Consider the following 72,089-nt stretch of genomic DNA (forward strand, 5'->3'; position numbering starts at 1 on the left):
TAGTGGGTGGGTAGAGGCCAGGGCTGCTGCTAAACATCTTCCAATGCATAAGACAGCCCCACAGTGAAGAATTATTTGGCCAAAATGTCAATAACATCAAGAAACTTCACAAACCACTTTTGACACATTTGATCAGTCATAGCACTTCCTCCATACACTGCACAAATCTTTTATTTTGCATTTCAAATTGCGTTTTTACCCTTCTTGAAATAATAAAGCATAATACGTGGAAAATGTTGTATATTTTCTTCCATCTTCAATATTAGAGTGGTGCCACACAAATTCATTAATTTTGATAAATTTTTTTAAATGCATGCTGATATGACATCTGTCACAGTACAATCTAACAAAACTTTCAAATGAAGTTAAAAACAACTAAGCACTACGAGAGCCATTGTATGGAAAAAACATAATGGACTTTTTGGCCAACCCAATAAATTCCCCATGAAGATAATGACATCAAACCACAGGATTGGATTGAATTGGATTGGATTGGAAGAATTTGGAAGTCTTGTTCAACTAAAGTGAATCGGTCCCAACATATCTGGTCACAAAAACAGAAACTCACGTGGGCCCAAGGGAATAGTTGTAGAAACAAGATTTTTACAAAATGAGCGCTTTAAACCTGAAATTGCTGTGTTTGTTCATGGCCATCTATATTGGATCGTAACTTCTTGAGTCAGGCCTTGTTCTTTCTATCACTGTTTGATTCAGAGCCAGGCTCCTAGTAACAGTGATGACCAGCATGTGTTCAGGGCCTAGCCAGCTGCCAGGCACTGGGGTGCTTTATGTGTACTGCACCCTATAATCCTCCCACCAGTTCAGTGAAGTGGCTATTGCTGTTTTTCCCCTTTTACAGATGGCACACAAAGGTCACACAGCTCGTGAGTAGAGCCAGGATTCAAATGCAGGCAAAGGCTTAAATACTACACAATACTTCTCAGAAGTAGGCTCCGATTCCTTATGTGATGAACGAACGAAATGAATGAATGAACAAGGAACATTTTGTAGGAGAGACGAGGTAGAGGAGGGTGGGAAGAAATTAGTAAGGAGTCTAAAAAGATCCTCCACACCTCTGAACATTAGGCCTCAGCTCTCAGGGAAGGTAAACAGGGAATGTAGCACCTGTAATCTCAGAGTCTTTCTGCTGAGAAACAGACCTGCTGATTATTTTATCAGATTAAGTTTGGCTGATAGGAAGTAGAGAAGAGGCTCGAATTCTCCAGTGTTGTCAGCAGAGATGTTCAGAATACTTTTCTCTTTATTGTGGAAAGCAGGCTGGGAGGCTGAGAATATTCTCTAGGAGATTTATGTTGCAGTAACTAGATCATACAAAGGACCTGTTATGGGTTGAATTGTGTCCCCCCCCCAAAAATATGTTGAAACCGTAACCCTCATTTGTGCCTGTGACCATGACCTTATTAGGGAATAGTTTTTGCAGACCCAGTCAGGTTGGGATCATTAGGGTGGGTCCTAATCCAACATGACTGGTATCCTTGTAAACTGAGAATGGGAGAGGGACACAGAGGAAAGACCGCCCTGTGAAGACACCTGGAATTGTGCTACGATGAGCCAAGGATGCTTGGTGCCCCTTGAGAAGCTGGGAGAGTCAAGGAAAGACCCACGTCGAGAAACTTTAGGGAGAACATGTCCCTGCTGAGACCTTGACGTCAGACTTCTGGCTTCCAGAACTGTGAGAGAATATACATTTCTGTGGTTGTAAATCACCAGCTTGTAGTTCTTCATCACCGCAGCCCGAGGAACTGATACAGGACCGAACATTATCTTTCATTTCAGTGTCATCATAATTCTTAATGGTAATCTTGCCTCTCACTCCCCATTGTCCTCCCCTCAGTCACTCCGAGGGATGCACAGGAGGGTCAGAAGTGCCACAACCTGTCTACACCATCCTCAACTGGACAGTTTGCTAATTCAGTGAAATCTTCAAAGGGACTTCTATGTGTGTGAATGCTGGCTGTAATCCTGCCTAGCTGTGTGAGTTTGCTTGTTAAAAACTTGAAATGGGAAAATATGAATGGCGGCTTTTATAGAGTACTTGCTGGGTGCAGGCTTTACAAGGATTTTCTGTAATCCTCACCACCACCCTGTAAGTTAGTTGACATGACCTCAGACATCAAAGACATCCCCTGGGGAGGGGCCTGACCTAGGAGGCAGGCCAGGTTCTGACTGGCTCCAAAGCGGCATCCACACCGTGTTGCTGCTTTGGGGAACAGCGAGGAGGGAGAGGATGGGCATGGCACAGAGGAGCTAATGTTTTGTTATTGCCTCAGTGGTGTGCTGGATCCAACTTACACTGGATCACAAGACCTGATAGTTAAATTCGCAGGATTTTTGTGGGCAGGTTGAGGTCATTGGTAACTTCAAATTGGCCACAGTGGGAGCATTTACACCACAGAAATTGGCAAGTGCTACAAATTAGACGTCTCACCTCCCCTACCACCTGGCCTACTGGAACACGATTTGACTAGAGAAAGGAAAGGAAGACTAAGAAAAGCACCCAGAGGCCTTCCGCCTGAGGGTGGCCAAAAAAGGGCTGATGTGAACTAGGCACGGGTCTGAGGTACTGGGGGAGCAGAGGGCGAAGTCATATTTAACAAAAACTACCCAATTCTGTGGGTTTAGGAAGGACAGACCCCTCCTAACCCTGGGAGGTTGGGAGCACTCACTCGGGACCTCCCCAGCGAGTGAAAAAATAGTCATTAAAGCTGCCACCTCTCACCCCTAAACTATAGCTACATGGCAGGAAAAAAGTGGGGAGCCCAATATCTGAACTAGTTAAATGAACACACTGGGTCGCGGTTCTTTCTTTTTTCATGCTTAAAAACATTATTTATTGGAAAAAATTTAAAGGAAGACTTCTTAATTCCTGCAAGGTGAAATATGATTCCCCTACTCCCCAATATGTATCTCCCATTTGCTCACAAATTCTTTATCCTGACTCTTGGAATCTCCTGGATTCCTTGATCTGAAGCCAGAGCCTGCATTTACAATGGATATAGTTCTTTGAGGGCCCTGGAAACAACATGAAATGATGCTGCCCCCCAGTTTCTTATCAAGGGAGAGTATCTAGAAAGTCAGCAAACTTAGATGCTGCGCCTGACTTCTTGCGCCTGAATGCCTTAACATTCAGTTCTTCAACAAAGCCCCCTACAGGCCAGAAGGTAAGGTGTTCTTGGTGAAACCTCCATGATATGTTGGTTCACCAAAACCAATGGGTGATTCCAGGAAGTCTTTACGTGAGTAATTATGCCAAGAGAAGAATCCACACGGTCAAGACATAGCTTTCTTAGGAAGGTGGAGCTATTTTTATTTCAAAGACAGTATTTATTTTTAGAGATAGAGGAAAAGAGGGAGAAAGAGAGGGAGAGAGAAGCATTGATGTGTGAGAGAAATATAGATGGGTTGCCTCTCACATGCGCCAACTGGGAACCTGGCCTGCAACCGAGGCATGTGCCCTGACCAGGAATCAAACCAGCAACCCTTTGGTTTGCAGTCCGGTGCTCAACCCACTGCACTACACCAGTCAGGGCAGGACGATGGAGTTGTTTAATCACAGCATGGGCAGCTGCTCTTCTTTATGTGTTCTGGAACAAGGTAGGAAGTAAAGCTTTCACTTCACTGGAAGAGACTGCAGCTGCCTTTTCCATCTACCCACCGATCTCCAGCTTCTTGCAGGCTGGCTGTAACATCATCATCCGTTCGCCAAACAGCATCCATTTTGGCACATAGACTGAAACCTCTTCTTGACATTTTTTGTTCTTGCTTTCTTCAGATAGAAGTTCAAATACTTGGGGTCCTTCACCTATCACTGTTTTGCATAAGTAATACAGTCTATCAGCATCTTCAGTAGAGATGTCTTCTATGGCATGATTCTGCCAATGAACTCAGAAATTGCTGCATTGAGCAAAGTCTTCATTGCCTTACATGTATATTAACCGGCAGGACATCCTGCCACCCAACTCCACGTCTCCTTAGGCGGTGCTGTAGCTCAGGGATTGCTTTACTTGCTGCATGGGTCTCAGTTCTTAACCTGCAGTAGAGGGATAATAGATCAGTGATTCCCAGGCCTGTCCCACCATAAGTCTCCCCTGGATCTGAAAATAAACCCTGCGTGCACCCCGCATATGCTCTGGCCGCCACTTCTTGAGGTGGCTGCCTGGCTTGTGACTCCCCTTCTCTGAGCCTGGACGCTCAGCAGCCATGTCTGTACTAAGGGGCCCTGCCCTGCCCTGACTAGTCAATCCAGCCATGACCAGGGTACTGGCTGGCCCAGTCACATCTCTGTCTCTCAGAAATTTGGAATTTTGACCTATTATCCACTGACACCAGGCGTTATTGGTAATAGGTTGGATTAATGGCAGTGCTTTCGAGCTGTGTTGCCCAGCACAGTGACCGTGTGTGGCTAGAGCTCTTGCAACATGGCTAGTACAAATTGAGATACACTCTGAGTGTAAAGCACACCCTGGATTTCAGAGACTTAATATGAAAAAAACTTTCAGATATCTCAATAATTCTTTGATTATACATTGAAATGATGATATCTTAGATATGTTAAAATATATTATTAAAATTAGCCTCTCCTATCTCTTTTTACTTTTTCAAATGCAACCTCTAGAAAATTTCAAGTTGCGTTGTGGTTGGAATTTTATTCCTTTGGAGAAAAACGCTCTGGAGAGAAGTTCCGTGAGGCTGTGGGGCTGGGCGGTCCCCAGCCTCTGCAGACTTGGGTTGTTCAGCTGTCTTTTCTCCCTTGAGACAGCCCAGCTTCCTTCGTTTTTGTTTTCTTTCTGGTTTATACTAGCTGGAGTAGTTTGAATTATTTGTTGCCAAAGAGACTATAACTAATAGAGTAACTGAACCGAAATCTCCTCAGGGAGGAGTCTAGATGATTCTGTGGCTCTGCCAGAGAACCCTTCCCAATGCTCCCAATGGGTCAAGTTCAAGCACAGTCTGAAATGATGAGATCACCTGGACTGCATCGTTCCTGCTTCCCCAGGGACTTCTCTGGCCCTTTGTCTTGTGGGAACATTAGCTTTGGCCACAGGAACTGGATTTGGACTGGGAGGTTCCGCTGGCCAGGGAGGACAACTGAGCTCCCCAAGGTGTCTGGTTCGAGCTGAGGTTGTGCTTAGGCGCTGGATTATGTCACCAGAGCCTGGAGTTCAGAATAATAACAGCGTTGTTGGACTCTCCCTGAACCTATAGGAAATCAAGGGTTGAAACAAGAGCAATTTCACAAAGCATGCACAGTTGTTGCTCCCTTCCCCCACTCCCTTTCCATTCCCCATCTGGCATGTCTGGTCTGTTCACCCTCATGCAGAGTGATCAGGCGTTTCGTGTCTCTGCACCCAGCCTGCGAACTCGCACTTTGGAAATGTGGTTTCCCTAAGACATTTCAGTTGTTCCAAGGTGTGAGGTGAAACTCCCACAAAAACCTGTCAAGGGCTGGCTTTGGAGTGAAATGCTCAAGGTTAACTCACTGGGGTGAACAAGAATCATATGCCAGATTCCAAGTAATTATTCCTTTAGGAACTGCCCGCTCCAAGCACTTTAATGAAAAATGATAGAAAGAGTTATTGACCTTTGAGACATTCAATTCCACCATGGAAAGAAGCATCTGCAGTGAATGCGGCTGGGGAAGGTTACCTCTGCCCCACCAGGAGACGTTGCAATAGTTTATCTTCAAAATAAGCAAAGAAAATGTGTCTAATGAATCCCTAAAGCGTGGTATGTACAGATGGGGTTGAAAACTGCCTTCAGCCATTTTTCATCCTCATGGCAATGGGAGTCCCTTGGAAGCAAGTTTGAGATCACATGTAAGTTTGACTTGCTACACTTACCACATTCTTGGGAAGACTAGGAACGAGATGATAAATGAAGACATTGCAAAGTTAATAATTTGAGAGAGAAACCCTCATTAAAATTAAAAAATGAGCTGCATATGCCATATTCACAGGAACTGTGTGGTTTAATAAAATGAAATAAGCCTCCAATGTGTTCCATATGGCTCTGCGTTGAGTGGAAGACAAATGTGGGTAAGACATGGCCCCTTACCCTCTGGGAGCTTGTGATCAAATTGATGGCTGAGACGAGACTTAAGCGTAGAGAAGCGGTGTTGCTGTGCCTGATAGCCTCAGCCAGAGGAAACGAAGCCATCTGATTGTTAAGTGGGAAGCGGGAGCAGTATGCAGGGGAAAAAGAGCCAGTTCCCAGGACCTTTTCGTTGTTGTTACTAATTTTTCTAAGGCAGTTAATAGCTAAATTGCCAACCTTGGCACCCCCCTCTCATTGCCCCCCCCACTTCTTCCCTTCTCAGAGGTGACTACCATACCGTAATTGGAGTGTATCCTTCCACTGGCATTTTTTAGACATGTTGAAATAAAGAGCCGAAAAAAATGTGGCGAAGTGTGAATATTTGGTAAATCTGGATCGTGGATATTTTGCTTTGTTTGATCATTTTCTGCATTTTCTTATATTCTTGAAATGTTTCACGATTTAAAAGATTGTGAGTAAATAGTACGTTCAGTGTGTAACTAATAAAATGGAGTCACAAAGAAACAAAGGAAGAAGAAGGACAGAGAGAGGAAGGAGGGGAAAGAAAAAAGAAACGAAGAAAGAATGGAAAGAAAAGAAGAAAAGGGGGTGGGAGACAAGTAAGAAAGAGAAAGAATTCCTAGGACCACAAGGTCACTTTGCATGGAGACAGTCGGGAAAGCCTTAGCCAAGAAGATGAGGTACGACCTGGGTCTTGAACAATGAAGAAGAGGAGGGATGATCCGAGTGCGAGGAAGACTGTTAAGGAACAGCTCTTATCTGTAACAGGAGGAGGTTGGACTTCACAGGTTCTTAGTTCTCGTTCAAATCTGACAGCCTCCGTTGGGTTCATTGGTTCAATCCACAAGCAACGTGTGGACCCCTGCCAGCTGCAGTCAATAATGCTAGACACTGTCGGGAGTTCTGGGATGGGAAAATGGCAGGGTGCCTGCCCTCTTGGAATTACCATTTTCATTTCCATCTTTCGTCATCCTTAAACATGAAGAATTTACTATAACTTTTCATCTGTCTATTGTTTGTCTATTGAGTCTTACCTATTCTGTTCATTTCTAAAGTCTAAGATGAAAATTATTTCTCACATTTCTTTGTATCCTCCACTATCAAGATAGGACTATATAAATAAGCCAATATTCATTTAATACTCATTGAATGTTTGATTAACTTATTCATTTAAACAGTAATCATATGCCATTGTGTCCTAAAGCACAAAAGGAAATAAATACTCTGGAGATGCAGAGATAAAATGATCTCTATATTTTTCAGTTTGGTCCTGGAGATAATTTAGTATAACTCAACTACTGCCATGGATGAAGTGCTAAGAAAGAAAAGAATTGTACAGAGAAAGGATTTTGTGGGTTGATTGATTGTATAAAGTGACACATATATGTCCAAGCTTCTTGTCTCTGTTAGAGGTACATTCAGTATTCTATTTTATGTAATAGACTTGCTACTGCTGGGAGACCAAATGCTTAAAATAAAATAGTAACCCCTGTCTTTCCCAGCTCTCCCTTCTTCCTGTGCCTCCATCACATATTATTTGAATTTACTTTTTAGCACTAGAGGAAACAGAAATAGGAACAGACACCATCAATTTAATTTTTAAAATCTTACTCCTTGTGGTACACTTTTTGAAATTAAAGATTAAAACACAACCAAAAACCTTAAAGTTTAATGTTGTAGTAACTTGTTCTTAACAAACCAGATGTTGAATTCAGATCTAATACTTAGGCAGTTAAGTGTGTCATCTAATAGGTGCAACTACATTCTACAAACGGAACACACGCCTGCTCTCCTGGATGTCCTGGACAGGTTCCCTTGGTTGGAGTGGCAGGCTTTGCGCCCTCACACGGACTGCCCATATAGGTCAGTGGGTGTGAGGATAATGATGATCGTAACAATAATAGACACCGTTATTTTGTAGGTCTTACCGTGTACTTACATTGTTCTAAGCATTTGACACAAATTAACTCATTTATCTTAACAAGCTTCTGGAATGATACTAATTTGAAAAACAAAAAGGAAAACAAGTCAAAAAGACTTTTTGTGTGTGCCAATGTAAAAGTCACCGTGGAACATTACATATTTCTTTTCTCTAGGTCCTGAGTCAGTCCACATGCATGAGGACGTACATGTTCTTGCTGTGTGTACCTGGGTGGTTAAATTTACTTGACTATACATATGTCAGCTTCTGCTGGAGGAAAAAAACAAGGGCTGATGGGTTGTACTGGCAAATGCCAAGCAAGACACTACATTTAGTAGGAGTGGGATTCTCCCTCCCTCTGTCTCTTCCTCCCTCTCTCCCTTCCTCCCTTCCTTTATTCTCCCCTCCTTTCCTTCTTTCTCTTGCCTCCTCCTTCTTCTTTTGGTAATACTCTTCTAGAACTTGCTGTTATACAAAGGAATTCTTTATAATAATTCTCTGCAAATATTTTAAATTATGACTTAGATATTCATATTTAACAGAGTGGTGGTTTGTTTTTGTCTTTTAACCTAAGCACTGTATTTGGGAACAGATCATTTAATGTATTTGGGACAAGAAAAAGCCCGATTTTGCTTTTTTGATTAAGATGATATAAAAAAGTTTTGGCTTCTCGGGAGAATCAAGGATCACAGCTGTCTCTAACCTGACTGACTTGCTTCTTTGAATATCCTGGGTGGGTTTGTTTACATCTGTGAGTGTGTGTGTGTGTGTGTGTGTGTGTGTGTGTGAGAGAGAGAGGGGGGAGGGAGAGAGAGAGAGAGAGAGAGACAAGATCTTTAAATGTTATTGATTCTTGATTCTTTACTTACTATTTATAAATTGTCACAGGATATTGCTCTTGTTTGTTGATTTGTGTATTTGCACAATAATCACTTTACAAAGTTTGCATTATAAATTCCTTTGGTCTGGAAGTTTGTCAGGAGAATGAGCTCAGGTTGGAGAGTTGAACCCCTACCCCCAACCCCTGTCACTGTGGGTGGTGCTAGTTCTTCACCACCCCGGCCTCAGGTTTGTTTTTTTCCTTATAAACCAGTAAAATGCTCACCTCGCTGGCAGATGTGAGGAGAAAATGAGGTCAAGCTTGTAGTGCACTACCAGGTTTTAATGTATACTTATTTTCTTTTGTTTTTCTACGTTATGCTGTCTGAAAATGCAGTTCTTGGTGACTTTTAATCTCCTTAAATTCCACTGCACTACTTATAAAAGAAGCCAAATTATATAAAGACCCTATCTCTTCACCTTTTCACATTATCATTCCAGTTGTTTCCTCCATTTCCAAATAAAGAAAATAGTGATTACAAAGTCACGATTGTATTTTATAGCAAGATAAGTTTTTTCCCCCAGATAATAGGATTGCCAGTGAAAACTCTCTTTAGTTCCTGGAATTGAAGCATATTATTTTACAAATCTGGTTTTGTAAAGTCTGCACAGCAGTGAAGCATGCATTTGCTTTTAGGGTCTAGACAATCGGCTAACCAGGCCTTCCCTGGCTGAAGGACTCTGGCTAAGTGACTTGACTTCTCTGAGCCCCAGTTGCCTTATCTGTAAAAAGGAGGAAAGCCTCTACCTTGATAGGCTGTCAAGAGGACTTAATGAGGTAATTGGCACGTGCTGTTGGCTGTTATTATTTTATCTGAAGATCAGTGAACAGTAGTAGTCTTAATTTTTCTCCAAGGAGTCACTCCTGTTATCTTAGAGAATGTATGAGAAGAAAAATCACCTAAATTGACGTAGTGGCCAGATCAGATCACTAGACTTACCAGAAAGCGGGGCTCGCCCCATGCCACCACTCACTAGCAGCCTGACTTGGGACTGGACCTGCTCAGCTTCCGTTCTCCCTCTCGGAATAGGGTGTGCCGCTTGTTCTTCCCGCTTTACAGTGTTGTGGCTGCCAGAAGAGATCTTTGATTTGAAAGTACTTTGCAAATTGTTACATACCAAACCAACCATCTAGTAAAAAAATCTTCTCAAGGTCTATTTGCCATAAGAAGAAGAACTTGGACTTTAGGGCCAGATGGTGGGAAGTCTGTTGCCAGTTTCTCCACTTGGTGGTTGGGGAATCCCAGGCAAATTTCCGAACCGCTCTGTGTCTCAGTTTACTCACCTGTACAGTGAGGATAATCAGCATCTCATGGAACTGTGGTGTGGATGAATGAGCTAATGCAGGAAAATACTTAGGATAGTGACTGATGTCTGTAAGAGAGAAAATAGAGGGGCTGGGCTACCTTATCGTTAGCATTCCTTCTAGTTTAAACATGCCTTAAGATTTAATCTGTCTTACTTTCTAGAAAGAAAGTATTTTGAATGCTTCAGTAGGTTTTATGAAGGTTGAATGCTTCAGCTGTATAGATTCTTGGAAATTCTTGATTACTTGGTATTAAGGTGAAGTCCCATAATTCCCATCATCTGCCACCTAATACCACGTACCCAGCTTTCCAGGAATGTATGGCTGGCTGCAACTTTGTCTTGGAGTCGGCCTGTAATTCCCAAACTGTGGACATTACAATGAATTCAGAGGGGAACTGGTAGAAGACTGAAATTTGGGGGGAACTTGACATCTGTCAGTCACCTCATGATTTACTTATCTCATAAATTCTTGAGACAACCCACAGTTTCAATATGGTTGCACTGATTTCTTTTGATAATATCGTATCTGTGTTTTCCGGGGTAGCTGCTGAAGGGTAGCAGAGTGCGCCACTCCAAAACATGACTGTAGGAATTAAGGATGTGCTTGCTACACCTTAATATGCCATTTTGCCATATTGATTATTTTTTAAAATTCATTTTTCAAATTTTAGAGAGGAAAACATTGATTTGTTGTTTCACTTGTGTCCAAGAAACATATATTCTCCCCACCCCAGGGCGGGCCACCATGGGGGATGGGAGCCTTGAGCAGAGCCTTTGAGAGTCATTCTGCATGTCAATAACAGGATAGCTTCATTCCTCACATGCAAAAAGGAATATTTTGCATATCAGCAAAGCTAATCAGGAAGGTTTAAAAGACTTAATACAGAATATAACTGGAGAGGAAAGAGGAGACACAGGGGCTTGCAGGAGAGGCTAAGAGACACACTCTGGGGAACAGTGTGAAGACCACGCGGGAAGAAAGAGAGGAGAAAGGACTCCTGCTAGTGGGCCGGGAGAAGGTGCCCCGTGGCTATGGATTAAGAGCTGGAGATCGCGGCGACGCAGCAGCTGGTGCTGAGACCCGTGAGAGGCCTGCCCAGCCGAGCCCCGGACTTCGGTTCTTTTTCTTCTAAAGGACGGTACCCCTGACTGGCCTGCCTGGGCAAAGCAGGGGAAGGCAGGACTGGGTGTGTTGGTGGGGTTTTAAAGGGATTTTGAGATTTAACGGCCACATTTAGCCATTATTCAGAGCCTGTATAACTTTTGAATAAATAGTTTCTTTTCACTGAGCTCTACCATTGAAAGCCATAATTTTTAAGGGCGGCGGGCAAAGGACCTAGAACAGGGGCCCTGGGGAAGTGGGGGCGTTGTTCTGGTAATTGTATCTCGGGCCCCTCCCCGCAATGAGTCCATTATTTGGTAACAAAGCCACAAAAAGCTGGGTGTTAGGATTTCAGGATTGTGTTGGGAGCTGATTTTTTGGAGGTGAGGTAAGAGCAATAAATTGTTTCTTCAGGTCTTGAGGACAGCTCTGAAGTGTTTTCTGGCACCTCTGCCTGGTTTCATAGAAAAGTAGCCAGGAGGTTGTTTTACCTTTGGGCTCTGGAGCTGACTAAGGTCAAGATGTTATCTTCAGCCTGCAGAGGTCTGGACCTTGTGCCCACTAGTCAGCTTTGGGCTACTCTCTCCTGCTGTCTCGGGGGCTGCTGATTACCAGGTGGTAGACCCCGGGCTGTGAGGGGTGCAGAGAGGAAGTGAGAGATGTGGTTTCTAGAGCTAGGGTTCAAAGCTGAACTTAGTCAAAGTCATAAGGGCCCTTGGTTTCATTGAGCTATAGAAAATTGAGAAATAGCAAATGTGGGGAGAGGCCTTTCTCTGAACTTCCCTCATCCACCTAAAGAAAGATCCTCCAAAAAAGGAACTCAATTGTTCTTAACGCCCTCCTTGGGAGTTTCGCCCACCACGGAAGATTGACTCATTACAGAAGAGGAGACTAGAAGTCAGCACTGTACCCAGACAAACTTCGTCACTATCTTTACTTCTCATCTATTCCCCTAAGGGCCCATTCCTCTTTCTTAACAATCACTTATTCTTTTCTAATAGAACTACGTCCTCCCTCCCTTTCCCTATTTAATATGGTATTTAAGCCTGAATTATAAGCCACCCCTAAGAATCACTCATTTTCCGCTGGGTATCTCCCATGGTAACTGCACAGGAACTTCATTTCTTCAATATAACGTCTTTCCTAATCCACTCTAGCTTCGTCCCGCCTAACAGCACTGTGACTCACTCGCCTCCTTTCAACCAGACCCTTCTGCCTTTGCACATACTGCCCGCCCACTCCCTTAATGATTAAGCCCTTAAGACACAGGTTCTGGTTGGGTCAAACTGTCTTCAGAATAAAGCCTCAGGTCTGTTGATCAAGGAAACGGAATTTCTTGGGCAAACTAAAGATATCTTGATCTCAGTTGTGTTTCAGGCCCAGGCCCAGGAAAGCAAAATCACCGTTGACCACACCCTCAGGAAATCAAGCAGAACAACACCGTGGCTGACATCAGGAACAGATGCAGTGATCAACTATTTCTACCCTGGCCTCAACCAGTCAGCGGAGCTCATGACCCCAAATTCCTTAGTCACCATGACTAATGATGTTTTCCTTCTATAATCAATTCCCTAGAGGTCGTTGGGGACCCAGATATTAGGATACTAACTTATCTGTGTCTGCTGGATGATGCCATTCTTTAAACCTTTCCTTTCTTTGCAGCAAACTTCTGTTCACATTTTATTGGGCTTTGATGCATACAGGCGAATGAACATTTTTAGAATAGTAACACCATGTACACATGAGGCATACATGCTAATAAACTTTGTGTATTTTTCTGTCTTATTATAGGAGTCCTAGCTAAGGACTCAGAGGCAATAGTATTCTTCTCCCTACACTGTGATTAAGATGAGGTACCGTGTGGAGACACAATGTGGGACAGAAACTGAGGGGGGCAGTGCCCAGCGACACGTGCACCTGACTGAGCACACATCCCAGGAGTAAGTAGCTGTGGTTAGGTAGGTATTAAGTTAGTAAAACATAAATGTGTGGTAAACTGCATGGTTCCTCACTGTTACAGAACCCCACTCATGCTGTTTCGGGTCAGTTGTGGAGTTTGATTGCCCGCCACCCAGAAGCAGACTCCCAATGCAAGAGTTTGTGAAAAAGGAAAGGGGTTGTTTATTTAAAGGTTATACAGATTTAGAATAATGGCAGATTTCTGCCGTTAAGCCCCACTCCCTTTAAAACACCCCCCAAAAACGTGTAATCCTGCCTCCTTTGCCAAACCAGGCCCATTTAAGAATACGCCAGTCAGAGGTCCTGTCGTCTTCCAGAAAAGCAGAAATCTGCAGCTCAGCTCCAAGCATCCCTCAGGAATCTGTGCTTGGCTTGGCGGGTCCTTGCCCAGCTCCCTCAGCTCTGCTGCTGTCCTCTCCAAGCAGGCTTCCCAGGGGGCCTCCTCTTTCTTACTCCAAACTGCGTGGCTTTCCCCTTACACACCAGACCTTATGGCAGCCCCCTTTGCTTTTAGCCCACCCTCATTTTAAATGCTTGGTCCAGAACTTCCAATGTGATCTCGTATATCCAGCCCCTCTTATGAGGTGTTAGCATTCGCTATTTTTACCAGCTCCCCAGTTTCTTTTACCTGCTTTTGACTGCCATCTTTAGTCAGGGCAAGGGTTCCCAGTGACACAAGGACATCTGGGGTGGGCATCTACCTCCCCTGGCTATGTCAGGGGGTGCTATACGCTCTTAAAGTCACGTACACTTTTCACGGGGGCTGGGGGGGGGGCATACTCCTTCAGGAAAGACAGAGCTATTGCTGTTGTTATGCAAATTATTTAAATGCAGTATCATCCACTTCCTCCCCCAATCAAGGATTGTGGGGAATATGCTCTGCTATTTTCCAGGGACCTGCGCTCTGCACCCTGTTATGTAACTACTTAGTAAACTGAATTGTTAATTACTTTTTTGTCCTGGAATGCTGGAAAAGAAATTTACTGAGACACTGGGGGCACCATAAACCTAGTAAATTCAGCATTTTCTTTGTAAAAAGCACACATGCATGAAGGAGTGTGGTGCCTACAGTTCAACAAGGCTCTGGAGGCTAATGAAGGCTGAGAGATTTTTGTGTGGAGTGAAGCTTTGCAAACGCAGATTTACCTGTGTACACACCCTTTGATAACCCAAGGAAAGACATAACACTTGGAGGCAGCAGGGAAATCACATTTTCCATAATAAATTAGAAGTGGCTTTTTTTACTTTGAAGTATGTTTGCTCTGGGTTTCTGGAAGTTTCTCTGCATTAACAATTTGTACTGATTTTAGCTTCTGATGAGCAACATTGTTTTGGAGAGTTCTAATTAGCACATGAATACTCCACTATGGTCTTGAGGGAATGCAAAGCAGACACATTTGCAATTGAATATCCACTTAACATTTGGTCTCTAGAGTTTGAAGTCTTAATCAATTTCCACATTCCCTGCTTAATCTACTGGGGCTCTTGCCCAAATGTGAGTCCCTTGGGATGTAAGTGTTTTGTACGTAGTTTTGTGCTATATCCTTTGAAGGGAAGAGGGAGAGAGAGTGAGGAGTGAACTGCCCAGTGAAATATATAAAGGCGTGAACACTTTTCTCTACCTTCATTTCATTTTCTGTTTAATCAAAGTATTTAATATGTGCGCATCGGGGAATCAGACACTATGGAAAAGTTTATGATGAAAACCAAGTGACACACTCCCCCTCTTCCTTCTAACCCCATTCCAGTTCCTTCCCGGAAAATCTTTTGTAACTATTTTCTGAGTGTCCACTGTTTACCTTCATAACCATAGACAGTAAGTTTATAAGGCACTTCCTGATTTCTTGACTTACCAATTTTAGACATTATTGATGTCTGTGTTAGGAGAAAAACATCCTCTACCCACTTAGGTCTCTACGGTTGGGGTCTGCAAATTAATCGACAATAGACAGATTAACAGGAGAAAAGTTTATTATTTTGGGAGTGGTTAGTAGTGAGTACGTTGATGAATAAACAGAGATAAAGGTTTATATACCACTTTAACATTAGGACTTTAGTGGGCAAGTATGGAAGTGCTGACCGTGGAAGAAGGGCTCTTGCGTGAGATCACCAGGAAAGCATTCCACGGACCCACGCATGGGGGCCTGTGGTGTGGCAAGATTTATTCAGGTGGAAATAGAAGGTGCCCCTGTTCCGTCACACTGTAGAAAAGTCCAGCCGCGTCTTCAGCAAGGCCAAAACAAAGGCCAGTGCCCAAAGTTTCCGTTTCATATTAAAGCTGAGTCCTTTGGAGCCTGCAGGGCGGCCACTAAGTACTCTAAGGCTTCTCCGGATAGCTTAGCCTGTTCCCGGCTGTGCTGCTGCGCCCAGGCGCCTGCCTGGAGCCTGCGTTTGGAGTTCATGTGGCTGCTACACCCGCCTGGTTGTGGAGAGAATGGGGCAAGCACGTGTTCTTGAGAGAGAAAGCTTCTTTGTTAAACTGGAATTATATTATCTTGGGCTTGGAGAGGACCAGGTGCTTTTCCAAAATAACCAAATCAGCTTCTCCAGCTTTTGAGGCTTCTCATGGGTCCACCTCCCAATCAATTCCTTCTTTCCCCAAGCTAGACTGACAGGCCTCTGAGGTTGCCATTCTGCAGCATGTGCTTACATCCCCCTGCTCCCTCCGACAGTCTAGCACCAGAGAGGAGCTGCTTCCTGTGTGGGCGCGGGGAGGGTGTTAATCCCCTTGACGGGGCACCACTGTGACCGGGGTGGGGGGCGGAGGCGCGGTACCGCAGCTTGCTAGCTAAGCAAATAGGCTTATGCTCTCCAGTTTATTAAGCTCAATGTGTAATTCCCTTTGCTCTTGTCCTTACTAAAAACTAGCTAACTACCTGTGGCAACAGAAGGTTCTACGGGTTTTCTCACTTCCCAACTTTAAGGGCCAGTCTTCTCCCAAACAGGAAACTCCTTCAAGGCGGGTTATCAGTAGCTGGATTTTTGGGAGGCTCTGCTTCAGTTTAGAAAATGTTTCTGTGACTGCTCATAGTTCAGATATTTTCAGTTTAAAGTAATTTACATGCCATTTTCATGTAATGAAATGGGGGACAATTTCATGTCCCCCATTGGAAACTTCCCAAAATATTTCACAAACAAGGAGCTGGTTGATGGCATGGAGAGAGGGACCTGGTTAGAAACTGCGAAATGAGCCATCTTTGAAGGAAAAAAAAAAGCATGGATTATAATGAGAAAAAACAAAGATTAATGGCTGACGCAGACTGTAAACTCAGTTTCTCAGTCCAGAGGATTAAATATTTGGGTTCAAAGCATTTTTAGTTGGTGGAGTGAGGGAGACAGCGACAGTGACGGTGACGGACTTTCTCGTTCTTAGTGTGAGCGCCCGTCGCGGCGGCATCCCATACGTGACCTGTTGTGGTGATCAGCCCTTCGCGGTTCATCTCAAGCCGACCAGCTTCAGTGTGCAGGACTTTTTCAGGTCCAAGGGTCAAAGGGCAGTTACAAGACTATTATCTGGGCAGTTAGGTCTTAGTGTTTAGTCATACCAAGTCAGCAGGGCGGGAGAATATTCGAAAATGTTAACCTGGAGGGCTGTAACCAGACATTGAATAAAGGTAGAAGAATAGAGAATTTGGTAAGGACCACATAAATGTATAAGATAGTATGATCCAGTCCAGTTTAAGGTAGATAGTAAGACCTCAAAGAAAATAAACATGACTGATAACCCGCAAGGGTATGTGATAGTCTTCTACTGAAATATACAGTCACCTCTTTCATCAAACGTAATCATCAAAAGTAAGATTATTCTTGTTTACATAATAAGTCTGGTCTTATTAACTATGGCATGGTTATTTACATAAGTACAGCAGGAATAGTAATTGACCACATAGTCCTTTTTTAGTTTGCTTTTCTGGAACTTTTATAAAAAAATCTCAGACTGCACTTAGAAAAGCCTCTGAACTTGCTCCGAGGTTAGGAAGCCAAACCAAGAACTTGCTATCACAATTCATCTGCAGTCCCTATCGATTTGGGTCAGTTCCTCTCTTCCTATGGTCCCCCAAATAGTTTAAAGTTCTTAGGTTGGCCAGGAAGGGACTTCCCTTATTTCTAAATCAGGTACCAGGCTGGTATTTCCAGAAAACTGTGTAAGCATCAGCTCCATTAAATCAGCCTTAGTTCCATAAAACTATCTGGCTATATTTGATTCTGTGAACACCATTCTCAAATATGACTTTCCAGTTAAAGCCTTTATTGGGTAACTAATATTTCTAATCATGTCCTAATACCAGGAGCATAGATTCTAATTGGACCTATCTAAATAATTATATTGACCTAAGAATAAGAATACTCAATAACAGTTTCTAAATTCTGGAGGGATCAGGCAGAGAGGAAAGAGGAATGTTTCATTTATGTTTATAAATATACAATCTACTAAATTGTTTTGATTTATAGATAGCTTAAGAGAAAGTGAGTGCCTTATATCCAGAAAATAGAACATTAAAGAACTCACAATGTTTAAATATAAGTCATAAAAAATCATAATCATTCTTTATCAGTTCATTTATGCCTATGTAAGTAACTCTTATTCTGCTTGATCTTGGGTTGGCAATTTCATGAACTTATTGGTTTCATCACTGTAATTTTTGTAGACCCTGACTTAGTCCAGTGGTATGACCGCAAAGTTATTAAATGACGCCCTCAGAAACCTGTACCCAGAGTGCCTGGCGTAGTCCTTTCCATGGGTGCCTGAGGCAGATGCTTTTTGATGAATGTGAAGCATTTTGGCTTGTAGCTGATAACAGGTGTTTTCGGAGAAGAGGAAAACTGTATCTGTGAATGACAAAAGAAAAGTAGGCCGTGATTAAAGATCTGATGAGAGTTCATTATAAAAAGAAGACAATTGGCTAAGAAATTTGGTTGTTTCTATGACATACAACATTTTCAGTAGTAACTGGAATTATGACTGATAGCACTATGCCATTGTTTTCTACTATCAAGCAAAGCGGCATAAGGACATACCGTGAAGAGCAAGTCGTTGACAAATTTCTCAGAATTCCATATCATTCCTGAAATGTTTATTTTAATAACATTTACCCATACAAATATAACCCGGGGAAGGTTATGTATCTCTTATTTGACAAAGGTTTTTCATACAATTAAACATATCAAATAAATCTAATTATTTTCTAACATTTCTTTTTAGAAGGTGGAAAAACAGATCCTTTGAGATTTTCCAGGAGTCCTCTGAGAAATCTCAAAGTCAGCATAAGATAAAGACTGCACTGAGGGTTTGATTTTGGGAAGGCAATGTATCAAAAGTTGTCAAATATGTCAAAAGGTTTGAATACTTGATTAAATGGGTTCATAGGTCACTGTGGAAAAATACTTAGTTATCTACTTAACCAAAGTGACAATGAAAGATTTTAAAGGTAAATATAGGAGGTTACATGTTTGATTTAAAAAGTACATTTGCTCTCAAACAATGTAAAAATTTGTTTCTCTTAAAGAGTTGAGGACATGATAAAGACAACACAGGAAATTATTTTGATAAGGCAGAATGTTTCCTAGATGGATGACTTAAAGAGTAAAGAAAAACCTTTTGCAGTCTCTTATGAAGGTAAGACTACTAACCCAAGAAATTTAGTTATTTTAAGAGAGAGAAAACCCTAGTTTTGCATCAGTGCACTGTTGATGTTAAAGCTCATTTTAAAACCTTATAAATAAATTAATTTAATCTTAACTAGCTTGACCACTCTTTTATTCCCCCCACAGATGTTTTACAACTTTCTATATCTGTGCAGGTTTTTTTCTTATACTTTCCTCTTCCTGATTCTGGAACAGCCTTTAAACAATCTCTAAACAATTACTTCAGTGCAAAATTATTATTTTTCTCTGAACAAAAACATATCTTACATTCCTTGCATATGAAGTTGTTTTCCTCCACTCTTATTATTTCTAATAATTTAATTTGCATATATTGATTATAATTGTTAACCACTAGTAATCTTTATTTTATAGTAAAAACCAGGAATCAGGCAATCATGAATTGTCTGTCATATCATCATTTTGTAACAGATTAGCAAATTTTATGAATATATATACCATCTCACAGTTACTATAGGTATATTCTTTAAAGCAAAATTTTTTATTTTCAGTGTGGGAAAAGAACATGTTTATTAATAAATTTCAATATCTTTAGTATTTAAAAATAAGTCAAAAAAGTATATGAACTTTAAAAAATTATGTATTGATTTTTAGAAAGCAAGGAAGGGCGCGGGGAGAGAGATAAAATGATCAATTTGTTGTCCATTTATTTATGCATTCATTGGTTGCTTGTATATGCCCTAACTAGAGACTGAACCTACAACCTTGGTATACTGGGATGATGCTCCAACCAACTAAGCTACCCAGACAGGGAAAAGTATATAAAATTAAACTTATGTTCATAATAAATGGTTTAGTAGTTTTGTGTTAGAAATGATTTACATCTTTAGTCAATATCTAATACTTAACTTGGCAAAACTCTGAGTTTTAAAGTCACCAAAAAGATTTTGGTAGGCAGATGTAATAAAACATAATTATTTTTTAAATAAAGGTTTTCAGAAAAATGACTCAATTAAATTTAAATCTATAAATTTTATAATCTTAAACTTTAGTAGATATACTCTTCTCTTATTTACTAGTCAGTAAACCAGGCAGAATCAAGATATATGCCTGACATATTTAATGCTGATAACTTTGAAGACTTAGTTAATTTCATTAAATTAATGATATCAAACTAGTCATAGTTACCACAATCGTGAGCTTGAAAAACATTTGGGCTAATTTCTATATTTTTGAGAATTTCAGGAATATTTTATTTATATAAGTGCTTATTTTTCTCTCAACCAATTAGAATAGATGTCTTTTAAGGGATTTTATAAATTAATTTGGCATGCCATCTGGAGGTAGGAAAATATCACATACATATAATTACATAAACATATAGACAGATGCAAAGAGAGATCTTTTGGTTTTCATTCTGAAATTTTAGCGATAAGTAAGGCACAAACACAGTAATACAAAACTCACTAGTTTACGTACGAGTTAGTTCTCCTCTTTGCTCTTCTCTATATCTTCATGCAAACTGTGTTTCTAACAGATGGAACGATTTAAGGTTATCTGCTCAATATGAAGGCTAAAACTTTTTTTTAACCCAATATTTGTAGAGGAGGTTTTAAGATTTCCATTTGCCTTGATATGCAATGTTATGGAGGCTGTGGACTCAAATTTGAAAAGGGGGCAAAGGAGGCATCACGCAGCTGCCTAAGTGTCTCTGAAGCACATGGGAGTGACTAAAAGATTCAGCCTCTGTCCAATTAGTCTCTTTAGTTCGGGTGGCTGTTGTGAGGCGTGGAGGTCCCTGAATCTCTTGAGAGTTCCTGATGGATCAGGGACGTGAAGCTAGTGACTACAGGGAGTTTAAGTGCTGAGTGGGAAGAGAAAGGTATTATAGGAGCCACTTCAAGATCTTAAGTTTTCTCAGAGAAGCCATTTAAGTTCTGAATTATCCTTAGTAAGTCATGTCAGTAAGAAGGGAAACAGTGAGTGCGGGAGTGGGGAAACATGTAGTCAGCAGGGGTTTGAGAGGAGTGGAATGTATTCAGAGGAGACGGTTCTGGGTGGTGAAGACTGAATCTCATAGGAGAGAAAGGAATTATAATTGCAAGCTTCATCTGAGCAGATGGTAGAGAAAGTTGCACCCATACCAAGTAAAAAAACATGCTGTTCCCGAGCCTGTATTTTTTTGTTAATGACAGGCTCAGGGTGTGCCTAAGTCTCGGCTGCCTGTGCCAGCCACCTTCAGTCATGAACACACTCATCTATGATCCTCAATGAGTAACACTCAGATGGTAATTTTCAGCACTACAAAGGCAATGAGCTAGAAAAGGATTTGAATTTAGACAATCAGAGGAGAGCTGGTGACAGGAAAGACGCTCAGGTCCCCAATCTGACCCGTTAGCTGCTTCTAGACAGAGACTCAACAATTTGGGCCCTTTAGCAGGGAAAAGTCAGAGAGAACACTCTTTCTGGCTTTTAAAGCCAAGCTCTCAGGACAGAAAATAACTTGTTTAGACAGTATAATACAAAACAGTTACTACCTATATTTAATTAAAAAACAATGAAAAAAACATTTTTTTTCTTTCCCATGATACAGTTGGCTATTTTTATTCTTTCTCTTTTCTTTTCCAATAATACTGCTTTGAACTGTTTACAGCTTTTAAGACAGGCCTCTTTTCTTTCATGTAGTAGTAAAACTGAATAATTGAATTTCACTGACTTGCTGCTCTGCTCTTATCCACTCCACATTATACTGATTTCTGGGGTTAGGCCAATATGATGGCATCAAACCATATGTCCTCTCCAACCAAGGCATTTGACCGTAGCATAGTTAGGATTTTACTTACTAGTAACAGAAGGTTTTTAGACTTGTAGGAATCAGTTGCCAGCTTTCCAAAATGTTCAGTCACTTTGCAGCTACAGGCTTGCTCTGGTGGACCAGCTACCTCTTTGTTAATAAGGTCCTTTGCATCTGTAAGTTCAACAGGCAGGCTATCCATATTTAAAAATGGCCATCATTTTTAAACACTGAAGTGTATTGAGTGCCATCATAAATTAAATCTCCCTTGGGGAAAATGGTTTTAAAACATAGAAGTACAAGAATTTGAACTTGTGAAGTCAAAGCTTGCTTCCAAATAGGCTGGAGATTTTGTAAACAAATTGGGAAAGTTTGATTTATCCTGACTGCTCATTGGTTGTAACAATTTTTTGAGGTCTGAAGTAGTCTTACTCCCAGAAAAAGTCTTTTTTTTTTTTTTTCTATATGACTATTTATTGCATCCTCCATAAAACATCAAACAACTCGGGCACAATCAATTCATCCTTTTCTAAAATCGTTGTGGCCTCTTCACAGATCATTAAACTGTTTTGGAGAAACTGCATATAAATCTCTTTTACTACAATCCTTTTCTCCATTCTCATCTTCAGTGTATTTCCAAACGGAGAAGGACATGCTTCTTGTCCCAATCTAGAAAATACGACTTTATGGCAGGCTCACCTTTTAACTTGTTTTCTGTGGCTGGCAACAGTGATAGCCATGTTGTAGGAAGGAAGACACCTCCCTCTATCAGATTTACAATGTCAGAAATCTGATTTAGTGCTTCTGCATGTTTTGAAGAATATGAGAAGTGGTAAAAAAAATCTTGTACTATGAAAGCCTCAATATCACAGGTAAGCAAATCACATCTTGGTTTTTTTTCACAGTTTCTGTACAAGGTGTGGAGAAAGTTTAACAGGTAAGACCTTTTCATTTTCTTTGGTAGATTTACAGACTGAATGCAATTTGCCAACATTTACATTTGTGCAGTTTGCCAAGTACAGGGTCCGGCACAAATAACGCCCCTTCTTATTACAAAATCATAAACAGGTAATTCTGTAACATAACAATATCACACTTAAACACACCATATGACATTTTAGGTGAACTGTTCAAATTAAAACTATAAATTATTACATCCGTGTTACTACCTAACCAACCATACTCAAGCAGGCGTTACTTTTACCTGACCCTGTATATAGATACTTGAGCAAAGTCTAGTTTTATTTGGATAAGATTGTTCATAGAAATGATTTGAAATTTTATTTTGAAAGTCGAGGTACCTAAGAACTGGGGGAAGAATTTTTTAGTTGCATTTCACCGTTTCATTTGATACACAGTAGAAAGCATTGTCACTGCTAAGATCTTATAGAATGGGTGCTACAGTATAAGAAACCAAGACAAATATATCAAAATTTTCTCTCTGGTTCACCCACAGGGCAGTTAAGTTGCGTCTTCTTAATCAGAATGTGTAATTTTACTATAATACTCTATTCAATTTCATAGCACAGTCAAGAGAAGGATGTAGTAATGCGTTTGTTTCTACGGCATACTAAGATAATTCATCAGCCACTACTTTTTACTGAGCATTGGTGTCTTTTTGGGAAACAAAAAACTTTTGATTGATTTAGAAGTACTTGTTTGTCTCATCCCAGTTACTGAGACTCAGTCTGTGTGTTTTCACATCCATTCCCCAATTCTTTTTTGCCATATTGTACAGTCCTCTATGTTTGGGTTATTGACTTCCCTAATCTAATTGTATGTCTTTACATCTTTCACTAAAAGAACACAGCTGTTTAGCCATCTTGTTCAGTAGTGCCTGGGTCATGTGGGTGTGAGTATTGCAGTTGTTTTCATTTTGATTATATGAACTCTTAGAACATGATCACAATATTCACAATGTGAAAAATGAAACGAGCGCTATCTCAACACAAAGCACAACAGTTACCTTGGGGCAAAATCAAAGCTTCAGTGCACTCACAACGTACACTTATATCACATCATGGGAAGTGATAAAACAATGAATGACCCATTACTGTGACCATAAATCGTGATTATTAACATCAGCAGTTAGGAGAAATGACAGTGGCAGTATGTGGAAGGTGAGTAGTCTATGTCACACCCATTTGACGCTAAAGATAGTGTTGCATTCAGCATCTATTTCTTGGGCTACTGTGTGGGTTTTTTACTTTCCACCCAATCTCCTGTACTCATGGTGGAAACCAGGACTTTTCACACCTGAGCGAAGTGAGGCCGGTGGATGCCTTAGAAAGGTCTACTGTCTCTGCTCTGTAGTGGGGGGAGTGGGAGTGGGCATACACCTGCTCCCCATGCAGATTGTCCTTAATCCTGGCTTTCAGGTCCATCTCTCACTATTTCCCTATGGGTTGACTTTGCCCACAAGGTGTCCCCCCAAGGCGCCCAGGTAAAATGACAGGTTGATTCCGTTGAAGCATCATCTGGACCAAAGGTTTGCAAATGCATTGGCTTCTAGACCCTTTTTGTTCTTAAAAGTTATTGAGGACTCCACTGAGCTGGTGATAATCTGGGTGACAGCTATCACTATTTATTGCATCAGAAATGAAAACTGAGAAACTTGAAAATTAATGATTTACTCATTTATTTTAAAAGAACAAAAATAAACTCATTGCACATTAATTGAAAAGCCATGTTTTTTCACAAAAAAACCCCCTAAGTTTTTCAAATCAAAACAAAAAATTTAGTGAGGAGAGTAACATTGTTTTACATTTCTGCAAATCCCTTTAATGCCTGGATTAATAAAAGACACCTGGATTTTCATATCTCCATCTTGCCTTTTTCATTTTCAAAATATTTAATTCTTTGGCTGACATACGGGTTCTTCTTGGGATCCATTTTGACATATTTCTTTAATTAGTCAGATGGGCCACTTTCGAATAGGGAAGGAATGTTTCTTCCATTCAGCAGCCGAATATCTGCTCTTTCTGTAGATTTATTCTGTCATCATTCCCATCTACCTCTGCATTCAATCTGCTGTGATATGTGGTTTTGGATGAAGTATATAGAGAAAACTGGACTTCACAGATATATGTAGCTGGAAAAGGGAGAAACATTTTAATAACCTTTCTAGATAATTGTGTGTATTCTTTTATTTTACACTGAAACTTAAAGGTCAAAATTAATAAAATTAGTAATTTTACTGTTTTAACACACAGCAGTGATTACAATAGTCTTAAGTGAAATTGTTTTCTTTTCTTGCAAATGCATGGGAGTGAATAAAATGACTATTGGTATAGTTTGGTGCCATGACTAGATTCATAATTAGATCTCTTCAATTTTGCCCATCATTACTTTTGTAGTCTCAGTGAAAATGTCAACAAAAATTAAAAAGGCCAATGATGTCTTAGTACTATGAAAATATAATAATGGCCCACGGGCCCTCTGAAGGGATCTGGTGGGATCACAGTATTCTGCAGCCCTCACTTTAAGAACTGCTCATTCAGGCCCTGTCTTTCTTGGCCTAGTTGATCCATCAACTGATTCCTATCCACTTTTGGAGGTACTTGGAATTCTCTTTTTGATAGAGATTTTTCATTTTATATTTTCAATCCTTTATACAGAAAAGCCCCACTGCATTTAGGGAAAGCAATAGTGTGCGTGCCTTACATCTCTAACACATGCCCTAAGAATCATAAAACTCGGAGGTAAAATCTTCAATCAAGGTGACAGACATTGCTTTGCAAACATGCTCATTTCTTAAGTAGAATATTTTAGAAGTTCAACACCGGCACCTGATCTGTCCTTATCTACGTGGACTCCCTCCTCAGCGGGAACGGGTTCTCCTGTGTAAGGTTAGGTGGGGTTTTCTTGGAAATCGCCTGAGATTGGTCAGCCCTTGAGCCTGTCGTGAGGAGTCTGTTCTTTCTCTTCCTTTGATCCTGTGCAGTAAGAGGTTAACTAACCAGGTCCAGGTATTCACACCTTACACATTTTAAAGACATTCTGGCCCTTGACTGCACCTGGGAGATGATTCCTACACCCTTGGAATAGCCTGCCTGGCCAAAGTGTCTGTTTACCTGTGCCTCACGCCTCATCGGATAGTTTACGCTCACGATGTGATTTACGCTGAGAGTGTTTGGCCACACAGTCTTAGTCTGACCTCTGGAGTGGCTGGAGACAGAAACTGTGATCGAGTATGTGGACACCCCTTTCCTATGTGACGGACCCCCCAGTTAAAATCCTGGACACCGAGGCTCAGGTGTGAGCTTTCCAGGTTGGTGATATTCTGTGGTGTTGTCGTACATTGTTTGCTGGGAAATCACACATTGTCTGTGTAACTCCATGGGGAGAGGACAAGGAGAAGCTCATGTGTGGCCTCCCTCTTCTGGACCCTGCCTATGTGCCTTGTATGTTTCTTATTGCAACCTTTATATTTTTGCCATCATAAACCATAGCTGTGAGTATAATAGCTTTCCTGAGTTCTGTGAGTCGTTTTAGAGAATCAGTGAACCTGAGGGTTTTGGGGGTCCCCAGCAACAGATCACTTCTGCTTACTCTGCTCTACTCCAAATTGTTTTAAAGAGAGAAGTTAGACATAGATGCTACCTACTCTCAAGGAGTACCCCAAAGTGCAATACAAGGTACGCAGCAAGAAGTACTATAAGAAAGATCTAAGGGACATGTGATTTAGAAAAGAAAGGGAATATGTTTAGTGGGGGTATTTTGACACAAAGGTGGAGGGGCTAGAAATATATGAAAACTCAGGACAAGAAATTTAAGTTATGTTTGGAAATGGGATCAACTGTCAGCCAAATCCTGATTTGGAAAGTCCAATGTCTGTAGTTCTCCCTCCCTGACCATTTCTTCCTCTTCGTTTTGTTTTTCTTGAATTCTTTGCCACCTGGCAGGCACTATCAAAACAAAGATAACTGATATTTTTTTACTTTGACAAAACTTATCCACACCAGTAAGTTCTTCCTTCTAGGTATTTGCTCATAACAGCCTTTATCTGTAGCTGGGGTCTGGTAGTGCTCTGTCTCTGGTTAGAGCAACATCTGGCAACAGCAAGATAATATTTTAGAGAGATGGAGATAGACTTGGCCACTGAACTAATTGCCAAGGCTGCTTGCAAACCTAGATCTGCTTTAGGTCTTTTAGGGGTGGAGCTGGATTAGAAGAAACAGTAGGGTATCGGGCCATCGTCTCCATTCTTCTTTCTCCCCCAACGTACAATTCTAACCCATCTGATCTTATTTCTTGAATCCAAGGCTCCCATGTGCACAGGATTTGCTCTGTGCCAACTCCCGTCCTCTTCATTTCTTCTCTTGATGTGATTGTGACCTCTGGACGGGCCACCAGTGGGTCAAGACCCAAAGTTTTTGATGTCTGGACTCTCAGACTCCTAGGGCATCCAGCCTGGGGGAAGTGAGCTGGAAGCAGCCACTTGAGGAGAGTGTGTGTTTGTGTGTTTAGAAGTGTTTGGGGGTTTATGTGAAAAATTTTCTGTGTTAAGTAGAGGCTCAGATGGAACACCACTATGCCTCCAGTTCAGCTTCAAGAATCTAAGGACACTTCAATTAATGAGAGCTGGGAAATACAAGGAAAAGGGACGACATTGATGTCCATTATAAATAGTGCAGAATAGCAAGAAAATAAAGCTCTGAAATTTGATGTTCTGGGCAAGAATATTATTAATAGCAGTCATTTATGAGCATGAGTAAACATTTCAGCTCATTTCCATGCAATATGGTAACACATGTATACTAGTCAACATGTCACTTTCTTGGTTATGTTTTACTTTATCAATAAACTCTACACGCCTGCTTAGTTTTCATTAGTTTCTCTTTTGCATGTAGTGGCTGTCAACTCACAACTTAATGTAAGTGAACAAGGAACATAGCCTGGGAAGACTCCACTGATGGACGTGCCATTTTGGTGTTTTTCTGGTTTTTGAATTCTTGATAGTTTGCAAATTGCATGCAATCCTTCATCCAATGGCTGCCTGCTATGTGCATGCCTGCTATGTGCTGTTCCCCCGTGTTGAGAAGTCAGGGGCAAACAGGAACAGATTGTACTTGAGCGGAGTTCTCTCAGATGGTGAGAAGGCGGCTGCCTGGGTCACCCTGCAGGGCTGCTGCCCAGCGTGTGTATGGCCCTTAGAGCCAGCCGCTGACTCCCACACAGCCGACGGCAGCAACGACTGAGGGCCCGCCTGTTCTCCCTCCTGACCTTGCCCTTGCAGGGTCTCAGTCTGGCCCCACTCTGTCCTGGCTCTATCTTCATTTGATCCTTGGTTCATTTCAGTTCCTGGCAGGGGCTGCCTATCCCCTGTGTGATCTCCTTACTTCCTCAGGGGGCCTGGGGCTGTACCTGGCCTCTGGCTGCAGACCGTCAGCTCTTCCACCAGCACCGATGCTGCCTTGTTTCCCCACCTCTGTTCTTCCTGCTTCTGCCTCCCAAACCTCCCAGAATTAAAGCCCTGACTTCACTCTACCACCAGGGCCGTCTCCCTGCCTGTTATTCCTACCAAGAGAGGGTGATGTGGACAGACTCTGGTGAAGCCCTTAGTGAGAAACACCACAGGTTCCTTCTCTAACCTGGGAGAATTTGAATCCTGTCCTTCCACCGTCGCCATTTTGGCCTCCTCTGTTGCTCTTCCAACCCCTACCCTAAGCTCTCCACAACCCACGCAGAACACCTAAGCATACTGCCGGTGCAGCATCTCAGGGTACTCAGGGACCGGAAGGAGGAGGCTACAAGGATACACACTCATGCTCTAAGTTCCCAGTTTATTTAGTTAGGGATATCCCTCTTAAAGAAAGCGAGGTGGTTCACATAGGAGGAGCAGAGACAACATATCTTGGGGTGGCTGCTGCTTGGAGCTGAGGTTGTAAGAAGACACTTGGCTACTGGTGACACCTTCCCTGCAATTAGGATCCTCCAGAATTGAGAAAGCAGGTGGATTCTTGTTAAGCTGCTGCCCTTTTACATCTAGGGCTTATGACCTCCCCAGAAGAATTTATATTAACAATCTGCACATTTTCATCTAAGCAGTGGTTTCTAGCCCTGGCTGCATATTAGACTTATCTACGGTTGGGAGGTAAAAATCCCCAAATACCCAGGTTTCTGGGTATGTAGAACCAACAGATCTTTGACAAAGGATCAAATGTAATTCAATTGAGGAAGGATAGTCTTTTCAATAAATGTTTCTGGAACAACCAGATAGACACTTGCAAAAACCAGACAAACAAAAAAACCGAATCTAGATACAGACTTTACATCCTTCACCAAAATTAACTCAAAATGGATCATAGTGCAAAACGTAAAATGCAACACTATAAAACTTTCAGGCGATAACACAGGAGCACATCCAGGTAATATTAGGCTCGGTGATGACTTTTTGATACTACACTAAACGTACAATCCATGAAAGAAAAAAGAATTGATTTTGGATTTCATTGACATTACAAACATCTCTTTTGCAAAAGATACAGCTCAGAGTGAAACTTCAAACTACACACTGGGAGAAAATATTTGCGAAACATATATCTGATAACGTGTTCATAATCAAAATATACAAAGAACGTTTAAAACTCAACAATAAGAAAACAACCTGATTAAAAAATGGACAAAATATCTGGAGACACACCTCACCAAAGAAGATACACATGTGCTTTTTGAAAATAAAGACGAGAAAAGATGGTCAGTGACACACATCATTGGGAATAGCAAATAAGACACCTATTGGAATGGTCAAAATTCCAAACACTGATAACACCAAATGCTGGTGAGAATGCAGAGCTACGGGAACTCTCATTCGTTGCTGGTTGGACTGCAAAATACTACAACCACTTTGGAAAACAGTGTGGCAGTTTCTTAGAAAATGAATATACTCTTATCAAATGATCTAGCGATTGTACTTCTTGGTACTCACCAAAATGAGTTGAAAACTTATGTCCACACAAAAACCTGCACACGAATGTTTAATAGCAGTTCTATTCATAAGTTGCCAAAAATTAGAAGCAACTGAGACGTCTTTTAATCAATGAATGAATAAACAAACTGTAGTATATTCATACAATGGGATATTATCCAACTAAACAAAGAAATGAGTTATCGAGCCATGAGTAGACATGAAGGAATATTAAATACATATCACTAAGTGAAAGAAGCCAATCTCAAAAGGCTACATATTGTATGATTCCAGGTATATGAGATTCTGAAAAAGGCAACTTTATGGAGACAATAAAAAGATCAACCGTTGCAAGGGGAGGAGGGGAGAGGAACAGATGGAACATGGGATATTTAGAGCAATGGAACTATTCTGTATCATACTGTATTGGTGGATACATGTTATTAATATATTTTTAAAAACAATGTACAACATTAATTGAACCATCATGTAAACTATGGACTTTAGTTAACAATAATGTATCAATATTTTTAAAAAAGATTTTATGTATTTGTTTTTAGAGAGAGGGGAAAGGAGGGAGAGGGAGAGAAACATCAATGTGTGGTTGCCCCTTGCATGCTCTCCACTGGGGACCTGGCCTGCAACCCAGGCATGTGCCCTGACTGGGAATCGAACTGGAGACCCTTTGGTTTGCAGGCTCCGTGGAGCCACACCAGCCAGGGCATAACGTGTCAATATTAGCTTATCAATTCTAATACATGTTCCACACTACTGCAAGATGTTACTAAAATAGAAACTTTTGAAAAAGCAAGGAAGGTCATGACATATAGATCACATACACACGCAAAGGAAGTTGCCTCTGAGAGGACATGTGAGTGGATGGAGACTTACTCTATTGTCCTTGTGTACATTTTTAATTCTATGCCATATACATGTAATGCCTATTTAAAAAGAAAAAAGATTAAAAGAGCAAAAGGAAAGAAAACTATCCAGATACCCGCGCTGTACCCCAGATTAGTGAATCAGTGTCTTTGGGGGTGAGGTCCAGGTATAACCATGCAGAAAGTTTCTTTCATCTGGTCTTTCCTCCTCCTTTCCTTTTGATTCAATTGGGCCTAGTAAAGCCAACGAGCACCGTGACTCACCCATTTCCCTCTCCCTTGCATGTCCCCTTAATCGTTAAGGCTTCAGGACAACGAGGTCCAAATAATCTTAGGAACAAAGCCTCGTGTCTATTGACCACAGAAACAGAATTTTAGTCAAACTAAAGTAACATCTAGGCCTCAGTTGTGTTTCAGCCCCAGACCCAGAAAAGCAAACTGACCCCGCCAACCCCACCCTTGAAAACCACGCAGAGTGACGGGGTGGCTGACGTCAGGACCAGATGCGGTGATTAACCGGCCCTAGCCCCAACCATCAGTAGAGACCACAACCCTAACTCCAGTGATTAATGATTTTTAACTTATGTAACCCATCCCCCAGAAGCCACTGGGGAGTCAGGTCTTATGGTAATAGCTCACCTGTGACTCTGAGTTTAACACCATTTCCTTAAAATAAACCTTTACTTTTTTTGTTGCAAACTCCTGCTCTAGTATGATTGAGCTTCAATGTTAGCATATGAACAAACCCCTTTAGTTGGGTAACAAAGGCATTAGTAGTTTCTAAGGCCCCTCCAGTTCTCCCTGTGAGAGCTGCTGTTTTAGAGGAAAGTTTGCAGACTTTGGGCTCCCCCGGTTCTTGCACCAAACTCAGCATCAGCAGGGCCGAACTCTCATGGCTATGGGTAGACAAAGCAGGGTCAGCTCCCAGGTGTCTCTGAAACTGTTTTTGCTTCCAGTTGTTAGTAGTCTGGAAACCTAGTTCTCCAAAAGCACCCGCTAGCACCACCCTCCCTGATCTCATTAAAGTGAGCCAGATTACTTCCAAGAGCAATGACAAATCCATTCTCTTCAACCTGGCTGTGTCGATTCCAGAAAATTCTGAGTCACTCTGGCTGCAGTTGCTCACCATTCAGTTTTATTCTCAGGTGTATCTTTATTTTCAGCTTTCCTCCCGAGGGGCTGGGATCGGTGATCTTGAAATGCTGGCGATGGAAACAGCACAGCATGGCTGTTAATTACTCAGACTGCCTTGGATTTGAATTCCAGCTGCTGCTCTCCAGCTCGTCTTTGAGGAGCTGTGTTTTGCTGCGGAAATGCTGGCAGCACCGCGGCATTATGAGGAGCACCACTGAAATCAGCAAGAGTTCAAGAACAGTGTGAGCAACAATCACATTTATCATAATCTGAGACGATGTATGTGAAAGCTCACTAAAAATTGTGTTTTTAATAAAAAAGCAAAAACAAAAACTCCAGTCCTGTGGGCCAGGTGCTGAGGGTACAAAGACAAGAAAAACTTCATCCTGAAACTGGAAAAGCTGGCGTTTCAGCTGCCTGTCACCTAGCAGACCCAATAAGCAGAGACAGGGACTGAATCTTTATGAGCGCTTTATTCAGATGGTCGGCAATCTGAGAAGATGGCGGGTTTGTACCCTAACAGACTGTCTTAAATTCCATTTTCAACTGACACTTTATAAGGAGAAGAAAAGTGTAGGGAAGGGATTTGGAATTCAGGAAAGAGGTTAATCAGATAAAAGCTGCAGTCTGGCAATTTCCCTAACATTCTTTCTTCGGCTGACTGGTGATTTTCTTTATCTGTGTCCTGGGCGGTTGACTGTCTCTCCCTGGAACACAACGGCTCAGATACCACCTTGATTGCTTCTGGTCTCTTCTGGAGCACAAAGGTCAATCGCCTGTGGTCTCCTGGAGTCAGCGGGGGCTTTACCTGCAGTTCCCGAAACAACACTTTTTATATGCATTAACTACTAGGCTTATTAACTCTTACCTTAAATTAAAAAATGTTCCAACATTCGAGTCCCCCATCAATCCCTCCACTTCCTTTTAGTCTATTCTCATGTGAAAAGCCAACAGGAAACCAATGGTGACATTTGGAAAAGCTGAGGAACTAATTAGGTTTGTTTCAAACAAAAATTTGGAGAATTATGAAAAGATGTCTATTTACTTCTTTTCCAGGCTGTTCTCTTCCTCTCCTTAGTTACCTTCCTCCCTACTCCCTCTTGTCTTTTCCTCCTGTTTACACAAGTGTGTCCTTATCAGTCTCTCAATTCTCAGTCTAGAATGTGATGAGAAAATTGGTTTGAAAGTCTGCCCTGCATTTGTATGCATCCTGTCCCAACCATTGTGTTTGAAAACACCTGTGCTATTTAGTCTAATTTGCTGTTCTTGAGAGTGAGGGTTTACTAAACTCAAGAGGTAAAATAACAGGCAAATCTGCTTAAATAGTACACAAGCTTTGCTGTGGCACCGCAGACTTTTGGAAGGCAACAGTGAACTCCATTGAAGAAATGTTTGCTGGTCTCCGCCACGTGCCACTGTGCTTGGTAACACAGGGCGGTGGGGTGGGGGGGGGGGTGCATCGGAATAAAACCATTGAGCCTCTGGCCTCAGGAACTGACTGACAGTCTGGGAGGGTTGTTGGCTACAGATGACCCTAATGTTGTCTCACCCAGCATCCTAACCTCTACCTGCATAAAACTGCAGCCCTTGGGAGCCCACAACTCCACTGTGTGCTTGGGGATCCAGGCACAGAGAGGCAACTGCTGTTGGCTGTGAGTCACTCAGGACATTAGTGGCTCTGCTGAGCAGCTTCCCGTATTGTTTTTCTCACAGTATTGTTTTTCTTGGGTGAGAAAAGAACAGTTGAGAAAGTCTACACACTGTAATTCATCCTCACTTGAAGGCCGGAGGGGCTGGATTGCTTTGTATTCATTGAATATCTGTAATAGAAAACATGTAAAGCTGAATTCCACATTTTTATTTTCAGTACCCACGGGTTGGATGCAGTTGGCAGAGGACAGAGTGGAAGTGGCCAGGCTGTGCTTCCCTAGAGAGCTTTAAAGATGCTTTCATGACCAGGAAGCATTCACATCCTGCCTTCCCTGGGTCAGCATTCGGTTTCCCCTTTGTTCCTTGTTTAATAACAATAGCCAAAGTTAACCAGGATCAAGAAACTATTGTGAGTTTGGGATCAACGAAGTTTTCACTGATGAGTTTTGGCTCTAGGCAGTTTGAAACCTGGGGTCATCCTACCAATGACATCTGATATCCTTGTCTTGAACTGAAGCATCTCCCTTTAAGGAGAAAAAGGAGTGGGCACCTTCTGCAGAGACAGACAGCTATCCTTGGGGGTGTCCTAGAGGATCTGAGTGGATTGCAAGACATGTATTATTTTTGTTAGTAAAACTACTAAGGCATTGTTTTAGGGAAAATGCTAGGGGAAGAAGACGTTTGTGCTGATTTGGGGACAATGATGTTTTACTAAAATTTCTGCAGCCAAAAATCACATTGGATTACACTCAGGGCCAGTGTTATTACTCTCTCCTATCACTCCTCAAACCAGTTCTAACACTCCAGCCCCTCTATTGGAATCTTGGAAATTGAAGCAAAGCCTTCTGGGAGCCTAATCTCTATTCCATAGCTTGCTAAGCTCCATGCATCAGTTTACTGGAAAGTTTAACATTTGGAAAGAAGGTTGTATTTTTTTTTTTTAAATATTTTCATGGTAGGACTGGAAAACAACACCTTTTCTGAAGGGAAATCATGGCTTTGGAGAAATCATACTTAGAGGATTAGAAATTTTTCTATCTTAATACCATCTCCTCCCACCCCAAAACATACATCCCTTTTCCACACTGGTTTCAGGCTTTCTCATCAAAGTCCACAGATAGATGGGAGAGATGCTCCCCCACCACCCAAAAAAGAAAATTTTAAATTAAAGTAACTTGAGTAACATGTGTCAGGGACTTTGGACTGAAATATCTTGTGACACAGGGTGAGGCTTTGCATGGCAGTATCTTGTACAAAGGGGCACCTTGGTATAGCAGAGTTGATACTCCTGGTAGAGGAGGGACAAATGTGTCTCACACTGCTCTCTGGGATGTCAACAAGTCCTCATTTCACCAAGACACATGTAAAATGCTTTTCTGTGTCCAAAACTATTGTGATTCTCAAAAAGGAGTTTGAAGAAGCTCTAATGATTCATGCAAGGCTTTTAAGAATTTTCTAAGATAACTTTCAGAGTAGTCCAAGAGAAATGTTCCTGCTCTTGATAACGAAGAACAGAGCATTATAACTGTAACACTGGGAGCCATCTGTACTTGGGGCGTGGCAGGTTGAGAGTAGAAATAGCTAGTCATTTATATTAAATCTCTATATTAGAGGCACCAGGGAGGATGATAGGTGCTGGTCCAGCTGGGCTGGGAAGACAACTGGTAATTTATACTCATAGAAACGGAGCTTGTGTGAGTCAAGAGCAGAGAGCAGATCAGTCAATGCCCTGGCTTTTCCGTTGAGATGGTGAAGGCTGAAGGGGGAAAGGGGCTTTCCCGGGTCATTTGGTAAAGGTCAGGGATCAGAACTTTTGGCACCAAGGCCAGTGCCATGTCCACTTCACCGTCCTGTGTCTCTGTATCCGTGCTTTTCTCTTTAGTTCTAAGAATGAGACTGATATCCAAGGAGTGGTCACCCTTGATTTGGGGGGGTGCTTCTACCCCAGCACCCTCCCACTTCAACTAAGAGAAAGCGGTGCTTAGGTGGGAGGGAGGAGTCAAAAGTTGGTGGTGATTTGACAAAGTTCATCTCAGCTTTTGGTCTTCGCTGCTCTCCTGAATCTCCTGGCTGTTCGTCTGCCTGTTTAATCATTGCTTTCTGATCTCACTCATAGGTTCTTGATTTTCTCCATACTCCTCATATATTCTATTTCCTTGGGGGGTGTTGGACTTCCATGTCCTCTTCACCTACTTATAGCCTGATGATACCCAAAGTCTCTGCAGGCAAAGCTTCTCCCCTTGGCTTCCAAAGCCTGTGGGGCATCCAAGTATATTTCCCAGTAGGTGGCTGACAGATCTACATATACCTCACTTCCCTTCTCATCATCTTTTATCAGCATTGTAACACTTAGAGGATCAACTGACCTGGTACCCAAGGCTCCCCAGGATCAGGTGTCAGCCTCATTTTCTAACGTTATCTCTTTACAGTCCTTGCCTTTCACTATGTATCACGATGCCACTCCATATCCCCTTCCATCCCTGCGCACACACCTGTCACAGGTTGTAGTTCTCAACTCTCTCTGTACCAACATGGCAAGACATAGAATGCACTACTATCCATAACATTTTTTGACCAAAAGAGTCTCAGGAAAAGGGCTATGCATGCTCCTGCAGAGTAGGATGTATCAGAATTTTGATGGAGAAGGATGTGAAGTTTGAAAAAGCCCCCAGAGTCATCTTATTTGTCACCCCCTCTTTCACAAGAGGATTTTCTTCCTCACTGAAAATAGCTGTTTAAGGCAGATAAGACACCTCCACTATTTTCCCATGTGAGACAGAGGCTTCATTGTCCCTGGTGGATTTCTGCTTCCTTAGACAGAAAGCTCTCTCTCTGTTGCCCCTGAGACAAAGTTCAGTTTGGAGCCTGAAGGTTTCCCTGCTTAATTGATGGGGCACTAATAAAAGCACACCCTGTTCCTTGGACTACAGACTTCTTGATGGAAGGATCCGCTTATCACTTCTATGCACATATTAAGTTGCAGTCCAGGAGCCAAGTCTTCTACTCTTTGTGAACTTAATGGAAAGCTAGGGAGGCAGGTAGCAGCAACAGGTAAATGATGAACAAGAGCCATTGTGTGCCTGGAGTTATTAAATTTTCTTTGGGGAAGTCTTAGAAAAATGCTCCTGGGCCTTATCTTAGAGTAATAGATATTGAATCAGAGTAGCCCTTAGAGGTTGTCAGAATCTCCTGCCCAGGATAAAAATCCCGTCTGCAGTGACCCTGATAAATGGTTATATCCAGGTATGTTTAAAAACAAAACAAAACAAAAAACCCATTCCCAGTGACAGGGAGCTCACTGGGGCTTGAGGCAGTCATTCATTATTAGAAAATAGAAAGCTTATGCTAGCAAGTATCCACTTCACAGTTGGCTAAAAACATAATTTGTTTCTAGAATAAGTTTCTGCATGGGACCGGAAATAAATTTCCTCCATATTCATTTCTCATGGATATACATAAAAACTAGGTGATTTAATTCGAAAGACTCAAGGAAACGGAGGGGCTCTGAATCTTGTGCCTACACACCTTAAAAGTGTTTAAAAAGCATCTGTCGCAACCATTTTGTTCCACTGTCAGGCCAAATGTTGCACCTGCAGGCCCCAGTCACTTATGAACGTGAGGAAATCCAGGATGCTAGTTACTCCAATTTCAGTAACTACTGATTGAGAAGAGGAAGTGTAATGACGAGAAGACAACATAAATTCCGTAACTTTTAAGTGAATTCTTTTGTAAGCCACAGAGGCATTTATATTCATTAAACATTCATTTATAAGTATAGAACATTATTCATTTCTCAAAAGTTAATCCCTGATAAGTAGATGAATTCTTAGATCTCTTGCAAAGACTCTGAGATTGGCCCAGGCATCTGAGTTCTACATGTTGGAAAAAAATTACTGTTTGATTTTTTTGATTGGGAAATTGGGTCCTTTGATACTGGGAGTACTTCTTTGTGGTTGATGACTGATCTTTTCTTCTACATTTTCTTTTTCTTACCTTTAATAATGTTTCTGAGAATCACCTTTTTCTGCTATTGACTACTCTCTATTTAGTGCATCTCCCCATGTACCCTGATGCTGAGTAAGGAGTCGGTTTACACAAAATCAATCATGGTTACAGCAAAGAGTCTCAAGGCTTTCTTGGACTAAGATAGTACCATGGGAGGCAATCTGACATCGTCATAACAGCAAAGACTCAGGACATCGAAAATGGGCTATAAGTTAGTGCTACCATTCCTTGTGTGGCCTTGGGCAATTTACTACATTGTATCTCTCCAAGCTTTGTTTTTCTCACCTGTTAAATGGAGACAATGATAACATCTATCTCATGGGGTGGTGTGGGTATTGATTGGGTTGATTAGTGTAACTGCAAACCATGGCTTGGCCACTTGGCACCTTGAATCGATATGACTCAATAATTAGTGCTGAAGGAAATAGGTTTTTATTAACAGGATTCCAACCTTGCGGGGTGTGGGTGGTGGGTTGCTGAGAGAACTTCTGCTTGGAGCCTCCCTCTCCCACAAGACCCAGAACTGCTTTTGCTCCTCAAAAGGCTACAAGCCAAAACCATGTCCAGAAGTTCCCCATGTCCTTATCTGTCCATAAGCCAGTCACTCAAACAGGTCTCCATCCTCTTTGGAATGTGCACTTGTGGGTTTTAGAGTTGCCATCCTCTTGGAGCAGCTCTCTCCCTCAGGATCTGGGGTGTACTCTTCTCAGCCGCCATGTTGCGGTTGAGGAAACCATGTGCCATGTTACACTGTCTCAGAGGGTGGAGCCCAGGGAAGCAAGTGTCCTTGCATGGGACCCTGCCTCCAGGAGTGGGCTCCCATCAATGTGGGGTCTAAGTCCCTGGTAGACCCTACATTTCCTGGTCCCATGAGCACTCCCATCTGTGTGGGCAGCAGGGCCAGAAGCCCAGAACATCCAATGCCAAGAGCCCAGAGGGAAGGGCCTTGCGCCAAGCTCCAAAGTCCCATACCAAGAGAGTGACTTCTCCGAACTCCTTCAGGAAAGGAGAATTCTCTGCAGCTCAACATTCCCAGTCACCGTTCAGCTCCAAGCATGTCTCACAAGTCTGGTGGCCAGGCAGGTCCTTGCAGCTCTGTCAGCTCTGTCACTGTCTTCTTCAGGCAGATCTCCAGACCTCCAGACTTCCAGGCAGACAGACGCTTGGCTCACAACTTCCTGCATGACCTCACATCTAGCTCTTCTATGGTGCATTAGTGTCTGCCACTTTTTGTCACCTCTCCAGTGTCTTTGACCTTCTTTCGGCTGTCATCTTAGGGCAAGAGTTCCCAGTGATGCATGGGCATCTGGGGAAAGGCATCTTCCCCCTTCAGCTCATATAGGCGCTGTATGAGCTCCCCCTCTGTGCCCCTCCTGGTCCGCTGGCCATGTCACGAGTCACTCTGCTGAGTGCATGTTCTCACAGTCACGTAAACAAATCTGCAGCTCCTGCAGATCTTTTCAGGAAGGCGTGGGCTGTTAACCTGCCTTTGTTATTCAATGTGTCTTATAGCTGTACTTTCCACTCGGTGGGCATTCTCCAGCTCGTGCCTCCCTGAAGGATTGGGGGGGATGGTGGGGCTTCCCCACCCTCAGGGGATTTATGCTCTACACTCGGTTACACTAGCACAGTGTCCACATATTCTAAGTGCTATCTCATTATTTTTCTTTTCCTTTTCTTTCTTCTTCCCTCTCTTCTCCATCATCATCATTACCATTATCATCATCATCTGCACTCAAAGAGTGATATTTGGACCCTATCCTTGCCTATCTCCTGGCATAGGATAATTGTAGTAACCGGAGCCCCATAATTGGAAAAGAGGGTCCCGTTGAAGTGACGATGACCGGAGAAGTGAGTGGTTTGGATCACAGCAAACAAATGAGACCTGAAGCTCAAAAGATTAGGTCTCAGTTATAAAGCACTGTCCCTCCACCACTGAGACCAGAGGTCTGTAAACTTTCTACGAAAGGATAGCTGGTAAACATTTTCCATTTTGCAGGTTGTCAGCCACTGTCGCTACTATACAGCTCTACCGTAGAGTCAAAGCAGCCATAGACAATTTGTGAATGGGTGGGCGTGGCAGTGACCTTTATTTAGGAACACTGAAATTTGAATTGCTTTTAATTTTTACATCTGATAAAATATTTTTTAACTGTTAAAAAGTGTTTAATTATGAAAACTATAAAAGTCATTCTTAACTCATGGGACGTATAAACACGGGCCTCTGCCTGTATTTGACCTGTAGGCCAATTTGCCAACTAAGTCAATTTTGCTCTCCAACGCACACTTCTGGGGACAGTCTTTTCTTATTCAAGGTATTTTTGCTGTTCTCCTGGAGAGAACTGCTGGGCAGGAAGGACTATCCCCGGGGTTAGCCCTGGATCCAGGCTCTGTCAGGGGAATCCCTAGGCTCAGCTCCCAGAGCAGGGTGCGTCAGGGCACCCCAAGAGGCAGGTCAGGAGTATGGAAGGTCCTCTCAGGTGCACCCTGGAGGAATGTGAAGCATCAAATGCAAATCAGAAAAGATCCTCATTTAACAACGTCTCCCCAGAAGATCTAAAACATCCTCTCTTGCCTTTCTGTAGAGATTCCTCCCAGGAATGCTTTCCCAACATCACTTCTTCCTATTAAAAGGGGAGGCTTTTAAGGGGATGGTGTGAGGAGAGGAACAATACTGTTGAGCAGATCTTTGCAGTCAGTTAGGCAGTTTCACCAGGACTTTGAGAAAGACACGATGTTTAGTCTTTTATACCTGCCTCTTTCATGTTCTATGGAGAAAGTTTTCCTGACTTGAAAATTGGAGCAAGTGCATTGAAAGCTGAGATCTCCTAGTGGCCCGGGCTGCCAAGGTGCATGCGAGGTATCTGAGGGCAGCCAGGAGTCGCCTGCAGGATTGGAACTGAAGCCAGGCTCTTCCTATGCAACCTGGCTTTTCTTTAGGGGAGGAAATGGCTCTGGCTTTATCAGCGAGCTGCTCTTGTTCAGTCCAGCCAACTCCAGGCAGGCATGGGCTCAAATGAAGTTTTTCTGCCCCATTAAAAAAAAAAAAAATAGAATGCACTCACAGCCTGTGATACATCAAGGGTTAGCCTCAGCCTTGACATTCAGCTAAAATCTGTTATGCAGCTTTGACTGGAGCCTTTGAAAACTCAAGGAGCCCCATCTGACATCAGTGTCATTTCTGCCATTTGTGGGTTTGTGAAATCAGTGATCATATGGTCACAGTAATTTTTGGCATATTTAATGTTACACATATTCACATGGCATAGGATTTGAATTTATTATTAATGAGTGAATACTCACTTTCACAGAACGGTAATAAGCATTCTAGAGGTAACTTGGAGTAAAAGATCTCTTTCTATACTTTATATGTTGAAATGCTGTTTGATCAGTAAATGCTATAATAATATTTGTGAAAACTGTTAGTTTGATATAAAAATTATCAAGTACTTTCAAACTCTTAAATAAACAGGAAAATAGACTGACCCTTATCCAAGTTTAAGAAACAGGATGTGAGTAGCATAACTTTAGGAAGGATACTTATGTTGTTTTTTTGAGACAGCAAATGCTTGTAAATATTTAGGTAATCATATAAGGAAGAATAATATATATTAATATTTTTTACTTATCATATTATATTTTATGATATTCTAACTTTCATATAATTGATTGCTATTCTAGTATTCAAAACCTAAAAAGATCTTGGAGGACTATTTAATTTTTGTAATTTAATTTCATTTAGGCCAGAAATTCTTTTATGACAAAGTGCTGTCTGGACTTTTTTCATATTTTGCAAAGTAGAATTTAAAGCAGAGTGTGATTTTGTGAACACAGATCTTCATGAGGAGAAAAAAAACTCCAAAATCTTATACTCTGACTCCCACAATAGAGCATCTTTGATTGAAACATAATAGAAGGAATGAAAAGGAGGTAAAAAAAAAAAAAGTGTGAGAGAAAAAAAGAGATACTCCCAAATATTTTGCTTCTTCCTCCACCAACATTCTTGACAGTGAAGGTCTAGTTAGCAAACCATTGTTCCTGCACTATGATATTACACTTCTGAGATTTACTACCGAAACTTCTACTATAAGAACATAGTAGTTTATTTTAAAAATGATATTCCAGAGTGATCTTTCGGAAGTTCATTCTATGAAGATAGTATTTTGACTTTTGTCAAATGTCGATTTTAACAGTTGGTCATTTGGTATTTGACCAAACTCCTTTTGGCTTCCTCTCGGGCGCTGAGTTCTCTCTTCCGTGGCACAGACGCTGGAAACTGGAGAACTCCACCTCTAACATCTGCCCTGGCTGCTTGCCAGGCACAGTCTACCAGCTGGAGGTGCTGGCAGGCGGTGAGAATGTGAAAAGGTGAGAGAAGCCTTTGTCAGACTCTGCTTGCAGGGGTCGTAGCTTCTCGGCGAGCACAGTGGCAGCCTTACCTCCTCAGAAACGCTGGGCTCAAGGCCTCCTGACTCTGGCAGCAAGGGACCAGCTGTGACTGCGGCAGTGGTCGTAACAGTGACAGAAGAGGTGACTGCAGGCTCCAGCACCGTCAGTGGGAACATGTCTATGTGGGGAGGATTGGCAAGGGGCTGGTTTTAGTGTTTCTAGGGGGAAAGAGTGGGAATTAAAGTTGCAAGAATAGGATGTGGCTGGGTGTGGAGAACGTGACAACCAGAAAGAAGTCATGCTTTCTGCCTCTGAGGGGGACGGGGGTTAGATCTGGAGCTAGTGTTCTTTAGTTAGATCCAGAATTTAGGAGATCAAGGTGATGTATTCATTTTTCTCCTCTGTGACATAGTCTTTCACCTTCAAATTCCTTCTTCCTAAATAGAGACAAGAAAACGGTAGACGACCAGGGATGGTCCGAGAAAGGGCAGGCACGCCTCTAGTGATTTCCTGCTACAGAACATAAAGCACAAATAGGAATTCCTCTATTAATGAGAACTCCTTGCAGTTTTGTAGCATTTTGTGAAAACTTTTAGGGTGCATTAGTTCATTTATCCTTGCAATAAAACAGGTAAGTTTAGTTATGATCCTGATTTTATAAAAATGAAGAAATAGATATTTAGATAACTATATGGTTTGCTCGAAGATACGCAATAGGGGGAAAGCTGCAATTTAGCCTTGGCACATCTGACTTTATTTTCTTTCTAATGTAGTGTTTCTTTACCTTTTAAAAAGAGAGTCTCATCTCCTATTTTAAGAGACTTAAACATTACCTTCTCTTAAGTCTTATGTTTACTATAGGTTACTTTTTATGCTGAGCCTCTTGTACTATTAAGATTTCATAGATTTATAAATATATATATTGAAACTTCATATAGGACGGACACTCCCTTCCCCCTTTGCTCTACATTCTCTGGTTCAGAATACTGCTTTTTCATTACACTGCGTCTCCATGGTCTTATGATGACAAAAAAATGACAATCTTTTCATATCAGAAGTTCCATTTTTCAGTTATTATTTTTATTTATTTATTGCTTAGCTAGGATACATCTTCAATTTAATTTACAATAAACATGTAAGGAAATATGTATATGTAAATATATATTTATATTTAGATTTTTGCATACTTGAAATATATACAGAATTAAGATTTTTGTGTACCTAAAAGGTTGTTTACACAATTCTTGGACACAAGCTTCTCCCTCACAAGTCTATATATGTAGCTTCGCTGTCTTCTGGCATTTATTTTTACAGAAAAACATGAAGTCAACTGGTGTTTGTTCAATTGATGTAACTTTAAAAAAGTTTATGCTTTGTTTTATTCTGGACTGAAAGCTTTTAAGACCTCTTCTTTAATTTTTGCATAAAAATTGCCATTACTTGTTTGCATTTAAGGTCTCTTTTTTCATTAATCTTTGTAGTTGGGACCTTTTATCTGCATGGTCTTTATCCTAGTCTGGACTTTCTAGAAAACAAAGCCTGAGACAAAGCTTATGAGCTAAGGCTTCCTGGCAAGGCCCACTCCCATCCCAGAAGGGCAACACTTGGAGCCATCACTGGGGACAGAAAAAGAGAAGAATTGATCTGTCCATTCATATAGTTTCTTGTCTTTCATTGCTCAGAAGTTTCCTCTTGAGGTGTTAACTTTCCCTCATTTCCAGATTCTGACACTTTGACTCTTCCTGCAGCCACTGGGGAAGTCACGTTGAGGTTGAAGCATCTTGCTTCAACCTCAACCTCGTTCAGAAGTGTAGGAAGGATCTAGAACTTCTGGGGTCCAGTGGGGCCTGGCCTGGCTGCTGCGACTTCAGTTACAGTTGGTATGAAGGAGGCCTTGCCTATGATGGCTGTTCCTCACCAGGAGGCACCCTGAGGGAGTGCTGCTGATGAGATACGCAGTCCGAGGTCAAGGCTCTCCACTGAGTGGCCAAGGACCCGAGGGACATGTGGCGCCAGACAAATCAAGGGGGAGCGTAAACTGCGTCCAACTCCGTCATAGCCACGTATCCTTCTCCATTTGGATAGTTCTTTTCTTTCCTCTGTATTCTCAATCTTAGTTTTAATTAATTTATTTTCTTCATCCTCTTCATTTGAATTTTGGCGAAATTCTTCACATTTGTTTTTATCAGCTCTTTCACTTATTTTCTCAATGACATTTGTGCTCTTCACCACCTGCAAGTAAATTTTAATTCTGATACCGTGTTTTTTGTTTCCTTGAAATCTTTGTCTAGATAATCCTGTCACCTTTTTATCTCAGCTTTTTCTTTCCTTACTGTTAATATAAATTAGTTTTCCAAAGGTTTTCATCCAGTTGTAATAGTAAATATTTTTTTCTTTTTTTAATTTTCAATTTTATTTTCCTAATTCTCAACTTTTTTATTCCCAGTGACCCCATGCAGACTTTTTTCTTCTTCTTCTTCTCCACTCTAAAAAGAGCTATACTGATAAGCTCTGTGGATTGCCTTTGTCTGCACTTTCTGTCCACTCTAGGCACTGATCAAACTGTCTTTTGATGAACAAAATTCACAATATTTGCAGCTTTTCCTCCGGTGTTGCTCACCGGGATTGACAGGGAATTCCTTTTATTCCCACCGCCCAGAGCAACGCTCTCTGTCTTTCTCTTCACTTGATGAGCCATATCTCCCAGGATATTCTCCTCTCAAGGTCCCCTTTCCCACTGACATGTTTTCTGGATGTTACAGCCTTTGATTTGGTATAGAAAGGGAGGTAATGGATGCATCAGAAAAGGCTGGTGTAATCAATAGATAGCTTTTGTAGTGTTCTTGAGTTTCTAAGGCAGGGTCCAGGGTTTCCGAGGCAGGGCAGAGACAGGAACCCAGCCACCTTTCAGGAGGACAGGATCATTCTCTCACGGTCAGCAGAGCGCTGGCAGGGGCTTTCCTGTATCTGCTTTATAATTAATGGAAATTCTTCCCAGATTATGGAAACAGATTAGCCTTCAGTTCCAGCTTTGAGTGTTGGTTTAGGTGGTCATCTTCTCCTTTGTCTTCATGGGCATTTTGGAGTACACTTTTCTTCCTTGTGTTGTCCCCAATTCTGACCATCCGACCAGTTTCTATTTGTTCTTGAACCTCCTCTGTCCACTCCAGGCTCAATATCTCTTCCTGGAATCCCTAGGATCCTCACCGTCTGTGCTATGTAGCTTATCAAATAGTTATGAAGGGTCTTAGTCTGGTGCATGAGTCCAATCTCTCCACTAGCCCATCAGCGTCATCAGGGAAGGAGTCCTGTCTAATTCATTCTTCTCCTATTTCCCCTCCAGTACTGGACACATTGGAAACATTGCCCTTTTGTGATAGCCACCTATAGGCATTACATTTCAGAACCATATCTAGAAGTCATTATAACATCCATATTTGCTCCAAAACCTGAAACATTCCCATAACGATGGACTCTTTTTTGGGGGGCGGGGGGTGGGCACACAAGTTTGTAGGACAATTTCAACTACCTGTGTATGGATTGACCCATATAAACTCTTTTTCTGAAAAATATATCGTGTCCTAATGTGGAGATGGGGGCCGTGGTTAATTTAAGAACATGGATTCTGGTGCTGGACGGCCTGGGGTGGAACCCTGTCTCCGCTGTTGGCTAGCTGTGGGATCTTTCTGTGTCTTAGTTTCCTCTTCTGTCAAAAAGGCAAATATAGTGTCTTCTCATAGGTTATCTGTGAAGATTAAATAATTTAATACCGTTTAATTACTAGGCCGGCACATGGTACATACTATGTCATCAACCAGCCTAACTACCTTCTTTCCTTCTTTTCTTTCAAAAACATTGCTGGTCTCATATGGGGATGTTTTTGTCCCCAAAGTCAAGGGTTGCTGGAAAAGCACCTTCCAGGAGCCTCTCCCTCCCCTTCTTTCTTACTTCCGCCTTGACCGTCTTTACCTGGGACTCACCTTTCCCTGCATGGTCCCACCTGCCAATAGGAAAGTTGCTCACATTCTATTCACTGAGTTCCTTTTATCTTCCTTTTAGAGAGAGTCTGATAAGGGATCAGGAATAATACATTAATGGTGAGGTTAGTGGAGACTTCCAGGTAACATTTTTAGTTACCGTTTTTGGCAAGCATTCCCTGTTAGCCTGCGAGGCCAGGCCCAGGACACACTCCCTGCCCCCCAAGACTCCCCATTCTGCTGTCCTCATGCTGTGTGTCAGGCGGTAGTCAGAGACAGCTCTCTCCCACATCTGGAAGCAGCATGACAACGAGCGAGTTTCCCTCTGCTCTAGAGCATTACCCTTGGCTTTACTGGAGACAATTTTAGGAGGTGGACGGACATGGCATTAAATTGAATAACATAATGAGAAAGCCGTTCATTGTTTAATTCTCTACCTGTCCTCCAATTACCTTACGGGGAAAGTCTTACTTTGACACCTCTGAAATCTGTCTGATACTGGCTAATTTTCCTTCTAAAAAATGGCAGAGGAGGCCTGAGGCTTGGCTCATTGGGCAGATAACAGTATCTAGTTAGAAAGTAATAACATTATTTCATTTTCACTATATCATCTTCAGAGTTATCTTCTATTTATGATAATTGATCCATAAATGGTTTTCCATTTATTGAAGAAATATGATCTCTTAAATGTAATATATTACACGTATTAAATACAAACACAGTTAAGTTTGTAAAATATATGGTAAAACCAGTGAAGTGCTACTCAACTAACCAGTTTGAGAAATAGTGTGTGGTAGAAAGTACTTTGGAAATGAAGTGAACTATTGTGTCTTAGTTCTGTCCTTTATTAATTGTGTGATCTTAGGAAAATTATTCAATATCCTTTTCCAATGGGAACTAATAATATTTGCCCTTCAAAGTTATTCTGAAGTTTAAAAATGGACTGTCCGGTCACTTAGCACACTCTCCTTCTTTACTTCCCTCTGTCTCCCGAGTTGTGCCGTCTGCACCGCTTCCTTCCCCTACTCTACCCTCCACGTAGCTCTTCTCTCTGCCGCTCCCGCAGCCCCCGTGGGAAGAATCTGGAAAAGACTTCTCTCTAGTTCACTTTGAAAGAGCAGGTATCTTGAAGAGGTTTAATGAAAAGGCATCTGTGCTAAAGTGAGGAAAAGGGTAAGAGGTGGAACCATCATGTATGATGGGTCTGGGTCTTCCCATTTCTGTTGCAGGTCTCTCTTAACTCCAGTCCAAGTTAAACCTCTGAGGTCACATCTGTGTCACAGAGTTTTAGACTGAACAAAACACCGAACGGCCTTGTTTTGTTGAGGCAGATCGGGAAAGGACTCAGTTGACACCAGGAGTAGTGAAGGGGAAGGTAAGCTTTATTAACGCATGCCGGCCCAGTGGAGTAACCTCGCAAAGTCTGGGCCCTGAATCAGCATCCTGTGGTCCTTCTATGCTTGGCTTAAGGGGGAGGGATTCTACAGGATGGGGCATTGCTTTTGGCACGAAGCAGAAGAGAGCCGTTATTGTCTCAGCCAGGGTCAAAATGGCCTTTGCCGCCAGGGTCAAAATCTTCTGTCTACATGTTTGAGTTGTATGTGTGGTGCTGTTTCACTCAGGCCTGTAGGAATGGTCCTGAGTTGGAGCCCAGACTCGAAGTAGTCTGGGGGCTGTCGTAAGCAGGTGTCCTTACAGAAAAATAAAGATAAAAAGGAGTGGAACCACTGTGCCTCCTGGTCCGAGAGGGCAAATGTCTTAATCTGTCCTCTGTCCTTTGCTTCCTGATGCAGATAAAATAAGCTGGAATGCTCAAGAGAGAGATAGACCTTTTGATAGGAGAAGGGTTCTGTGGCTGTCTGAGGTTGGAAACCTTTGTCTCCCTCTCTTTCAGACCAAGGATACCTGATACCTGGGTCATCTTTAATTCTGGGGAACCAGAGAGGCCTGTGTGGGGCCCAGGAATGAAGGTGATTGCCTGCTGATTACCTTCTCTGGGTTCCATGGCTTCAAGGGGTTTGTTATCTTTATGAGTCTTTATTTGTGTTACACAGCTCTTCAAGCACTGAGGATTCGGGATCAAACTTGTGTGGAGGGGTAAAGAGTAGGAGTTTTCCTTGTTTCTTCATTCACTTACAATTTAATGGTATAAGTGATATGCTGAGATATGGCGTGATCTTTGTTACAGTGAACTCCTGAGGGGAAGTCAGGTATCCCAGTCTATTGCAGGGGGTGACGTGTTGCGGGGAGCGCGGGGCACGGGCGCTCCTGGACCTGAGGGTGACTGTCCAGAGCCAGCTGAGGAGGGAGTGGCTCTGAATCCTGCAGAGCCCGTCCCAGGTTGTCACGGATTGGGGGAATAAACACGAGTCATCGCAAACACTTCTCTGTTTGCCAGGAGAGGGGACATGGTTCTTCCCCCTGGTGAACAAGGCCCTGAACCCTTGTGTCCAAAGGCTTTTATTGAGAACCCTGTGCACTGGGGTACGGACGGGAAGCTCATCAATCAATGTCAAAGGGCTGTGTTTACAGAAAACAGAGATCGTAGATAACAATTGGAGGAACACAAGAGATCTGCCTCAGGTCAGGGTCTATGAATAATGTAAATCTCCTTCCCAATCTGAGCTCGTTATTATCGCTTTTTAGGGAAGAACAAAGCTTGCGTAGAGGAACTTACTTCTAGGCCTGATTGTCCCCAGAACCACTGGATCCAGTTTAGGGCTGTACCTGCCTTTAGCATTGTTTCAAGCCTGAGCCAGGCAGGCGGGGCAGAGCCGCCTAGAGACAAAGAGACTTCTTTCAGAGAGAATGAGGACTCCAGCCCTGTCCTAGCCGAGCTGAGTGGTGCGGGCCTTTTTATCCTTTCTCTTTGTCCCCCAAGTCCTCGTCTGCTGCCCATACCAGCCAATGTCTGTCTTAGGTCGTTTTCTCCTCATGAGAAAAACTTACCTGTCATGGATCACTGACCATCACAGGGTCAAGCAGGGTGAGGTGAAGGAGGCAGGGGCTGTGCCAGGGGGACAGGTTTCGTCCCCTCAGCGGCCTGTTTTCCCAAGACCTCCTTGATTATTTCCAGCCTTGGGGCCCTCTCGCCTGTCAGCAGGGTTACAGTTCTTAAAACCAGATGGGGCGTTGCCCGCCATCCCACTAGCACACTTGGGAAGTAATTGCAACTCTTGAGAGTTTTGGGCCTGAAGCAAATGTTGTCTTGGGCCCCTTTTAGCTGAATCAGAAAACAAAAATGGCGTTTCTCCAGCCTGGCACTGGTATTCCGCCTCCCCTGTGAAGTCTCTCCCGATGGCCCCAGCAAACCGCAACCTCCACAGTTTACTGTCTTTAGTACTTATTTGACCCACTTGGCATTGGTTGTCTTGTGGAATCTCATATTTTGCTATTAATCTGTCAATTATATTATTCTTTCTTCTCTAATAGTTTTATAAGTCCCTTGGAAAAAATGAAAACCCCCACCATATTTATTGGACAATTGCAGGTACCATGCAGAGTTCCTTTTGCAGTCATCAGGTGGTTCCAGCTCGGGAACAGATTAGTCATTATTTTTTATTTTCTCTAGCCGTGAAAATGATGGCTCAGATAAATCGTGACTTGCCAAGGCAAGGGCCGTGGTATGGTATTCTTGCATATAGTTAGAGCTCATTAAGAAGCCATCAAAGGAAACAAAACAAAGCCAGTTTTTGAACAGGATATAGCAGGGAATGTTGAGCAACGTGACAGGGGACATGTGCATCTCTTCACCTCCATTTTCAAAGATTTCTCTCTTGCTTCCTGAGATGCATGATCTTTTGTGACAGTGCTGAGACCAGCTGTGTCAACGTGACTAAGTTGTTGGTTATAGGAAAACTTTCCTAGGAAACATAATACAAGCTTATAAACAACTTTGCTGTTTTCTTTTATTGGAAACAATTGTCTGCTCACCTGGACCACCTACTTATCAAGTAAGAGTTTACATATTAAGCTTCGTTTCAGGATTCTTGCTTCCTGTATCCATCACTCCTAAACCATGTTATCACAGAATCTTCCCAATCAGTTCCCTGCTTTGAAAGACCCAAGACATAAAAGGCCTATGAATAGCCCATGTCTAACTATGCCCTTCTGAGACGAGGTTAACACTCAGTCAAGGCGATGTTCTTCCTTATAGCAGCGACTTACAATAAACTCAGTTTTATTTTATCATCAGTTTCTTTGGTGATTTTTTAGGGAGTTAAACAGCCCTCAAGTTCTAGCTTCTTTCTATCGTCAATGAGATAACAACCTCAGGTTTGCTACAGCAAACCTGAATAATAGGCTATTGCAGCAAACCTGAAGTAACTATTTGAGAAAAGGCACACAAAATGGCTGGTGATGAAGACTCAGTTTGGTTCCTTCTTCATAAACCAGGCAAGGGCTGGTTTAGTGTCTAGCCTTTGTTAAGAAGCCACTATGCAGAATAAGTCAAAGGCCTAGCTTTGACGTTCTTGGAATTGAGCTATGGTATGTTCAAAGTACAACCTTTGGAAAGAAAGCTTCTTTTGAATAGTTCCTAAGCGTATAACACAGTTATTTTTTTTACAAAATGTGCATACTTTGTGGTATGAAGGGGGTGCGGAGAAATCTTCAATATATCGAAATTACTCCCTTCTGCCACATAAACATTCTCAGCCTCAAGATTTTATAATGATAATAGAGATACAATTCATGGGTATGGATGATTGTGTGTAGAAGTTCTAAAAGGAGATGTTTATGTTCCATTATTGTATTAGATATTTTTAGTTGCAGGAACAGAACATGTGACATAACTGGCTTAATCAAAAGAAACTTTTTATTCCAAATACCAAGAGGCCTGGCTTCATTCTCAGGCTGGAGCAGTACTGCGAGGGCAGTTCCAGGCCTTGGATCCAGACATGACAGAAGAGGTACTTCTCCTTTATCTCATTCTTGGAAGTGAGGAATTCCTTCTCAGAAGTTCTCCACTGTATGTTCCGTTATGAATTATTGGTCAGAATGAAACTACGTGCCTACCATTAAACCAATCATTGGCTGGGGAATGGAATTACTAGAACTTGCTCAGAGTAAGTAGGATCTACTCCTGGAGTTGGGATCCCTTTTCTCTGAATTACATAGGGTAGATACTTAAACAAAACAAGGTTCTATTAGGAAAGAAGAGGTGGAAACAGTAACTAAGTGTCTACTAAATATGTATATTCCGTATAGCCTACTACATTCATACTAATCCATTCTATGTCGTATAGCATAGATTCTCATTTGTGAACTTCCTAAGATGATAGCAGAGAAGAGGATTAGTTAATAAAAAAAAAAAAAAAGAGAAAAAACTCATGGACATGGACAATAGTGTGGCGATTGCTGCGGGAGAGGGGGATGAGGGAAGGTGGAGGAGGGTGTTGGGGGAATAAACGGCGATGGACAGAGACCTGGGATGGTAAACACACAATAAAGTGTACAGGTGATGTGTTATTGAATTGCGCACCTAAAACCTGGATAATTTTGTTAACCAGTGTTACCCCAATAAAGTCAATAAAAATGTAAAAAAGAAAAAAAGACCTAAGCTTAAATTAGGCGTTGAAATCTTTCCCAGAAGAAATGTATCAGGAACACTAAATAACTGTCTGTTAAGCCAGGTTGCTCTATAAAATTCAGAGAAGATGGTGTCTTTCCTGGTGGCCCCAAAGACCTATAAGGAGGGTGGGGCTCGCAGCTTCGGACAGTCACTTTGCAGGCTGGGTTGCAGGCAGCTGAGTAGAGACAATCCTCAGGCAAGCCCCCCTGAGACTGAGCAGCTTTTAGGGCTTCGTTCTCAGAATTCTATAAAAAGCTACTCTCTCCATTCATTTGTTTAGGAGCCCAAAAAAGGTTTAGCAAGCCAAAAACCACAGAAGAGGCTGTAGCCTTTTCAAATTCCTCTTTTCTATTCTTAGAGTAAATAAAGATGGGAAGGAGAAGAAACGATAAAAATCATTTTAAAGATGCCAAGTGCAGCTGCCTTTGTTCTCAGTTTGGTCCCTAAATGGCCGGGTACAAAATTGTCTGTTGCCTGAGGAAACTATTATGAACCTAATTTAGGGTTTTTCATGGTACTTACAGAGTATTCCCAGATGATGTTCGAGTCAGTAGTGAAGGTAATTATTTCCTCCTTCCTTCACCCCTCTGTGTTTCCTTGCCAACGCCTAGAATGAATCTACATCCAGGTTGCGTACTAATCTTACTAAAATGTGATACAATAATATCTATATATGTCTGGCTTGTTTGTCTCTGGTGTGTATAAACATTATTCACATTTTTATGGTATTTTCTACTTTTTAAAGCACTTTCATGTTTCATGAGAACTTTGCAAGATCTCCTGAGGTAAGATTACTGTGCAGCTTTATATGTGAGCATACTGAGCCCAGAGAGATAAATGACCTTCTCCATCATTCGTAAGGAGGCGGGGAGGTGGCGGCCGCGAGAGGGGGGGCGGGAGCCAGATATTCTGACCTCAGTCTTGATTCACTAGACCATACAGGAACCATTTGCTCATTCGACGTCCACTGTAAGTAGAATGTGTTCTCTCACTTTTAACGAGGAAGTAAAGAATTATTACTGTATTTGTTTTTAACTAAATTTATTGGGGTAACTTTGGCTAATAACATTGTTTTAAGTTTCAGGTGAACAACTTCATAATACATCATCTGTATATGTCATCGTGTGCTCGCCACCCAAAGTCCAGCCTCCTTTTGACATCATGTATTTGCCTTTACCTTCATTCTGTTGCCCTCCACTTGTCTCCTTTGGTAACCACCATACTATTGTCTGTACCTATGAATTTGTTTCTTCATTTGTTACTTTTTGTTTCACATCCCACATAGAATGAAATCATACGGCTTTTGTCTTTTCCATCTGACTTCGTTCACTGAGCATGATACTCTTAAGATGCATTCATGTTTTTGCAAATGGCAATATTTCATATTTTCTTACGGCTGAATAGTAGTCCACTGTATGTACGTACCACATCGTCTCTCGAAGAACACTTAGGTTGTTGCCATATCTTGACTCTTATAAATAATGCTGCAATGAACATAGGGGTGCATATATCTTTATGGAAGGATTATGTTGGAGGTCGATGGGGTAGGAGGAGGCAGAGGAGAAGGAGGATGTGGAGGCAGAGGGATCCTGTGGAATCTTCGGACCCTGCAAGTGTTCTGCACACACAAAGCATCTCTTTCTCTAGGTTAGGGGATGGCTGAGTTCAACCACGGTGTGTAGCTTTTTTCTCTATCACTCAACACATTGTTATATGTGAAGCCAAGTTAAAAATTTTCAGATAAAGTTTTGAAATGAAAAGGAGTCTTTAAAAGACAGCCCGAGGAACTTCCTAGTGCTTTTAAGATAGTGGTGGTTGCCAAAATTGGAATCTCTCCACATGTTCTGCAAAAACTATATCACACAAGAAGGAGAGCAAATGATAGCACCTGTAATCCGTGTCTATAACATAACTAAAAGGAAACACGACAAACGTCAGTGTATGTGTAAATAAGGACCAGACACCTGAGACCAGGAGAGCCAGCCTGGAGCCCTCATCACAGTGGGGAGTGGAGACTGTGCAGAGCAGAGAAACGTGCCTCTGGGTCCTTGCGTTGAGAGAACTCAGATAAAATTACTCCTATAAAGTGAGAGATAAACCTGAAGCAGAAACATGAAAACAAGTCTGAGACCTGCAATCAGATACCTGGCTACTGGGCAAATCAGAAGAGAAGAACATGAGAATATAGAGAACCGGAGGTGGCAGTCTTGGGGGAGCACTGGCTCTGGCAGGCGGCGTAGAGGGGGCAGGTGTTCCTCAGAGGTGTCGGGGGAAAGGGAAAGAAGGAAGTAAAAGGTGAAAATTAAGGCTCCTGTACAAACAACAGAGCATCCTAGGATCCAAGGCCACACCAAACTCATCTCCATAAAAAAAGCTATCATTAATTAAAAAAACTCTCGCATCTTATGATATTAAGAGAAAAATAAAATTTAAAATGAAGAAACCTAGTAAATCACCTAAGTCCTTTACTCCTGCCTACTTCCATTGTCATTGCTGACCCAGAAATACGACGTTTTAAAAGAATATAACACAAAAGACAGCATCTATATAAAGCTACTATGAGACAAAAATGGAAAAAAATGACAATATTGCCCTCTCCCCCATCAAAACCAACCATAAAGCCAGGAAAAGCGTAACTCAACACTCCATCCAATGTATGTATACTTAAATAAGAATTTCAGACACCCCATGTTCATGGATCGGAAGACTTAACGTTAAGACAGCAATACTTCGAAAATTGAGCCACAGATTCAACACAATGCCTATCAAACTCCTAGATGACGTTTTTTTTTGCAGAATTTAATTAGATGATTCTTAAAGTCACGTGGGTATACGAGGGATACAGAATAGTCAAAACAATTTTGAAAAGGAAAAGGTGGGGGATTCACATTTCCATATTTATAAATATACTACAAAACTACTGACAACAGTGTGGTGCTTTCATAGACATACAGATTAAGAGAATATAACCGAGAGTCCAGAAATAAATCTATGTATTTATGGTCAATTGATTTTTGACAAGGATGCCAAGATAATTCAATGAAGAGAAAGAAGAGTATTTTAAACCAACAGAGCTGGGGCATCTGCACATCTATATTCTAGAGAATAAAGTTGGGCCTTTTACTGACCTCATATATAGAAACAGTAGCTCACAATGAATCATTGACCTAAACATAAGACCTAAAATCATAAAGGCTTTTGAGGAAAACATATGCATAGTCTTCACGAGTTTGAAGGAGGCACTTGTTTCTCAGATATGACACTAAAAGCACAAGCAATGACAACAAAAATAGATGAATTTGGACTTAAAATAAAACATTTTTGTGCTTCAAAGGTCATCTTTAAGAAGGTGAAAAGACAAATTGACAGTAACCAGATGGGAGGAGAGAGGAGGGTAATGGGGGAAAAGAAGGGGAAGGGTCAAGTCAAGGAACACGTATAAAGGACCCATGGACAAAGCCAAAGTGGGGAAGGATTGAGGGTGGGAGGTGGGGGTGGGTGGGGCAGGGGAAAGTGGTGGCAGGAAAATAGAGATGAATGTACTTAAACATGAATAAAAAAATAACTTTTAAAAAAGAACAATAACAATAAAAAAAGAAAGTGAAAAGACAACTCACAGAACAGGAGAACATATTTGCAAATCATGTAACTGGTGACTAGTATCCAGAATATATAAAGAAGATTTATATCTCAACAATAAAAAGACAAACATTCTACTTAAAAAATGAACAAAAGATTTGAACAGAAATTTCTCCAAAGAGGATACAAGGGGCCAATAAGCACATAAAAAGATGCTCAACATCATTAGTCATTAGGGAAATGCAAATCAAAACCACGACATACCACTTCACATCTGCTAGGATGACTATCATCAAAAAATAGATAATAACAAGTGTTAGGTGAGGATGTGGAGAAAGAGGGTGCTCAGGTATTAATGGTGAGTGTATAAAATTATGTAGCCACTTTGGATAACAGTTTGGCAGCTCCTCAAAAATTTAAACAAAGAGTTACCACATGACCCAGCAACCCCACTACTAGAATTTGAAATAGGAATTCTACTCAAAAGAATTGAAAACGTATGTCCACACAAAAACTTGTACTTGAATAGTCATAGGAGCAGTATTCATAATAGCCAAAAAGTGGAAAGAACCCAAATGTCCATCAACTAAAGAGGAGTGTCAAATGACAAAAACTAGAACAATTTATAATAGGAACAAGTTTGATGTCCTTTTTTCAAGGGAAAATAACACATGGATTGGGCCAGTACAATGGCTTACCAACAGTGGAACACTGTTCCTGAGAGATTTGGGGCAGAAGCGAGATTTATAGAGCGTTAGAAGAGACGAGGCAGAAACAGGGCGGGACTGGCTGGGAGGGTGGGCATTCCCTTATAAGGCCAGCAGGTCCTGTTCCTCGGGGTACGGGGTACGGTAAGCTAGCCCACCTGAGCTGGAGAATTGTGATTGATGTACAGGAGGCCTTGGCAGGAGTTTCCCGTCAGTGCAGGTGCTTTAGGTTTAGGTTTGTAATGTGAGCCAGGCCCCTGGAGAGGCCTGCATTTCGTGGGTTCCGATACACAAATGCACTTTACCAGTTGAGAAACAAAATGTGCTGTGTATTTACACAAGGGAATATTATTTGAAAATAAAAAAGGAATGAAGTACTGATATATGCTACAGCGTGGACAAATATTTAAAACATTGTTATATAAAAGAAGCAAGACACAAAGGCCATGTATATTATATAATTCCATTTATATGGAATGTCCAGAGTAGGCAAATCCATACATTCTGGAATTAGATAGTGATGTTAGTTGTACAACTTTGTGGCTATACTAAGCCCCACAAGATCGTACACTACAAAGTATGAATTATATCTCAGTAAAGCTGTTGCTTAAACAGTTATCACGTGCAGAAAACAGACCGGTGCTTGCCAGAGGCGGCGGCTGGGGGTGTGCAAAATGGGCAAAAGTGGTCAAAAGGCACAAACTTTCCGTTATAAAATAAGTCCTGGGATGTAATGTACAGAATGGTGACTATAGTTAACAACATTGCACTGTGTATTTGAAAATTGCTAGGAGAGTGGATCTTAAAAGTTTTCATCACAAGAAAAAAATTGCAATTATGTAAGGAGATGGACGTTAATTAGACTTATTGTGACAATCATTTCACAATAGATACAACTATCAAATCGTTATATTGAACACCTGGAACTGATAAAATATTATATGTCAATTACATTTAAATATAACAGTTATGGTAGAAACATCAGAATTTATGAAATTTAGATAGTGATGAGAGGCATATTCATCACCTTACGTATTTGTATCATACAAGGGAAGTGTTAAAATTAAATAAGTCCCCAGCTCAAAAAGCTAAAAACCAAAGAGCAATTAAAACAAAAATAAGCAGAAAAAAGAAATAATAAGGATAAATGCTGAAATTAATGTAGTAGAAAAGGAAAAATAGTATAAAAATGAATAAATTAAAATACCGTATCTTTGAAAACTATAGCTCACTAGTTATCTCAATCAGAGAAAAGGGGCTGGTAAATATACAAAATAAGAAATGATGAGAGGGAAGTTACGACGCGTGCAGAGGAAATGATCTGTGTTACGGGTTATGGGCTGTGTTCACTCCCAGCACTTGTGACCCCGTGGGCGCCCAGGCCGCCAGCCCGGGCACTACCTGCAGTCAGCACAGGCCCCTCAGGCCAAGGGTGCACACGCCGGCCCTGCCCATCCCACTTCAGGCGCCAGCCCCGGTTCCCGGGCCTCCCGATCGACTGGCTGTGAGTTCGGAGGTTTCTCTGACCCCTTTCCTCAGGTTTGATAATTTGCTAGAAGGATTTACAAAACCCAGGATAACCCACTACCTATGTTTACTGGTTCATTGTACGGGACAAAACAGAGGAGCAGCCAAACGGGAGACACCCAGGCGAGGTACGAGTGGGTGTGGCATGGCGCTTCCAGGCCGTCTCTCGTGTGCCACCCTCGCAGCATTTTAACGTGGAAGCGCTCTGAGCCCTGCCATTCGTGGTGTCTTACGGTTACACAGGCACGTTACATTAGATCACTGGCTACTGGTGATTGAACTCAGTCTCCCGCCCCTCTCGCCTCCGTGGAGGTTGGGGGCGGGGCTGAAAGAGCTACCTCTGTCCTGAAAGTGCTACCTCTGTCAGGATGACTAGGTCTTTTTGGCCACCAGCCCCCATCCTAAAGCCACCGGTCATCAAGGAGCATGCAAAAGGCACTCCTATCACTGGGGAGACCTCCAGTGCTTTCGAAGCTCTTGTGCCAGGAACTGGGGACCGATGCGCCCATCACCCTTGTTCCTCGGGAAGTTCCAAGGGTTTTAGAAACTTTGCTCTTGGTATGTGGATGAGAAGCAAATATGTATTTCTTATTAATACATCACTTTATGCAAATAAATTTAAAAGCTTTGATGAAATGGGCAATTCCCTAGGAAAATACAATTTACTAAAATTGATTTCACTAGGTATACACTATTAAACAGACTAATTTCCATTAAAGAAGTACAGAAAGTCATCAAACTCTGCCATTAAAAAAGAACACTCACCAAGCCCAGATGGTTTCAAAGGTGATTTCCATCAAACTTTTAAAGACCAACTTTTTTCAATTTAAAAAGGATTACTTTCAAATTATTCTTATGAAGGAATATCTTATTATATTAAAATGCTACAATACTATTACAGCATAGTATTATATGACAATATTATAATACTAAATGTGCTAAAGATATCACAAAAAGATGTCAATGCAGGCTATTCTCACATACAAATTTTTAGGCGAAATACTAATGGTAGCAAGCAGAATTTAATATCGTGTTAAAATATTATGATCAAGTAGGATTTATTTCAAGAATTAAAAAAATGGTTTAATATTAGGAAATATATTAATGTAATTCACTATATTAATTAATACAGGAATATAATGTTTATGTTCGTGGATGTCTGTAGGCCTTCAACACAATTCCAAATTTATTTCTTATAAAAGCACACAATAAAATAGTACCTGATGGACGCCTCTTTAACATGATATATCCGTCATTACATTGCAAGGTGTACCGTGACACCTTGAGCCAAAAGTAGCAGCTTACTGGTAAAACACTAGGAGCTCTTCTGTAAGGTCAGGAACCAGGAAAGATGTCTAATCTCTCCACTGGTATGTATACTGTATTACAAATATTAGCTAATTCAGATGTAATAAAAAAGCTTGACAAGTTGGATTACATATAATTATAGGAAAACTTCCTAGTGCCAAAAAATGCCGTAACAGATTGGGAGATAATATTTACAATAGGTTTCACAGACACTAGACTAATCTCCCTAAGAACTCTTGAAATTGGGAGCTATACAGGATCAGAAACCTGATAGAAAAATGAACAAAATGAACAAATGGTTCACAGAAAAACATATATATATGTGTGTGTGTATATATATGTGTGTATATATATGTGTATATAGTGGTCATATATATGTGTGTGTGTATATATATATACACACATATATATATGACCACTAATCTCATAGAAGATGTTTAACTTCATTGTCAAGAATCCAAATTAAAACCACATTGAGATTTCATTTCTCACCTATCAATTTGGCAAAAATTCAAAGACTCAGCAGCACACCCTTGGCAACACTGTGGGTGAGCTGGGGCTCTCAGGATGCTGGCGAGTGTGCAAAATGGGATGACCCCGACGGACAGGGAACTGGGAAACAGCAAACAACTAGGACGTGTGTGTGTGTGTGTGTGTGTGTGTGTGTGTGTGTGTATAAAGTTATTTACTATAGGTAATTGTAATGGCAAAATATTGGAAACAAGCTAAAAGCCTGTCCATGAGAGGCTGGCGGAATCAACTGTAGTGTATTCGCATAATAGAGCGCTGTTATCACCAGACACAACTGGGGAGGATTTCTAGGAACTGACACCCAGTCATTTTCAGAACACATTAAAGGAAAACACAAAATTCAAAATAGTTACATTTATTTTGTTTGTTAACTTTTATGTAAGAAACATGGGGAAACTAAAATACATACAGGGAAGCAAAAGTAGGTTTAGAGTTGTGAGTGTGCAATACCCAGGTTTATTCTTATATTGTTTATTAATTATTGTATTACTTCTAAGCAAACACCCATGAACCTGCTTTCGCCCCACCCTGTAGGGTGTATGTGTTTATGTTTGTGAAGAAGAAATATAGGAAGGATAAACTAAATCCTAATAAAGCAGTGAATTTAAGTGGAAGACATCCTGGTTTTATTGTTTGAGTCTTATTTTTTTTTTTGTAGGTTTAAAATGAAAAAAATAAAGTTGAAAATTAGCAAAACAAAACAATCCCCTTCCTCGCAGCCTAGCAGAGAGGAAGGGTCCAGGCTTTGCCATGTTGACCGGTGAGGAAAGCAGTAACAGGTGGGCTATTTGCATGTGTCTGAGGACAAGGTTGATGAAATCGAATCACCTGACCTGTGTTCGTGTCACCACCTACTTGGAATGTCCTTTTGTCTCATAACTCTAGTTTCACGGACACAGCACTAAAGTGAGAAATCTCCACCATCCTGTTGCTTCCCTTTTATCTTTTGATTTATTTATTTAAAAAGGACTTCATTTATTTTTAGAGAAAGGGAGGGAGAAAGAGAGGGAGAGAAACATCAATGTGTGGTTGCCTCTTGTGCACCCCCAACTGGGGACCTGGCCTGTAATCCAGGCCACATTGTGCCCTGACTCGGAATCAAACTGGCAACACTTTGGCTTGCAGGCTGGTGCTCAGTCCACTGAGCCACACCAGCCAGTGTGACCATTTGATCTAAAAGAGAGACAGAATGAACTAGGTAGGCAGTAACTTCCCTTCTCCTGGTGGTTCTTTTCTCTAGAGGGTTGGATCTGTCTAGATCACAGGGAATTGGATCCAGAGGCTTGAGTGTTAAACCCAAACTATTTGTTAGTCTAGGTGTCACGTTGGTGGTCTAAGCCGATTGAAAGTGAGATGAGATTGTTTTCTCGCTGATCATTGTCTAGAGGGGCTTGTATCTATATTCTGACCTTTGGGTTTTGACCTTGTGCTTCAAGTGCATGTGGATGTTGGCCTGTTTTTGTTTTTTTTTAAAGACAGATGGCTGCAGTTTCATCCTACTCCACAAGGTGGCAGGTTTTGCCTGAAAAAGGGACTCTACTGCTCAGAGCCTGTTCCCTTCTCAGAGGCGTGGCTTGACAGAATTATGTTCCTTGACAGATATAATTTATATTGATTACGTTAGTTAATGCATCAGAGAGAATGTATGCTCAAAATACATTCTCGGTGATGTTTATTGCCTTTTCTATTTAGAAAAATAAACTAAAACAAATAAGTCTTTAACCCTTTCAATGGATTCTTATTATAATGGATCAGGACAAAAATGTTAGAATTCTGGGGAGGATGTGGAAAGCAGCAACGAAGGAAACAACTGGATAGAGAGACACAGCGGAAGGGCGTCCCACGCAATTGTTTTTTTTCTCTGTGACATAGTTAATATTTCAGTATTGCCCTGTTTAAAAGTAATTCGGAAAGTTGAGGATGGTTTTTCTGTCACTCCTCCGCGTTGGTGCCGTGGTGCTCAGTCACAGGGTCCGCCCGGATCTGGGGGCACTGTGGCCCTCCCTGGCTCACACAGTCACGAGCTCACACTTTCAGCCAGACCGTCTGCCAGATCCCGGCACTGCTGTTCCTCGGGTGGCTTTCTTTCCTAATTGTAGATTGCTGTTCTTAGAAATGACCCCCCAACAAAAGTACAGAGCTTTCATATTTGAGAAAAAACTAAAAGCTAAGGAGATGCTGAAATCCCTCTTTTGACTTTTTTACTTTCAGCCTAAGAGATAATAGAACATGCACAGAAACAAGAGACAGACCAGAAAACTGTTAGGACGATGATTATTAAACCGTAGTGTGGTGGGCACATGCTCTATGCCAGACACCTTTTTTCATTAGTGTGTTATTTTTTGAGGTCTAAGTCAATTTGGTTAATATTTTTTAATCATACTGGTTTGAAATCTTATGTAAAGGTGGTGAGTTCATAGGTAACAGAAAACTGAACAATGAAGATGACAGCGTCCCCTCCCTCCTTGGTCCCCCCCACCCTCTCACCTGGTCACTTGATCCCAGCTCATTGTTCTCTGGCCAAAGCCTTCAGCTGGTGTTTCCCCTCCCCGCACTCTAAGCTGAGTGACTGGGAAGGCCACGCAGAGCCTCAGGCCAGAGGCGGAGGTCATCTAAATGACCCCTGGTCAATTACCCAAGTTGGGGAGGGCCGCTCGGAGGGAATGCTTGCTGGGAGCCCACATCAGGGGAGGGGGGGCATCGCTCTGCCCACCCAATCAGCCAGCTTGGGGGCTGGACTCCTGGCTGGACAGGGGCCCGCTGCTCGCAGCTAATTGACAAATCAAGGAGCCTGGCCTGGTAATGCTTCCGCAGATGTGCTCTAGAAGTGATTTCTGTGGAATAGTATGAATAGGATGCCTGCCACCTTTTCAAGATACTTTACCTCAGGATTCAGAAATACAATGAGTCCTCACTTAATGTTATCAGTAGGTTCTACGACTTTAAGTGAAACCCCGTAGAACAAAACCCGTTTTACTGTCAGCTAACAGACATAAACAAGGGCTCAATTCCTGTGGCATCTCATCATCGTTATAATAAAATGATATCGGGGGAAATGACTATCTGAGGACCTGCCATAGTTCCTTGGATTCCAAATCTATTGCTTTTAAAGGCTCAACCTAGAAGGAGGGGCAATGGGGCCTTCAGAGGTGAGGCCAGTTTGAGGTTCCGAGTGTGACCCCCGAGACCGCGGGTGGTAGGGACCGGCAGCCTGTGTCCCGCAGGCCCAGAGGGCCCCGGGAAGTCTCGGCCCGCTCCCACCGGGCAGCTGAATGTGGCTGGAGAAAAACATGCACCACAAGGACTGGTTCCACTGGACATTCACAATCACGGAACCTCAGTGGGTCTTCATGTCGCCAGCTGTTCATTCATGGTCTATTTGCCGAGTCAAATCACTTTGCTACTCTCTTACGTGTTAAAGAAACACCTCCCTCTCTCCTGACTTTCAAATTTCTCTCCCATCCTATTTTACCGAGTACATTGAAGGACCCGGAAAGCAACTTCCGAGACCCCAGCACATCTCTGCTCGTTGTACCTCAGCCATGCCAGGCACTCCCTGGCTGATGGCCTTTGCTCATTTTGTTCCCTCTGCCTGGAATACTCCTTTCCCAAGTATCTCCTCAGTTCCCTCTCCCTTCTCCTTCTTCAAGTGTTTGCTCAGTGCTCATCTTTTCATTGGGCCTTCCCTGACCACCCCATTGATGCCGGGCCCTGACCCCCTGCCTTATTAGCACCTCCATTTGCACTATCCTGCTGTACTTTTTCTTTTTTCCCTATATCACCTATCACCATTTATTCATATATGATTTATGTTTATTGTTTGCTTGTCTCTCCCACTAGACTGATGCTCTGGAAGGCCATGACCTTCATTTATTTTATTCAGTGATGTATTCCAAGTGCCTAGAATAGATCTTGGCTCATAGTTGCCACTCAGTAAATATTCGTTTTTGGATAAATGAATGGATACAAGTTGGTCGGTATATTAACAGCAAGTCCCTACCAGGAGGTGAACAGCCACATGCTGTCCCCTGGCTCTCTGGGGGTCCCACATGTACGGCCTTTCTTCGTTAGCCTCCCAGTTGGTGAGGGAGCACTTCCGACAGGGTGAGTTCAGGCTGGGCTGGTCCAGGCCGCGTGTGTGCCCTCAGGAGCTGGTCAGGTCAAGGGAGTTGGTGCAGAGCCTCGGGGTCTGGTGGGTGACGGGAGGTCGCATGCAGAAAACTGAGTCCAGAGGGTAGTACAGAGTTCAGGAGGATTCTGGGAGATGTGGATGTAGGAAGCAAAATGAAATCCTGATGCCAGGTTCGGAGGACGTTTGTCACTGCAGGAGCCTAGCGAGTGCATGGCTGGCCTGAGAGAGGCAGGCTCCCAGGCTTTTCCCCATGAAGTCACAGGCCATGGCGAGTGGCAGATGTGCTCCCGATTGCAGAGGCAGCTTCTAGAACAGTGCCTCACAATAGATGGTAGATGGTAAGTAATTCTTCCTGGGATGACTGAATTTTTGTTGGAAGGGTACAGTTCCCAGTCTGTACCTATTACATGTTCCTGGATCTAAACGCTGCACCGAAAGCTTGCCACCCTTCTCCCATAACTGCCATTGGAAAGATCCCTTTATTCAATGGACGATTATACTGTGGCCGTTTTGTGTCGGTTCTGCAGGCTCCTGAGGCAAATCACCTGGGTGTGAATCCATTTAGTGACCCTGCACACAGTGCTTAATTTTTTTTTTTAGGGTTCAATTTCTTCATGTGTAAAATAGGGTAATAATAATAATGTTGTTGGGGTTGGCTCATCTTTCATAGCATTTATTATTTCTGGATAGAAGCCTGAAGCCTCGCTCACTATATTTCTAAAACTGGCTGGGTCCTGCATCCACTGCACAAATTTCTATGGAATCCCAATACCACAGACACTCACTTGGTGCCAGGTTTCAGGCCGCATTTCCAATATTGTTCTCATTGACCGTCTTATTTCCTCCTTTCACATCCCTTAAATGTTTACACCAACCAGGAGCTCACTCGGACCCACCTCGTGGACACCCGGCCCCTTCTTGGAAAGAGCTTGTTGCCATCAGACCTGGATGGTTCTGATGGGCTCCCTGAAGGTCCATGGTTCCAGGGGCTTTGTGTCATGTTAGAAGGTGATGGTGAAGGGCAGGTGGGAGAAATTATCTTCAGAGATGCTGACCTGCAGGCCTCCGACTCACACGGCCCTCTATTCCAGATTGGCCCTGCCCGGTCATGGGCTTATTCTCCTTCAGACTTTGGGTTGATTGTATAGTTAAGAACTTCTGCACTGACGTGAGCAGCAGTGTGGTGAACTGGTCACATGGTGGACAGGGGGGCGGTCGTTTGTACTGAGTCCTAAACATGTAAATAGCAACTGTTACCATGTATTGAAACCTCTGGGCATTACCTTAGTAACTTCAAAAAGATGACACTGCCCAGGGTCCTGAAGCACAGCTGGGTGTGGAGATCGCTTATTGTTGCCACCAGAGGCCATGTGATGGGAAGAGGGCTTTTAGGAGAAGGGAGCAGAAAAGCCTAATTTTAGTCCATGATCTGCCATTTACTAATCTTACGACCTTGGACAAGTTACCTTCATTTTCTAGCCCTCAAGGTCTTCACTCTTGTTTTACTGGCAGAATCATTTAAAAAAAAATTATATTTCATATTGAAGCCACATTTATAGTTATTACAAATCACATCTAAACTCGAACTTCTCTAAATGGAAAGGGGAGGAGTGGGGCTGGCCCAGAGCCCTGCCTATTCAGAACATCTCCCCAAACTCTGTAAGCAGGAGGCTGCTGGAGCCGCCACCCACTCCTAACCATCCCAGGTGATCCCTGAGGTCCCTGAATAGTTGTGATTTCAGGTGTCAAAACTGCTGTTGGGACTTTTGACCTACTGGTTAGGAGCGAATGAGCTGGCAGAGGGCACAGAGAAAGGTAAGGAGCAGAGGCCTGGACGGCAGGAGAGGAAGGGGAGCGGACCACGTGTTCCCAGGGAGAGGCACCTCCTGGGACAGCGGTCTTTGCTGTCCTTACATATCGTGTGTGTAGCTGATGGGCTGTCCGCCTGGGCCTCCAAGCCTCGGGACCTCATTCAGCCATCCTGCTCTTCAGGAGGCCTCCTGGCCAGGGACCCCTGCCTGGTTACAATAGATGCATGAGGCATTTGCCACCTGGTTCTAAAATCCTTTATATCTTACTTCCCGCTATCCCAGTGGGAGGCCTGACGAGGACTAGGATGCAGCCCGGCCTAGAGGCCCTCGGGGGCGGGTGGGAGCATGCCAGGCATGGTGGGAGTTACCTGCATGTCTAGGGAGACTGGGCAACGGCCACTCCAGCCCAGAGGAGGGCGCTACCCCTCTGTCTGGGGGCAGCCAGGAAGACTTCCCACAGGAACTGCCATCTGAAAAAGACTGAGTGGACACTGATGTACCAGGCCAGATGTTGGGGGGCTGGGATGGGAAGGGTGGGGGCTGGGAGCAGACCCTCAAGCAGAAGATGGCCTAGTGTGCGCAGAAGCATGGGGGGCTGGGATGCTTCGACACCGAGTCTCTTCTCTGTTTGGAAACTCACACATTTACGTCCAGGTTCACAGATGCCTTCTGTGGGGTCCAGGCTGCGGGTAGAAAAGGCCCCCCTGTGTAAGCCACAGGTTCAACTTTGATGCATGCGTGGACAGCCTCTATTTAGTGAGAAGTAATGTCAACCCATTATTAAAATTATTAGAAGCTTTTCATAATCGCCTGTTCCTAGAATGAAGGACCACCTTAGATCCAATTCAGCTATTTCTTTTTGGTGCTGTATGTATAATGTTTCTAACAATACAACTGGCTGACCGCGCATCAAAGCAGCGCTTTAAATAAGAGATTCCTTGCGGGCACACTTAGTCCACGCTCCCTGAGGGCAACCGAAAGGAAAGGGGCCTGGGAAGGTTATTACAGAGAGTTGAGACTTCTCTCTTTTAATCAAAGACAAGTCCCATAGCCGTCAGTCCGGGCCGGTGAGAAGGTGGAGCTCCCGCGGAGAGGGAACGCTCTCCACACCCTCAGTGGGGAAGCCCTCACCTCCTGAATGAACCTGGGGAGGTCTGGAAGGCTCTCCGCTCAAACTTCCCTGGAGAGAGCTGGGGCTGTCATTGGGTTCTTATTTCTGCACAAACCTGATCACCGGACACTGCTGAGATCGGACAACCATGTCCCTCTCCTGATGACATTCCCACCACCTAACGAACAGGGAATCTCTCTCCTTTCGCCCCCCCGTGGGCTCCATTTCTGCCCCCACGCATGTTCCCCAGGGGCCTCTGCCTGACCGGCCCGCCCGCCCCGTCAGGGGAGCCTGCCGGTGAGCTGGTGGTCTTCTCAACCAACTGGAACATCGTGCTCCTAGACCTGCATCTCGTTGTGGTTCCTCCCCAGCAGTCCTCTCTGAGGATGTTCTAAAACCTGAGGGTGGCCCTTGTTGCATTTGTTACAACTTGTCATCGAACATCGTCACCTTTGTTGTGGGTTCTGTACTGAGATATATTTCAAAATACAGGGTCCAGCAGAAGTAATGCCTGCTTGTGTGTGGTTGGTTGGGTAATAATATGGGTGTAATAATTTATAGTTTAATTTGAACATTTCACCTAAAATGTCATATGGTGCGCTTGAGTGTGATATTGTTGTGTTACAGAACTACATGCTTATGATTTTGTAATAAAAGATTTTATAATAGAAAGGCGTTATTTGTGCCGGACCCTGTATATATTTTAAAAATATATGAAAATATGTAATTATATGTTTAATCCCTTTCTGAACAGCCTTACTCTATCTGCCTTTTTACATCTTTTGGGAATTGGTCAGTTTCAGATTATAAATCACACACGATTGCATGACCTGAGAACAGGGTTTTTGGCGTCCCCACTGGCCGAGGAGGCTGCAGACATGGACTGCCGGCAGCAGGCGTGGGAGCGGCAGACAGCCTCACCTTGCTCTTTCCCACAGGCGAAGTGCAGTGTCGGGCGCCCGGTGATGGTTCAGCCAGTGGGTGGGCCGCTGTGATCGCCTCGATAATTTAAATCCCTGTGCTGATCAAGCAAGATGACGAGCGACAAAAGCTCTGCCTTCGGGAGTGCTCAGGGCCGTGGGCCAGCATGTGGAGTGGTTCCTACAAGGAGGCTCCTGTGGATGTGGAAGTGCCCTTCCGGTGGGACCCAGGAAACAGCAGGCACCGTGGGGGTGATGGGTGACAGGACAGGGACAGTTCTCCCAAGTAGTGAAGGCACATGCCTATCCCCAGAGGGAGGAGGGGCTTCCCTGGCAGCCCTTCCCCTCATGGGTGCCAGTAGTTCCCTCCTTTGCCATCATCTTCAGAGTCTCCCTGTGAGTCCTGGGGAGGGGGGGGGGCGTTCTTTCCAGCCCCACAGGTGCTGGAGATGAGCCTGGTTCTGCTGCTCTGCATGGGACTTGCTCTGAGGAGACCGCCAGCCTCCTTAAGGAAGCTCTGCTTGGAGGGCAGGGGGGAGACCCGGAGTTTCAGCTACCCGCGGAAGCAGGGGAGCGACCTGTGTTCACGCTCAGAGCCAGGCACTGCCAAGCTTTTCCTGTAAGGTGCCAGATAGTAAACAACTCAGACTTTGTGGGCTATCAGGTCTCTGTTGCAACTACGCAGTGCGAAAGCAGCCGTAGACAGTGCATAGAGGCATGGAAGTGGTTGTGTTCCAATAATATTATATTTATAAAGAGACAGCACACTGGATTTGGCCCATAGGTTGTGGTGTGCTATTCTCTTCTGTAGGCTTATGACTGACTTGACAACTTGATTTTGATCTCTGTATTCCTGACCTTTTTATTGGCTGAGTGCCCCCAGATCACGACTTCTGTAATTCTGACCGCAGACCGGTCACCCAGCCCCAGCTGCTCGGGCTGGACTGCAGCCCCAGCTGACCCTGCCATAACTAGAGAAAAGAGGGCCGAGGGAGCCAGCCAGCGCAATACCAGAGCAGAGAGTGGAATTGTTCAAGGGGAAAAATGCAAGTGCCTTTCTCTGGGGAGGATTGATGAGAAAGAGAATTCAGCCAAGCTTGTTCTGAGTCAGCCGAGAGTACTATACAGAGTCTCCCTGGCACAAAACCAACTCTGCAGCGTTAGCTGGGGCTCCTGGGAGACACCCAGAGAGCTCTGGTCCAGGCTGGCTGATGTGTCCATGAGAGTCTGGGGTGAAATATCTTTTGATGTTTTTGGACGTGCCCTGAAGCTCGTGGAGAGCCCCAGAAGAAATGCACGTCACTTTGTCTCCCTCCGTCAGACCCCTCTCCTTGCCTCTCGCTTGACCTCAGGTGCCTTCCTTTCTTCACAGGCTTAGAGCTTGTTAGGGTTGGATGAGGCCCTGGAGGTCCCTGGATCTGATTTTATTGTATTTTACTGACGAGTAAACAGAAGCTCGGTGGGATAAAATAACTCCCCCAACATGGCGCAGCTAGTTCACAGCAGATCTGAGGCCAGGACCCGGGTCTTCCGCTTTGGCAGGGGTCCTCAGCATCACCCTACCTCCTCCATGGCACTTCCTTCCTGCGCCTCCCTCCTGGATTTCCTGAGTTGCTCACATTTTTTCCTTCGAGAACAAGAGAGCGACAAGAGATTTCCACCTCTTACCACAACAGCTTACTGCGGGTCCAACCTCAGTCCCGATTGCTCTAACCCATCCCCCACCACCCCCAGGAAACCACCTTGGTTCAGACTCGTGCAGCAGGTGAAGCATCCTCTGTAGGTAGCTCATGGAGCTTCTAGAATGAGAGTTCATTAGGAAAAGTAATTATTCACTTGCCTCAGGCATAGCAAATTCTGCCTTCCTCTGCTCTTCAACCCCTGGGAGTCGGTAGGACATAGAGCCTCATCACCTGTGTTCCTTCTGTAATATATGCACTCCAGTGGTGTGAGAGGTTGGCCATGCTTCCTTTGTTTTTTTAAAAAAGGCAAACATGAAATGAAAACAAGAGGACCGAGGAGATCTAATTAAGGCTCTGTGAAGCAAGGGCTGGTATCTCTGTGATCTGGCTGGAGCGAGATTGCTGTTTTCTTTCTACCCTGTCACTGATACAAATGAGTTCTTAATTCCTCCTTTTGTGAAGAACAGGTTATCACACTCCTATTCATTAAGCTACTTCAGGGCCCTGCAGCAGAGCTTAATGGCGGTTTAAATTAGCAGCCTCTGCCTTGGGCGTCATCAGTAGGGCAAGGAAAGGCAGTCCCGGGCGGAAGAACACTTCCCCTGGATTTGGAGGCTGAGGGATGCAGAGGCAGATGAATGACCTTGTAGGTATTCGAAGGGCAGTCCCACCCCCTGCTGCTCACTGCCTGCAGGATAACATTCAAACCCCTTACTGTGAACGGAAGGCCCTCCATGCCGATTCCTCTGCAGCTTCCAGCTCTTGGCTTATCTGATCTCTCCCTTTCCCCCCGCAAGCCCGCCACCCATGCCCACTGGCTGTAGGGCAACACCCATGGGCCGCCGTGCTCTTTTAATGTTTCTTGAATGTCCCCTCTCTCTCCTCCTGTTGTCACTTGGCATTTTTCGAGATGTACTTCAAGATCCTCCCCTCTACAAACTAAAAAGCTTCTGCACAGTAAATGAAACCACGAACCAACCAAAAAGGCAACCTGCTGAATGGGAGATGATATTGGCAAACAGCAGCTCTGATAAAGGGTTAATATCCAGTATATATAAAGAACTCATAGAACACACACACACACACACACACACACACACACACACACTCTTCTTTCTAGGAGGACATTTCTAACCCCCTACATAAAAACATGAGATTCCTCCCTTACAATTGTCCAGACACTTAATACCACACCGATGATAAGCCTGCGTATATCCCTTTAGTCCTGTCTGGACCATAAACCCTGTGTGTAGGTGTTTCTTCACATCTACAGGGCTTGATTGGCTGTTTTACATATAATAGTTTATACTTGTCTAGGAGGGAAGGAAGGATCTAGAACAGGGGGAGGAGGAAGAAGGGCTAGGCAGGCTGAAAGGGAGAGAAAGCTCATTTAATATTCAACACCCTCTGGACCTGGGCATTTGGTGAAGAAATGAGGTAATACTTTGCTTCCTGGCTATATTCTTGTTTTCACTCGCCCAGCATTGAACATCGGCTTTGAGCACTTTTCTTTCTCTGTGGTTTCTGTCCTCCATCAACCTTTAGACTTGATCTCCAATGCACCATTTCTTACCAACTCACCCCCATCTGTTGGATTCCTGAGCCCAGGACCCACAGATGCTTCCTCAGGCCCACTTAGAAAGCAAAAGAGTTTAAAACGAAATGAGCTTCCTGTCCAGAACATGCCCTTGTTTAGCCGTCATGAAAATTCAGAGACTCTTACGTGCTGTGATTCTGTGCCTATTTATTTCAGGTGCAAATCTCTTTAATTTTCAGTAATGTAGCACCTGAGACGCAGAAAGCTTTTTTACTACTACTACTATTGTTATTAATTTTGCTATGCCTATTAGCCGTGCATTTTAAGTCAGGTTCCCCAGAAGCAGATCAAGAAAATGCTCCTAGGAGAAACCAGGAAGGGCGAGACAGGGAGGAAAGAAGCCCTGTGCGGCGCCAACCTCAGCTACGCCACAGGGGAGCACTGGAGTAGGAAGTACTCGGAGTGGTCATCACTCAGGCAAGATGGCTGGGCTCACGCACTTACAAGTCAGTTATTGCTAAGGGGGGAGGAGGCGTAAACTCCCAACCACTTCAGTTCTTTGGGCTGGTGAACAAACTGACTCAGTAGCTCACAGGCAGGCCTGAGAGGGAGGCAATTAGATGCAAAACCCACAGATGCAGGGAGGTGGATGCACAGAGGCAGTGCACGGGTCCAGTGGGATTGGGTGGGCCACCAACGGTGTCCACTACAGTGTGCACCCCAAATCTAATATCACTAACAACCGTGGACCTTATAAACCATGGTTGCCTAGCTTTGCTATCTTACACAGGGACATTGAAGTCAAGAGAAGGAAAGGGATTCCTTCAGGGTTGCACAGACTGTGAGCGGCATAGCTGAGACCGAAATGCAGGCCTGGATCTTAGTCCCGGCCTCCTGTCTGCCATTGTAGCCTACACTGTATCAATACAGTGTAAGCAAAAGATGTCTGAGATTTACTGAGATTTACCACTGGTAGCTGGTAAATCTCAGTCTATTGGTTCTCATGTATCAACCATTGTTTGTGAAGTAATTAATAAAGGTGCAAAAAGATCTCTTCTTTTTAAAGAGCATTTACAGATTTCTATTAAGTTGCAAGGCGTCCTAATGCCAGTAAGGTCAGCTATTTTACAAGGAACGGCATACATGTCCCTGCCCTGCCATTGCCCTCTTTGTGTTGTTCCAACACTGGGGTCACTGAAATGGGGTCCAGTGACTTACCCACTTTCCCAGAGATGATCAGGGGATGAAGTGGGAAGAAAACCCAGACCCCAGGTTAGACCAAGTGCTGCCCTTAACACTAAATTTTTTATTTTTCAACGACAAGTTTTCAGGAAAATCTTAATAATAGTGTTACGTAGGGCATGTGTGTTTGACATCATCAAAATGGATCGTTCAGCTAATTGTTAAGAAATGCATATTGTGTTTGCACGTTTATCTTACGTGGCATCTGTGTAAACTTTGAGCTTCAGCTTGTACGTCCTACCAAATTTTGACCTCGAGCAAAATCTAAACATCGCTTCTCCGTTGTGCTGAAATATTCAGCGAAGTTTCTCAAGCACATTACCCAGCTGCTGCCATCTTCCTCACACAGCACGCGTCCCGTCCTCGCCATAGGCCTTTCAGGGGACAGAGGCTGGGTTTGGCACACGGAATTGTCCTTGACTCGCCACCAAAACTGCATCTTTTCTGTGTCAGTTGTAAATAGCAAAACTCGAAATGCAATAGGCAGTTGGAGTGTCATTACCAGCAAGTGTTGACGGTGATACATCCCTGATAATAGCATTTAAAAATTAGAGTTTTTGCCACTGAAATTCTTCTGAGCACTATTAGCAAGTCATAGGGAAAGCAATATAGACATTTGACAGAGAGCAATTAGATTTTACAGCTTGTACGAGGGAGGAGGATCCCCGCAAGCTGGCAGAAGGCAGGGTAGGAGGCAGGCAGGCTGTGAAAGCCCAGAGATGCATCCCTGATCCTAGCCATCAGTGTCAGACAAACCCTAGCTGTGTGGAGCGGGGGTGAGCGGGGGGGGGAGTGTGTGTGACAGAGTCTAACTGAAAACTGACAAATGAAACTAGCGACTGT

This window comes from Pteronotus mesoamericanus, unplaced genomic scaffold (genome assembly GCF_021234165.1).
Source record: "Pteronotus mesoamericanus isolate MK-2021 breed Mesoamerican mustached bat unplaced genomic scaffold, CSHL_Meso_final contig_169, whole genome shotgun sequence".
Lineage (NCBI taxonomy): Eukaryota > Metazoa > Chordata > Mammalia > Chiroptera > Mormoopidae > Pteronotus > Pteronotus mesoamericanus.